At 41.6% G+C, this 72,089-nt stretch overlaps 2 protein-coding genes across 2 annotated transcripts; both read left to right on the top strand.

Moving 5' to 3' along the window:
• The first annotated feature begins 42,753 nt into the window (after positions 1-42,753).
• On the top strand, positions 42,754-45,592 carry LOC148011154 (uncharacterized). The gene is made up of 5 exons (XM_087670657.1): positions 42,754-43,216; positions 43,295-43,362; positions 43,446-43,940; positions 44,039-44,429; positions 44,514-45,592. The coding sequence occupies exons 1-5, from the start codon at positions 42,754-42,756 to the stop codon at positions 45,566-45,568; spliced, it is 2,472 nt and encodes an 823-aa protein (XP_087526783.1). The 3' UTR covers positions 45,569-45,592.
• Positions 45,593-49,237: 3,645 nt separating this feature from the next.
• LOC148011153 (uncharacterized) lies at positions 49,238-49,881 on the top strand. The gene is made up of 2 exons (XM_087669896.1): positions 49,238-49,659; positions 49,837-49,881. The coding sequence occupies exon 1, from the start codon at positions 49,238-49,240 to the stop codon at positions 49,625-49,627; it is 390 nt and encodes a 129-aa protein (XP_087526022.1). The 3' UTR covers positions 49,628-49,659; positions 49,837-49,881.
• The last annotated feature ends 22,208 nt before the right edge of the window (positions 49,882-72,089 follow it).

Genomic DNA, 72,089 nt, shown 5'->3' with positions numbered 1-72,089 from the left:
TAGCTACCCACTAGTTTGCGTACCTTCGAACCAACCTAAAGAGGATCAAGTGGTTGGAGGATCTGAAGATCGTGAAGTTGTTCATTTTTGTGGAAGCTCATGTAAACTCAACTTTACATATTCAAGGTTAGAGGGTTGAACTGGACTCATATGTATACGAGGAAGTGACCCGTGTAATCCCCGTTGACAAGATCAAGGTGTTGGGGCGCTATGAGAAGAATGGGTTCCAAAGGAAAGGATACCCTAATCTTCCAATGACTTATTGATTTCTGAAGATCCATGACCCGAAACCATACTATTATCCCGTTCCCGTAGATAAATGTAATACAACACTATTCTCCCCGAACTAAATGTAACAGGTGCTCTATCATCTCAGGAAATATTGTACTCCGAAAGGGCTATGCCCATATAAATGCAATAAGACTTCTTTTTATCAATGCCTGTCTTGTCCATGAGAATTGATAAAAAATTAAGTTGATAGGCTGAATTGGGTAGGAAATATAAATCATAACGATTAGCGAGTTATAACGTTAAAAATCCTTTATTCAAGCACAATCCCAGATAATACAGATCCCTAGTTCACCTCCTACATCAAGTACTGCCATGATCCAGGAGAAAAAGTTTCTTCTTAAGTAGATTAAGCCTCCAGAATTTGACGGGAAAGGTAGGACTGTCCAAGCGGATGCTGAGATTTGGATAGAGTCCATGGAGGATTACTTTGAAGCAGCCGGTACTGCACCCACCAACTAGGCTATGCTCGCCAAGATGAAGCTCACCGGTGAAGCTAGACTTTGGTGGAAGAAATTGTGCAGAGATCAAGGGATCGCAGAAGGATCTATTACCTGGTAAAAATTGAAGAAAGTTGTGCAAGGAAGATACTTACCACCTGTGTATCGCACGCAGAAAATGAATGAGTTCTACGAGCTAAAATAGTTGGGTCTCACTCTTGATGCACACTACTCAAAATTCATCTCACTTCTTAAGTATGTGCCACAGATGGACATGACACAGCAGGTGTCAAAATTTTATGTTGGTTTAAACCCACCAGTGAATACCCGTCTCGAATCTATGCACCCAACAGATCTACAAGATGCACTCATTTGAGCTGTGCCCATAATTCAGGAGGTGCAGGCTAGGCCAAGAAGTAACAAAACTTGGTCTTATAATGACCCGAACAGAGGAGGATATAGGCCTTAAATGAAGAGACTTCAAGGTCAAAATCGGGGACAAAGAAAGAAAGTAAGGACTAATAATGTCAACAACTTTGTCCCTACCCAAAGCAATGGTCGAAATCTCCATTGTTTCCATTGCCACGAGCCCGATCATTTCAAGAGGCAATGTCCCAAGCTTGGCGGAGGACATCTTCAAGCACCTTTCCAAGGAACTAGCCGTGGCTAGGGAGCTGCTACTCAAGGTAGAGGAAGAACCGTCTGCGTTGCCAACAGGAAAATGTGCAAAGAAGAAGATTCGACCATGGAAGTAGAGTTTGAAAGGGTGAAAGTCCATGCCGCTCTTCACAAGAAAGGGCCAAATCACCAGTTTTTGGTAATTCAAACACCATCAGACTATCAAGATAAAGGTTTCAAGACCTTGATTGATTGTGGTAGTACACATTCCTTTATCTCACTAGATTTGTAAGAAGATTAGGAATAGCCACAGTAGAAGCACCTACCTTGCTTGTGGAATTAGCAAATGGTCGTGAGATGACTTGTACCAGGCAAACTGCTAAGGTGGAATTCTTTCTGGGAGGAAAGATGACTTTGGTCAAATTCAAAGTCATGAACCTAGGTATCCATGAGTGTCTACTCGGAATGGATTGACTTAAACCTAATGACACCCACATTCATTGTGGAAAGGGTCAAGTTTCCTTTCGAAACTCTGAAGGGGAATTGGTCACAACTCAAGGTGAGGCTGGAAAGCCAAAATTTCAATCGGCCAAAGCATCTCGGATTATAAAGGGTGTTAGAAAGGGACTACCTGTCTACTTGATTAAGCTCAATAAGTTAGATCAGAAGTAGAAGTCTAGTGAAGAACCTTCATGGCTAAAGGTGTACGCGGATGTATTTCCTGAGGAGTTGACAGAACTCTGCCACAAAGAGAAGTGGATCATGAGATCAAGCTAGTGCGAGGAGCTGCGCAAATTGAAAAGAGACCTTATCGAATGTCCATCCTAGAAGCAATTGAGCTGAAGGAATAACTCAAGCAACTGCTAGATCAGGGCTACATCCGTCCTAGCAGTTCACCATGGAGAGATCCAGTACTGTTCCAAAAAAAGAAAGATGAAACGCTTCGACTGTGTATTGATTACAGAGGGTTGAATCAATCAACTGTCAAGAACAAGTACCCTATTCTTAGAATAGATGAGCTTCTTGATTGTCTTCAGGGTGCGAAGATCTTCTCCAAGATTGATCTCAGGTCTGGTTACTATCAGATAAGGATCAAGGAAGAAGATATCCAAAAGACGGCCTTCAACACAAGATATGGACACTTTGAGTTCCTAGTTATGTCATTCGGACTCACGAATGTGCCTACCACCTTCAACAGGTTAATGAAAGATATCTTTAGGCCATATCTTGATGACTTCATAGTCGTCTTCCTCGACGACACCTTAGTCTATCCCAAACAGGAAGAAGATCATGAACCCCAACTTCGGATTGTCCTTGAGACAATGAGGGCACATAAGCTCTATGCTAAGATAAAGAAGTGTGCATTCTTCAAGTGTCAGATTGAATATCTGGGATTCATCGTATCAGCGGAAGGAATCTCAGTGGATCCGCCGGCCAAAGTCAGAGATGTTCTAGAATGGCCAGTACCAACAACTATCAAAGAAATACGCAGTTTTCTTGGATTGACAGGATGGTATAGGGTCTTCATAAAAAACTATGCTTTGATAGCAGCACCTCTGACGGACTTACTGAAGAAGCAAACATCCATTGCATGGTCAGCTACCAAACAAACCATCTTTGATAGATTGAAGCAAAGTTTGGTATCAGCACCTATCCTAAAACTTCCAGACCTTAGTAAGGAGTTCGAGGTAGTAATTGATGCTAGCACGCTTGCCTTAGGATGTGTGCTCATGCAAGAAGGTCATCCTGTAGCATACTCTTCAAGGAAACTGAAGAGCCATGAGAAGAATTATGCTACCCATGATCTAGAACTATTAGTTGTCATCCATGCTCTAAAGCTTTGGAGATACTATCTGTTGGGTAATAAGTTTACTCTAGTGAGGGATCATAAAAGTCTCAAGTGGATCTTTACCCAGAACGAGCTCAACATGAGGCAATGTCGGTGGATTGAAGTGCTGGAGGAGTATGACTTTGAAATCAAATATCGACTTGGAAAGAAGAATGTAGTTGTCGATGCACTCAGTCGCGCAAGGCATTTCTTAATTCACTAATTTTGCAAAATCCATCAATAGCTAGATCTCTAGCCACAAAGGTGTCCATGCCAAACAACCCAATACTTGAGCTAGCTAGAGAGGAAGCATGCCACGATCTAGCCTATCAAAAGATGCTAAGGGAGATCCCTATCAAGGACCAGGACCAAAAGCTATAGGCTAAGTATCATGAATTCTCAATCAATAGTGGACTTGTTTACTATAGAATGAGATTATGTATACCGGCAAGCCATTCACTTAAGCAGAAGATACGGTAGGAAGTTCATGATTCCCCTTTCTCAGACATCCTGGCTATGCCAAGACTCTCAATGCAATTAGGAAGAGCTACTATTGGGAGAGGCTTAAAGGTGACGTTCTTAAATATGTCACTGAGTGTTTGTCTTGTCAATGTATAAAAGCCGAACATGTTAAAATGCCAGGAAAGTTGCAACCACTTGACATTTTCCAAATGAAATGGGAATTCATTAGTATGGACTTTGTTGTTGGCCTACCCCAAGTTCAGGGAGGATACAACTCGATCATGGTTGTGGTTGACATGCTTACTGAGGTTGCACACCTTATTCTAGTAAAGACAAACTATAAAGCCTCAGACATTGCAAGGTTGTTTATCAAGGAGATATTCAAGCTACATGGGTTACCCAGAAGAATCATTAGTGATCGTGATTCACTCTTCACATCACACTATTGGAGAGCTATCTTTGAAGCCATTGGGACTCAACTCTGTTTTAGTATAGCTTACCATCCCCAAACTGATGGCCAAACGGAGCAAGTCAATCAAGTCATTGAGGATATGCTAAGGCCACACTACTGCCATGAACCAAAAAGGTGGATTCAATACTTGCCCTTGGTTGAGTTTGCCTACAATGCTTCTTACCAACAAAGAATTCAGATGACCCCTTTTCAAGCATTGTATGGTCATGACTGTCGAAGTCCCCTAAACTTCAAAGATCCAACCTTGAGGGTTGAAGCTTCAAGGCAGATGCTGTTAGATATGATCAATGCCCCACCCTCATTAGGTGCTACCAATGATTCATGGTGCTCAAAGTTGTAAGGCCCCCATTATGAGGAGAAGCAAAATGTGAGTCCGGACATTGGTTGAGTCCTAACTTGTATATTAGATGAGGTCTATGTGACCGGATGGCAAAAAGGTGACCATTGTGGGTCTAATCTTTGGGTTAGACAGATTGGTTAAGCTGGTAGCAATTCGAGGCGCATTGCATCAAGTTGCGGTGTAAGGGAGTTAAAAGGGGCCCCTATTGTGGGGTCCGGGGGCCGCGGAAGTGGCCCCTGGCTGGGGGATCCCAGCCGACTAGTGGAGGCTCATATGGTAGGTCGACCTAATGACTCATATGGTAGGTCGACTAGTGGAGGCTCATATGGTAGGCCAACTAGTGGAGGCTCATTAGGTCAGCAGGCAGATCTAATGACCTTCGCGGGCTATAAAAGCTAAATGCCTTCGCAGCCGTCTCTCACTCATCTTTCATCCAGTCAGAGTTGTTGTTCCAGCTAGCCTTAAGCTCTTCACCTATCTTCTGTCTAGATCACCATCTAAGCTTCACACAGTGGAAGCGCACGGGTGGACAGAGCCATCTTTGTATTAGTTGTTTGGAGTGAAAGAATTTACTGATTCTCCTCTTTTCTGTTGTGTACTCTCTATCTCTTTTTCAGATTCTGTTCACTGGGCCATGTAATATTTTACATGGTATCAGAGCCCAGGGGGCTCTAGAGATCAAAGAGTGTGCAAGAGGCAAAGGCTTCAATAGCAAAGAGAAACTATGTCGACTTCCGAAAGCAGTGCAGGAGGTGGTGTTGCTGTACCCGCTATTCAAACACTGAGGATTCGTCCACTAACCTTCAGTGAAGGCAAGTTAGATGCTACAAACTACACCTTGTGGAAGTTGAAAACTACAACTATCCTTGATTCTTATGAGCTTCTGGAGACTGTGTTGGGGACTGACGCAGAACCGCAGCCTACCCCCGACCCATCAAATCCTAGTGTGATGATTCCACCGAATGCATATCTTCTACAAGCTTGGAAACAAAGGAATGCATATGCATTGTGTGCCTTAGTTACAAGCTGTTTTGACAGTGATTTGACTTTGATTCAACATACAACCAAAGCGCCAGAGGCTTGGAATGTACTAAGGAGTTAGTATGAAACACGAAACCAAACAAGGATTCAAAACTTGGAGAATCAACTAGCAGTGGAGAAGTTTGCTGAAGGAGAGATGGTTGAAGCATTCATCACTCGGATTAAGAATCTACGCAACCAGATGACTGGCGCTGGGATACAAAAGACTAGTGAAGAGCTAGCTCAGAGGTGTCTTCGGATTTGTCCACAAAAGTTTGATGGATTAGTAACTACCCTTGATACTTAGGTGAGACCTCAAGCTTTGACTTTTGAAGAGTTTTGTGCATTATTAATGGAGGAGGAGTTGAGGCTGAAAGCCCGAGAAGGAAGCAACAATGGAGATGCTGCATTCTCTGCCAATGCAAAAGGCAAAGGTGGTTCCTTCACCAAAAATGATGGTGACAAAAAGAAGAAGGGCGGAAAGAAGAAGTTTCAAGGAGAGTGCTTCTACTGCAAGAAGAAAGGACATGCAATTGCAGATTGTCGTGTCAAGAAGGCAGATGAAAAGAATGGTACTCTTAAAAGTAAAGGGAAAGAGACAGCCAATACTGCTGAAGCAGAGCTAGAATTATTCATGGCGACCATTGAGGAAGTGTGCTTCTCAGCGCAAGAAGAATCTACCACTCACTCATGGGTGTTGGATAGTGGGGCCTCCCGTCACATGACCAACAAGAAAGGTCTATACAGTTCTATGCAGCCTCTACAAGAATCCATCACTGTGATGGTTGGAAATGATACTAAATGCCTTGCTGCGGGCACATGTACTATTTCTTTTTTTTCTGCAAATGGTGAAGTCAAAAAGCTTTCAAATGTGTTGTATGTTCCCGAAATCATGAGAAATCTATTATCAGTTTTGCTGCCATAACTGATCTTGGTCATGAAGTGAGGTTCAAGAAGACAAGTGCAGAAATTATTGATAGTGCTGGCGCAATTGTTGGCAAAGGAGAAAGAAGGAACAACTTGTATGAGCTAAGTGCTCTTACAGCCACCACTGGAGTGGGCACAAGTAAGCTTTAGCATGAAAGGTTTGGACACATCGGATTTGCAGTATTGAAGGAGATGCAAAAAGCAAGGTATGGTTGCTCACCTGCCTACAATAACTGAATTGAAGGAACCATGTGAAGCTTGTATGATGGGCAAGCAACAGAGAAAGGCATTTTCACAAGAAAGCAAGAATAGAGCACAGGCTCCTCTAGAGTTGGTGCATGCTGACTTGTGTGGTAGGATGCCTACACAGGCCTTGGGGGGATCTTCTTATTTTATGTTGATTGTCGACGATTATAGTAGGAAGATGTGGGTGTACTTCCTTCGTGATAAGGCTCAAGCTTTCGGTAAGTTTAAAGAATGGCTAATACTTGTTGAGAATGAAACATGGAAAAGTGTGAAGAAATTTAGAACAGATGGTGGTGGTCAGTTCAACTCAAAGGAGTTTGAAGGCTTTTGCAAGAGCAAAGGGATCAAGTGTCAATTGACGACGCCTCACATACCTCAGCAGAACGGTGTTGTGGAACGCAGGAATTGCACCATTGTGGAGATGGCAAGATGCATGCTAAAGGGCAAGGGATTGCCTAACCATTTTTGGGCTAAAGCTGTTAATATTGCAGTCTACATTCTAAATCGGAGCTATAGAAAGGCTCTCAAGGGAAAAACACTTCATGAGGCTTACACTGGTAAGAAACCATTTGTCTCACATTTCAGAATTTTTGGATGTGAATGTTATGCACATGTTCCAGATGAGAAGAGAAACAAGTTACAACCAAAAAGCAGAAAATGTATCTTCTTGGGTTATAGTGATGAGCAGAAGGCTTACAAATTATATGACCAAGAGGCAAAGAAGATCATCGCGAGCCGTGATGTGGCATTCAAGGAGGAGCTGCATGTAGTGGAGGAGGAGAAGGCAAGTTCTTCCACTTTATCATCAAGCGAAGAAGTAGTCCACTATGAACCTGTCCTGAGAGCTATCCCTATCCTTAAGGAGGAGGAAGCATCATCTTCAGATGATGAGGAAAAATTTCACCAACCTAACATTACCCCACCGGAAAAGCCATTGCCACGCTAGGTGAAGCAGCTCTATGACCACAATAATCCTATTCGCGTATCTGTTGAGGAGAAGGCAGACGGACCAAGGAGGTATCAGAGAATAGAGGAGCAAAGGAGGGCTTCTGCTCACATAGTCAATATGGCCTTGATGGTTGAGATTATGAGAGAAGTAAAGGAACCAACTGACTTAGAAGAAGCACTTGCAGATCCATCATGGAAGGCTGCTATGCAAGTGGAGTATGACAACATAATGAAGAATGACACTTGGGAGCTAGTGGATCGACCAGCAAAGCGGAAGGTTATTGGCACCAAGTGGATCTGAAAGGTAAAGTACAAGGATGATGGTACCTTAGAAAAGTACAAAGCTAGACTGGTTGCCCAAGGATTTTCACAAGTTGAAGGGTTTGATTTTCAAGAGTCATTTGCCCCAACTCCCAGAATGACCACTATTTGCATGGTACTTGCAGTGGCTGCCCACAAGAAGTGGCCAGTGTACCAAATGGATGTTAAGTCAGCGTTCTTAAATGGTGACCTCAAGGAGCATGTGTACTTGGCTCAGCCACCAGGGTTTGAGGCCCCCCATTCTGAGAACAAAGTGTGTAAGTTGAAGAAGGCATTGTATGGGCTGAAACAAGCCCCCAGAGCATGGTACAAGTGGATAGATAAGTTCTTTTTAAACCTAAACTTCAAAAGATGTGCCTTAGATGCTAACTTGTATGTTTACAGGGATGGTACAAAGTCTGTAGTGATTATCCTATATGTGGACGACCTTCTTATTACAGGTGACTATGAAGATACGATCAACCAAACTCGAAAGGCTTTGAGTTCTAATTTTGAAATGACAGACTTAGGCTTGCTGCACTATTGTTTGGGGATTGAAGTCTGGGAAGAGCCAGGAAATATCTTCATCTCTCAGAAGAAGTATGCATGGGAGATCTTGCAGGCATTTGGCATGACCGAGTGCAAGGAGATAGCTACACCTATGGAGGTGAATGTAAAGTTATCCGTCGAGGATACATCAGCACTAGCAGACATTGGGAGGTATAGGAGGTTGGTCAGCAGTCTGATCTACTTGTGTAACACCAGACCAGATATCAATTTTGCTGTTGGTGTTTTGAGCAGGTTCTCAAACAAACCTCATGAGAGTCATTAGAATGCTGGGATGCGAGTGCTTAGATACTTGAAGGAAACTCTTGACTATGATATCACATATAGTTTCGAAACGTCTCTTGTGGGGAACTATGACTCAGATTGGGTAGGAGACATTGATTCCAGGAAGTCACTTTCTGGTTATTGTTTCTCTTTGGTTTCAGGAAATTTCTCTTGGATTAGTAAGAAGCAACCAACAGTGGCATTGTCTTCTACCAAAGCAGAGCACAAGGAAGCTTGTTTTGCTGCATGTGAAGCCATATGGTTGAGAAGGATTCTATGGCATATGGGAGTGTAAGATGAAGAACCAACTGTGCTAAGATTGTGACAATCAGAGTTGCATTGCCATTGTCAAAAATCCAGTGTTTCATGCACGCACCAAACATATAGAGATCCAGTATCACTATGTGCGTGATTTGATGGAGGATGGGATAGTAGAACTGGTCTACTATCCAACAAAGGAGAATGGAGCAGATATCTTCACCAAAGCACTTACAAAGGATCTGCTTCAAGTTAATCTTTAGAGGCTCGGCATTGGGTCGAGGAGATAGTTCACCTATGGGTGGACATTGAGGGGGGGTGTTAGATATGATCAATGCCCCACCCTCATTAGGTGCTAGCAATAATCCATGGTGCTCAAAGTTGTAAGGCCCCCATTATGGAGGAGAAGCCAAATGTGAGCCCGGATATTGGTTGAGTCCTAACTTGTATATCAAATGAGGTCTATGTGACCGGATGGCAAAAAGGCGACCATTGTGGGTCTAATCTTTGGGTTAGACAGAGTGGTTAAGCTGGTAGTAAAGGGAATATTCCATGGAATATTCCTTGGCCGACTAGTGGAGGCTCATATGGTAGGTCGGTCAGCAGGCTGATCTAATTACTTTCGCGGGCTATAAAAGTTAAACCCCTTCGCAACCATCTCTCACTCATCTTTTACCCAGTGAGAGTTGTTGTTCTAGCTAGCCTTAAGCTCTTCACCTATCTTCTGTCTAGATCGCCATCTAAGCTTCACACAGTGGAAGCGCACGGGTGGACAGAGCCATCTTTGTATCAGTTGTTTGGAGTTAAAGAATTTATTGATTCTCCTCTTTTCTGTTGTGTACTCTCTATCTCTTTCTCAGATTCTGTTCATTGCGCCGTGTAATATTTTACGAACGTTGGAAGAGATGGATGACCAAGTAAAGTGAATAAGATAGGACATCCAAGCCGCCAAGGATAGATAGAAGGCATACACAGATTTGAAGCATCAAGATAGAATCTTCGAGGAAGGAGACATGGTCTTCATTTGCGTATGCCCAAAGAATAGTTCGCTATCCTTAGGAGATTGCAAGAAGCTAAGTCCAAGGTATTGTGGACCATACAAGATCCTCAAGTGCCTAGGACATAATGCTTATAGACTACAACTCCCTAAGAGCCTAAAGGTTCATAATGGATTCCATATAATCCTATTGAAGAAGTATGTACCTAATCCTAGCCATGTACTTGATGACCAACAAGTTGTAATGCGTAGCCAAGGAGTCCTTGAGCTACGGCCTGATAGGATCTTAGATGTTAGGGAGAGACAAATGAGATCAAGAACCTTGGGAGAATGCCTCGTCTAGTGGAAAGATTATCTTGAGGAGGATGCCACTTGGATGGATGAAAGCACTCTCAACCATCAATATCCCCAGTTTATCTCGAGATGAGGACATCTCGATTCCTCCAAGGAGGAGAGAATGTAATATTTTTGTTGAAAAAAATTACGAGCCCACGTGAGTCTCATGCAAATGACAATTCCGGCATTGAAGTTACCGATGGTGCAATATTTAAACTATACACGATGTATCATGACTCTCCACTGGCCAAACGGGACCGAGGTTTAAAAACCCGCTTAACCGCAGGTGAACATCCACTTGGGAGGAGGTCAAGAGGATATTAATAGGTTTATTGCAAAAAAAATTTATTACCTTCCCCTAGCCGAAGTGTGGCTCAGGGAAGGGGATGGGCTAAAATGTGAACTTGAGAGGTGGAGGGAAGGATAGCATACAGGGGCCACGTGGGGGAGGGATCCCTGTCCCCCCTATCCTATAAAAAACACCCTTTGGGGGGGAGTAAAGGAGGTGGTGAGGAAGGACAACTACGACAGGCTGCCGTTATCGTGAGGGAGTAGAGGAAAGAGTAATTGAACGGCGTGTTGCTGCGCTATGAGGAGGAGAGGAAGCCGCCAATTGAGTTGAACACCGCCGCCCCAAGTTCATGTCTTAATGAGCTAAAGCGAGCTTCACTAAGAGATTTTGTGAAGATGTCTGCAACCATTTGATCACTGGGACAATGCTCCACCATAATGGAACCTTTCTTGACTTCATGTCAAACATAATGATAATGAATAGCAATATGCTTTGATTTACTATGTTGTATATATTCTTTGGTAAGACTAATAGCACTTTGGTTATCGCATCGAAGAGGTGTACTAGATGATGAAGGATGTCCCAAATCTGCAAGTAGTTGTCGAAGCCAAACTAGCTCGCGAGCTGCTAATGATGCAGCAACATATTCGGCTTCAGTTGTAGAAACCGCAACACATCGTTGTTTCTTGCTGGACCAAGAAACCAAACATCCATTTATAAAGAAACAATTCCCACTTGTAGATCGCATGGATAAGTGTGAACTTGCCGAATCAGCGTCTGTATATCCAATAAGGTCAAGAGAAGTAGAAGAAGATAAAGAAGAATCCTCTCGACGACGATAAATAAGACCAAATTCCTTAGTACCCTTGAGGTACTTAAGAATACGTTTTGTAGCACTCCAATGAATAGTGGAAGGGGAAGAAAGATACTGTCCCAAAAAGTTAGCTGCAAATAAAATATCTGGTCTTGTGTTTAAACCAATAAATTGAAGACAACCAACAAGATTAGCAAAAGGTTGATGAATGGTTGATTCTTCATTGCGTGTTGTAGATGTACCCTTGGTAGAGCTTGAAAGAATGGGAGTGTTATTCAACCCAAACTTCTTAACAATATCATTAATAAACTTTTTCTGGCGAAGAAGAAGAATGCCTTGTTGTCGGTGTCGTTGAACTTGAATACCCAAACAAGAATGTATCTTACCAAGATCCACCATTTCAAATGTAGTCGATAAAAGCTTCTTCATAGCATCCAAGAAAACAATATTATTTGATACAAGAATAGTATCATCAATATATAGAGCAATAATAATAAAATATTTGTCCTCCCTTTTGATGTAAAGATTTGGGTCAGCAAAACATGCAACAAAACCTTTAGATGTGAGGAACTGATCAATCTTAATATACCAAGCACGAGAGGCTTGCTTCAATCCATATAATGCACGATGAAGCTGACATACAAGATGCTCCTTTCCTGCAATCATAAAACCTTCAAGTTTCTCCATATAGATTTCTTCTTCAAGATCTCCATTGAGAAAAGCCGTTTTAACATCCATTTGGTGAATTTCTAGATCAAATAGTGTTGCAAAAGCCAAAATCATACAAACAGTTGTGGAGCGCACAACGGGAGAAAATGTTTCTTGATAATCTACTCCTGCAATCTGTGAGTAACCTTTTGCAACAAGTCGTGCTTTGAACTTATCAAACGAGCCATCAGCTTTGGTCTTGGTTTTATAAACCCATTTACATTTTATAAGAACACGATTTGGGGGGAGTTCAGTAAGAATCCATGTACCTTTGGAGATTAAAGAATCATACTTAGCTTGCATAGCTTCTTGCCATTGATCCCTTTGAGATGAATTGATAGCTTCCATATACGATATTGGATCCTCTTGGACAGACATAGCATCATCAAAGACATCATATTCAATAGAATAGAATCCATGCTCTATCTCAATAGGAAGATCAACATAGATCTCCAAATTTTCATCAATCTTCTTTGGAGGTGAAGGAGGTTTATGATCATCAGAATTAGTAGAATCACAAAGCAAGTAAGGAAATGCACTAAGCAAAGATTGTGTATCATCTGAAACATCTGACGACCATATCATCTCTCACTTGTGCAAAGAATTCAATCAAGTATAAACAATGAAACAACTTATCTTCCTTGTTGTTGCTACGCATCCATAGCTCTGATACCATGTTGAGAGAGAGAGAGAGTACGAGAGAGATACACAAGACATGCTCCCAAAGAATGATTCATATTGATGTAGAGTTAGTATATATAGGTGAGACCCAAGTCAAGTGAGAGATCATATATATAGTTGTAACACCAACATGATCTACTACCGCCATTCCGCCTCTTGCCCGCCATCAAGGTCTCCTAAATCCCCCTCGTCCACGAAGTCCCTATTTTCCTTCTCCTTCCATGTGGCCATCACACGTCCCAAATGTTACAACTATATATATCATCTCTCAATAGGAAGATCGACATAGATCTCCAAATTTTCATCAACCTTCTTTGGAGGTGAAGGAGGTTTCTGATCATCAGAATTAGTAGAATCACAAAGCAAGTAAGGAAATGCACTAATCAAAGACTGTGTATCATCTGAAACATCTAACGACCATGTGCCACCCATAGTCTTCTCATCAAATATAGCATCACGACTAATGATAAACTTTTGAGAAGAAGGATCATAAAATTTGTAACCTATGGAATGATATGAATAACCAAGAAAAATAACCTTCAAACCTGGAGGATCCAACTTATGTCGAGTGTCCTTGGGCACATGAATATAAGCAATGCAGCCAAATGTGTGAAAGTGAGAGACTGAAGGTGTCTTCCCTTGATCATTATAGAAGTCATCAAATATATTGGATACATATTCACACTGCGAAGCGTCTTTATAGAGAATCTAGTTTGAAGCTCCACACTTATCTTGTATTGTTTAAATATAGATAAAGCCTCAGACTTATGTCGAAGAAGATAGACATGTGAGTACCGTGAGAAATCATCAATGAAAGTTATAAAATATTGATATTGAGACTTTGAAGCAGGAAAAGGACCGCAAATATCAGTATGAACCAAATCCATCAGAGCACAGGAATGTGATGAAGTAGAAGTGTGGAAAGGCGAATGATGGTGTTTTCCAAGTGCACAGTACTCACATATTCCCATACCTGGATGAGATTTAAGATCCATACCTTGCACAAGATCATGACGATGAAGATCAAGAATTTTGGCAAAATCGGAGTGTGCAAATCGTTGATGCCATAATTTGCAATCTGCATCTCCAGGGGCAGTAACAACATTTGCAACTGTATCGTTCAATGATAGCTCAAATATATTACCATGTTGAGGAGCCACTGCTATAGTATGCCCATCTTTCTCTATAAGACATTGATTCTGATCAAAGCCAACAAACAAACCAAGATCAACTAGACGAGCAACAGAAAGAAGATTTCTTTGCAAATCTGGAACATGAAGAACTCCTCTTAATATTCTAGTGGATGAAATAGTCCCCAAATATAAATCACCCACTCCTTTGACTTGACAAGTCGTATCATCCGCAAGGTAAACAAACTTCTTGACAGGAAGAGAATGATAATTATGAAGCCACTGCGATTGGTATGTCATGTTTCTAGTGGCACCTGAATCAATGATGAATAGAGAACCATCATGAACATGAAGTACCTTTTCTGGAGAGATATCATGATGGACGAAATTGAGCTCCTGATGAGTATGATCATCATTAGTTGTAGTTTGTTGAACAATATAAGCTCGAGAACGTTCTTCATCATATCTGTGTTTATAAAAACGACTAGATGAATGATCTATATGTGCACAATAATCCCAAGGAGGAAAACTTTTGGACGAGCGAGGTTGCTTTGTAGTAACTCCATGCTCCTCATCATATTGACGTGCCTAGCAATCAGAAGCCACATGGCCTTTCTTATCATAATAAGAACAATGTTTGTTAGGATAAGCAAGACAAGAAGATTTACTACCTTGATTAGGGCGTCCACCCTACTGAAAATGTGAAGCGGGATGCTTGCGAGCAACAAAAGCAGCATCAAAATCCCTTTGTTCACGAGTGACCAAAACAACATTAGATTTTTCCAAATGATGCTCATGACGTTGAGAATATTCAATAAGAGATATACATGCTTTGTCAAAGTGGATATCATCCTTGTTAGACAAAATAGTGATGATATTGTCAGATAAAGGATCTTTGATGGTATGAAGAAGTTGAGTAACAATCTCATTTTTAGCAACAGGAGCACGGACAGCACCAAGCTGATTGATAATGTCTTTAAAAGCCTCAATATGAGAGTGCATAGAAGTACCAACCTTATATTGAAGATTCTTCAAACAAGTTTGGAGATATAAAATTTCGGTGACCGATTTCTTTTCAAACATTGAGATAGGATACTCCCAAACAGCATGAGAGGTTTCCAGATGAAAGACATCCAACATAAGTGAGTCAGGAAGTGCAGACAATATATAACGACGAGCCGCTTTGTCACGATGAATCCAATCAGTATGATCAATTTTCCATTGTTCAAATAATGGACCATCAATAATCACAGAATTGTTATTCATCACATCAATAGGTTGAACTGGGCAAGACAGGTCACCCAAAACAATATCAAATAATTCGTCACCTTCAAGAATTAGCATCTTCTTTGCTTTCCACCCAGGAAAGCCTTGTCCTTGGAAGAAGGGAACCGAACGTTGGCCATACGGATATCCGTTAACAATTATGCAATTGGCCATGCTTGTATGTCCAGAGAAAACAAATAAGATGAGATCGCACAATCTGCAAACCATGATCAAGATGAGCGTAGTTGAGACGCATGACAATCAAAATAGGGAGATGCACGTAAGAACGACGAAAAGTATTGAGTGACTAAAAAGAAATCCCGAAATAAAGAGGCGTAACGTGCAAGACGAGATAACGTATATAAGAAAAGTGCTATTTCGGTCGAGCAAAGAATGTGAACGATAATAAAACATCGCTAAAAATAGCAAGATGTTTGCTTGTCGTAATCAATATCATTAACGAAGACGAGCGATTAACAAACTGTAATTGGGGATTAACGAACTATAATTAGAATTACAGTTTTAAATAAAGAATCACAAATTCGAGCAGAATTGATGTCTTGAATCCTGAACTGTCATAAATTTTGATCCATAACTTCGATTCACAAGCGGTTTTGACAAGTTCTAATACTTCTAATTTGAACAAGTTCATGTATCAAATCATCACTTGTGCAAAGAATTCAATCAAGTATAAACAATGAAACAACTTATCTTCCTTGTTGTTGCTACACATCCATAGCTCTGATACCATGTTGAGAGAGAGAGAGAGTACGAGAGAGATACACAAGACATGCTCCCAAAGAATGATTCATATTGATGTAGAGTTAGTATATATAGGTGAGACCCAAGTCAAGTGAGAGATCATATATATAGTTGTAACATTGGTTTCTTGGTCGAGCAAGAAACAACGATGTGTTGCGGTTTCTACAACTGAGGCCGAATATGTTACTGCATCATTAGCAGCTCGCGAGCTAGTTTGGCTTCGACAACTACTTGCAGATTTGGGACATTCTTCATCATCTAGTACACCTCTTTGATGCGATAACCAAAGTGCTATTAGTCTTACCAAAGACTATATACAACATAGTAAATCAAAGCATATTGCTATTCATTATCATTATGTTCGACATGAAGTCAAGAAAGGTTCCATTATGGTGGAGCATTGTCCTAGTGATCAAATGGTTGCAGACATCTTCACAAAAGCTCTTAGTGAAGCTCGCTTTAGTTCATTAAGACATGCACTTGGTATTGTTCCAAGTTCTTATCTCACTGATTGAGGCATGTATCATTGTATTCAAGAAAACTTTATAGTAAATCATTTTTGTATCGTAGGTATGCGTAGGGGCTCGGTTTTTTCCCTTGTTCTCCCCCAGGGGTTTTTTCACTTGCAGCCACAGACCTTTGTTTGAGTGGGGATGTTACAACTATATATATCATCTCTCACTTGACTTGGGTCTCACCTCTATATACTAACTCTACATCAATATGAATCATTCTTTGGGAGCATGTCTTGTGTATCTCTCTCGTACTCTCTCTCTCTCTCTCAACACCAGAAACTTCTTGGAAGCTTCTAAGGGGGCTCTCTAAGCCCCCTTTTCCATTGCATTCCCACAAGCACATTTAACCCCCGGGTTTCTTTTAAACCCCCTTCCCATTGCAACTCCCATAAGTCCCTATTAACCTCTGTTTAAAAAACCCCCTTCCCTCGGATTCTCCACCCAAGTCCCTATAGAGCCCACCTTACCCCGGGTTTTTAAAGCCCCTTACTAGGGATTTCCATAAAGCCATATTAGGCTCGGGTTTTTAAGTCCCTTTCCTATTGGATCCACCCACAAGCCCATTTTTCTAGCCGATTTAAAGGTCCTTCCCTTTTGAACCCTCTGAAAGCCCAAATTTCTTCTTCCTCTTAAGCTTTGAAGTGGAAGCCTATAAGGCCTTCCCATTAGTTCCCTAAATACGTCTTTCCGGGGCTTTGAAGGAGAGGGAAGCTACAAAGCCTTTCCACTCCATTTTCCCCATAAGGCCATTGGAGAGGATCTCCTTAAACTCTCAGGATTTTTAAAGAAAGAAGGCCCAAGCTCCGAACCCTAAGGCCTTCCAAAGTCCAATTCTGCAAGATGGTGCTTCGGTCAAGGAAGCTGTACCACAAAGGGAATTTCGCGTACGAGGGAGACCGGCAAAGATCATAAGACTGCAGCCAAGGCAAGAAGGTTGAATTCACGATGGCCCCTAAAAATGGTGCGCAGATCGGAGGCAGATAGCTCATGTGGTGAATCCCGGAAGGTCCCCAAGAACAAAGTACTCTACTTTTTAGCACAAAAACCAATGTAAAAGCAAGCACGACATGAGACAAGAGACAAATTGGGTTCAATCTCCCCCATGCCTTGTGTGAGCGCTTCACAAAGCATGTATTTAATGTATATTTCCAATCTTTATGCTCAAAAATAGCCCAATTACAAAAATATGACAAGCTTTTAGCTTTTGAGTTTGCTTTCTACCAAAAATAGAAAAATAAAGCTAATGGACGGTGCCCATAGTGTCTGGCATGCCCATTCTCAATGTCCGAATAGAAATAACATATCCAGGCGCATAAGCGCATACAAAATAATAATAAATAATCGATGTCTCTATAGACATAACAAAATATAGGCATGGCGCCTATCAAAATATAGTCCAAAGGTCGAAAACCCGCTAGACTCCAATGCTTTCCTCTGCCACTGCTGCTATCTCTACACATCAACTGAAGCATTCACAATCGTTAGTAAAATAACACAATAAAACCGACAAAAGTGAATACCTAGCAGTCTTCAGCTACATAAATAAATCAACTGGTTAGAAATAAATCCTAACCTTAATTTATTACGAGTACGCACTCTAAACTCATAAACGTTTATTAATTTAATATGCATTTTGCGGAATCACCCGCTATGGAATCACCCATGTACACACTAAATTAATGAAACGCCCGAAAAGGACAGGTGTCCCCATCAACTTCTCGCACAAAGAATCCTCTTTGCGTATGAGCCCCGGTCATCTAAGTTTACGGAATCCACCGTAAAACTCACGGAATCCACCGTGGAATATGCCTCCTGGCATCATACCCCCGGGGTGGGATAGCAATTGACCTCAATTGCTATTAGCTCAATGTGGAGCTAACAGAGTGGGGAAAGCATTTAGGTCTCTAGCGTGCATCCATTGTGCTTCTTCTACAGGATGGTTCTTAAATTTTACTAGATATCTAGAATACCTTCGGCCAGTTCTAGTGGTCATGTAGTCAGTGTCTATAATGGCTTCTGGTTCAAGTATTTCAGTCTCTTCTTCTAGTAAAGGTGGATTTTCATAGACAGGGTGGATAGGTAATTGTCCTCTAAATGGTCTCAATAAACTAATATGAAATGTATTATGAATTTTCCAATGGGATGGCAGTTCTAACTTGAAAGCATTGTCATTAATCTTATGAATGATTCTAAATGGTCCGTAGAATCTAGGAGCTAATTTGACAACTGGATGTCTATCTACACTTTGCAGTCTACGCTTTTCTATTCTAAGCCAAACATAATCATCAACTTTGAAATTCATGGCTTGTCTTTTCTTGTTGGCTTGTTTGGTATATGATTGTTGGGCTTTAGCAATCATATCCTTGACCTCATAAAAAATAGTGTTATGCATAACAGCAATATCATCGGCACTTTGTATTCTATTAGACAAAGATGCAACAGATGTAGATAATCTATATTCATAAATAACTTCAAAAGGTGCTTTCTTTGTAGATGTGTGCGGTGTATTATTATAAGCAAACTGTAATAAATGTAAATGAGTATCCCATGTCTGAGGTTTAGAGATAGTGTATGCACGTAAAAGATCTAGAATAGTGCTATTTGTGGCTTCTGTTTGTCCATTTGTTTCTGGATGAAATGCAGATGAGAAATCAATCTTTGTGCCTAGATTTGCAAACAGTGTAATCCAAAAATTATTACAAAATCTAGAATCTCTATCTGAAATAACCACTTTCGGCAATCCATGGTTAGTAAAAACAGTTTTCAAAAATAACTGTGTTGCTTGTGATGCTGTTAAAGTTTTCTTACATGCAATGAAATATGCTTGCTTACTAAATCTATCTACAATTGTCCAAATCATGTCATGGTTAGATTTAGTATTTGGTAAGCCAGTAATGAAATCCATAGATATATGTTCCCAAGGTTTAGATGGAATAGATAAAGGCATTAATAACCCATACTGTTTACCATGATGTCTTTTTATTCTTTGACAAATCAGACATTCAGAAACAAAATTAGATACATCTGCATCCATATGCGGCCAATAAAAATCTTCAGTTAATATGCGTAATGTAGAAATGATACCTCTATGACCTTGATATGGGGGACAATGAATTTTATTCAAAACAAAAGATCGGAATGGAATAGTAACACACAGTCTCTTTTCAAAGAACATGAATCCATCATTATATGACAATGAATCAACAGGAATGAAATTATTTTGAACTAATTTTTGCCAATCAGAATGAAAAGTAATATCCTGGTGATATGTGTCTTTCATAGCAATCAAAGAATCAAAAGATATGATAGAAATGTTATGAAGTGCAGGTCTTCTACTCAATGTATCAGCAACTACATTTTCTTTTCCAGGTTGGTATTGAATGATAGGATGGAAACTTTGAATGAATGAAGCCCATTTGATATGGCGGTCAGAAATTTGGGATTGGCTAAGTAGATGTCTAATGCTTTGCTGATCGGTCTTTATCATGAATTCTGAAACCATTAAATAATGCTTCCATTGTTTTAATGCTTGTACAACTGCTAAGAGTTCCTTGTCATAAGTGGAATATTTAAGCTCAGAGGGTTTCAGCTTAGAACTAGAATATGCTATTGGATGGTTGTCTTGCATTAGCACGGCTCCTATTCCTGATCCACTAGCATCAGTCACAACTAGAAAGAATGGTCTGTTAAAGTCAGGCAATTGTAGAACAGGGGCATTGGTCAATGCACGTTTGAGTAAATCAAAGGATTTCTGATGGTTTTCAGTCCATTGATAAACAATGCCTTTCTTAAGAAGTTTGGTCAGTGGTAAAGCAAGTAATGAGAAATTACGTACAAACTTCCTATAGAAACTAGCAAGACCAAGGAATGAGCGTAATTCATGTACATTTTTAGGAACAGGCCAATGCAATATTGCATCAATTTTCTTAGGATCAACTTTTATTCCTTCTTTTGATACAATATGACCTAGATATTCTATTTCTGTCTTAAAGAATTCACTCTTGTCAGGATTTGCAAACAATTGATTTTCTTTCAGTAATTGAAAAACTAATGATAAATGCTCATAATGCTCTTTTTCACTTTGACTGAACACTAAAATATCATCAAAGAAAACAATCACACAATATTGATATTTTAGAAAAATATGGTTCATCATTCTACTGAAAGTAGCAGGTGCATTAGTTAATCCAAATGGAATAACTAAGAATTCGTAAAGGCCAAACTGTGTCCTGAATGCAGTCTTAAATATGTCGGATCTATCTAATCTCACCTGATGATATCCAGACTTAAGGTCAATTTTACTAAATATAGAAGATCCTTGCAGTTTGTCCATAAGGTCATCAACTCTAGGTATAGGATACCTATTCTTTACAGTAATCTTGTTTAATGCTCGGTAGTCAATACACATCTGATAAGTATTATTCTTTTTCTTGACTAAGAGCACAAGTGCACCGAATGGGGAACTGCTAGGTCGAATTAAGCCTCTATTTAGTAATTCTTCTACTTGACTCTGGATTTCTTTTTGCTCTATTTGATTGTGCCTATATGGGGCTTTGCAAGGTGGTTGTGTGCCAGGTATTAGGTCAATCTTATGGTCTTCTGGACGTGATGGAGGTAAACCTGGTGGTAGGTCTTCTGCAAAACGATCCTTAAAATATGCAAGAAATTCCTTATGCCTAGGGTGCATATGATTTTCCTTTGCATGCAATTCATTCACCCAAATGAGATATGATTTAGTATTCTTGCGTAGTGCACATTTTACTTGAGTATGCGAAAGCAGTGGAAACATATGAGATGCATGCATACCAAATAATGTAATAGATTTTCCTTGAAAATTTATATTCATTGTGTGTGTGGAATAATCTATATTGGGATTATGTTGGTGTCTCCATGGCATTCCTAGAATAATGTCGCTAGACTGTAATGGGACAACTAAGAAATTTCTTCTTTCAATATATGGACCAATTTGAATTTCTAAATCTTGAACTTCTTGTGTGCCGTTGTACCTAGTGCCTAAAAATGCAGCTTTTATGCGATAGTGCGTAGGTACTGTATGCAATTTCAGTTCCTTTACCAATTTTGCTGAAATAAAGTCATGGGTACTACCGTCATTATGTAATATAATTCTTTCTTTTCCATGCACCATACATTTCATAGTCAACAATGAATGTAAAGTAGACATACCTGGTAAAGTGTCGGAAGTAGTAGTAGGATCATCTTCTTCTTCAGTGAAATCCGGCATATCCTCATGCTCGTCTTCGTCCATAGCTCCAAGGTAGTTGATATGTGCTGATGGCTTCTTTGAATGACAATTTGCTGCGAGATGGCCTGGCTGGTGACACTTGTAGCATACGATGGGCTTGGCTTTGGTCACATTATTTGCAATGGCTGGGAGTCTGGGTATATTTGGATTTGCTTGTGGAATAGGTTTAGGATTTGGGTTGACAGTGGATGGTAATGCAGGTGGTTTAGGCCAATTCTTGCGGAAAGATGGTGATGAAAAATGACCTGGATTAAACCTTCTGAAATTTGAATTGAATTGTTTAGATCCATAATTACCGTTTGCTTGGAATGGCTGTGGTCGTCGATCTCTTCCACGTAACTTATCTTCAGTGTCGTGAGCTAAGGAGATGGCGTCTTCAAGGGTAGCAGGCTTGAACATATTCACCTCAGCGTAGTAATGTCCAAGAAGTCCAGACATGTACTTCCGCTTATGTGTCGTCTCTGGTACGTCTTCAAGCATGCGTAACTGTAGGAGTGCATTCCAAAAACGCTCTGTATACTGTGGAATAGGCTCACGATCGCGCTGTTGAAGTAAATCCCATTGCTTGATAGCCTTCTCATGAAATTGCGGTGGAAGGAAATTTTGCATGAACTTCTTCTTAAAATCTTCCCATGTAGCAGGACATTCTATACTCTTGCGGACGACAGTCCACCAAAGTGATGCTCTATCTATCAGATGATTAGTAACACACTTGATTTTATCTTTCTCAGGATAAGTTTCCTCATGGAAATAGTCATCAAACTGGCTAATGAATGATAAAACAGTCTTTCCTTCTCTTATGCCATTGAAAGTGCGAAACTTGAAACTTCGTTTACTTATCTTGGATTCCTTGCGAATGGTTTGTGCTTCAAGAGTGGCGTCGATGGTATGGCGAATCAGATCTTCAGCTTGAGGTTCTTCTTTATCAGTGGACGCTCCTTGTAGCTTTGTCAATTGCGCTTGCAAGGCTTGCCTAGCTCTTCGCTCTTCTTCCAATTGCAGCATGATAAGATCCAGCTTTTGTTCCATGGTAGGCTCGGGTAGGTCGTCTTCAGCCATAGGATCATCCATATGTGGGGTAGTCATCCTGTAAAACTCAACAAACCTTTCTCACTCAAAATCAGTTAGCGGGATGAGCGTAGCTCAAATTTGGGGTTACAAGGCTATGTATTTTTGGGTATTTTCTTCTTCAATTTTCAGAAATTCTGAAATATTTCTGTCTCCGTTTGCTAAAAGTACTTCAACGAACTTGTAGATAGGTAAAACAGCTTGCTGCGAACAACTTTCTAGTTCAGAGTTTTTGCAAACGAACAAGTCTTCTATGAGTTTTAAGCGTTAGTCAGTTCTGATTTAGTCTGACTAGCAGAGTTGCAGACTTAACAGACTTGCAGGGTTGTTGACTTGCTGAACTTAGCCGACTTGCAGAACTTGCAGGACTTGATTCCAAGTGACTTGCTGAACTTGACTTCTAGAGCGCGAGACCCGGAGTATTTTGACTTCTCTGTCCTGTAGAACTTGCAGAGTATAGTGTGTCTTAAGCTTAATTAGTTAAGCTTAAGCTTAATAAGCTTAAGTAAAGAAGAAACAGTCCGCCGTTTTTTTTCGTGAAGGGGGGGGGGCGTTTTTTTACTGATGCGTGATTTTCGGGACCCTCCTCTTGCCACGACTTGACGATTTGAAGCTTATAAGCTTCTTAAGCTTAAGACTAAGCTTTAAGGTATTAATAAGCTTGATTAGGAAAGATCTTATCTCTGTTTGCAACGACTTGATGAAGAGAATTGATGAGTGGTCCTCTGCCGACAGAGATTGGTCCTTCGCGATCTGAGAGTGGAAACAGGGGTTCTTGATCGCCAGAAGTCTGCCTGTATCGACGGTTCGCGACGAGATTGACTGTAGAGGCTGTTTGTTCCTGGAGCTCCGCCTTCGCCCAAGATTGGTAGCGACTGGAAGCCCTTGATCTCTGCTCCGCTCTGATACCACTAGTGTGCAGATCGGACGCAGATAGCTCAAGTGGTGAATCCCGGAAGGTCCCCAAGAACAAAGTACTCTACTTTTTAGCACAAAAACCAATGTAAAAGCAAGCACGACATGAGACAAGAGACAAATTGGGTTCAATCTCCCCCATGCCTTGTGTGAGCGCTTCACAAAGCATGTATTTAATGTATATTTCCAATCTTTATGCTCAAAAATAGCCCAATTACAAAAATATGACAAGCTTTTAGCTTTTGAGTTTGCTTTCTACCAAAAATAGGAAAATAAAGCTAATGGACGGTGCCCATAGTGTCTGGCATGCCCATTCTCAATGTCCGAATAGAAATAACATATCCAGGCGCATAAGCGCATACAAAATAATAATAAATAATCGATGTCTCTATAGACATAACAAAATATAGGCGTGGCGCCTATCAAAATATAGTCCAAAGGTCGAAAACCCGCTAGACTCCAATGCTTTCCTCCGCCACTGCTGCTATCTCTACACATCAACTAAAGCATTCACAATCGTTAGTAAAATAACACAATTAAACCGACAAAAGTGAATACCTAGCAGTCTTCAGCTACATAAATAAATCAACTGGTTAGAAATAAATCCTAACCTTAATTTATTACGAGTGCGCACTCTAAACTCATAAACGTTTATTAATTTAATATGCATTTTGCGGAATCACCCGCTATGGAATCACCCATGTACACACTAAATTAATGAAACGCCCGAAAAGGACAGGCGTCCCCATCAACTTCTCGCACAAAGAATCCTCTTTGCGTATGAGCCCCGGTCATCTAAGTTTACGGAATCCACCGTAAAACCTCACGGAATCCACCGTGGAATATGCCTCCTGGCATCAAAAAAGGCACAAGGCGCAACCTCAGGAGGATCATCTCCTAACATTCATGTGGACATCTAACCGAATCCATAAGTCCAGGTTTTCTTCTTTTTTTAATTTACATCGAAGTATTGCAATCATGCAGGATTAATTCATGGAATTAGGAAGCGCTTATGCTTGTCAAATCCACCTAGTTTGATGAGAATGAATTACATTGGCTATTTTTAAAAGAAATAACTCACGATTGAAGATTGGTCATTTGTATTTTTTCAATGGAATGAACAAAAGATGTCTATGCATTTTAAGCAAGTTGCTTATGTGCATTACAAAGTAACGAATCTAGAATAACTAATGACTATCATCACAAAGTCGAGATTATTGTTGTACACCTTTGATTGGGCATGGAAAGATTAAAATTGCATGTCGCATTATTAGACAAATCTTTCTTCGTAATGACTCATTATGAAAGTTGCTAATAATCGTAGGAAATTGCAAGACATGGAAATGATTCTAGGGCTGCATAAAGTAGGTTAACTCTAGTCAATTGGCATAAATCTCATTCAACTACGTAGTAGTTTAGGAAAGATTTTCGTAATGCTCAATCAGCATATGAATGTTTCATTCAGAAATGAAGTTAGGAAAAGGCTGCATGGTTTGGTTAACATAAAACCTTAAGTGCTTCGTAGCATGAGTCGTGAATGCATGTCCTAGTAGGATAAATGGAAGTCATGCGAATTTTAACAAGTGCATTGATCTTAACAAGAAAAGTTAGGGTTTGTAAATATAATAATACGTAGAGCAATGACTCGTGTGCTTACGAGAATTGTATCGTAATGCAACTAGTTTTCCCCTCTTTGATCGATACAATATACTCCAAGTGCTAGGTAGGGTTTAGCACGTTAAGGACTTGACCTAGTCGCACTTATTGACAATTTGAAACTCTCATACCCTAAAGTCCTACCCACATTCACGGAATGTAGAGACAATTGGACGGACTTGCAAGAGACGAATTAGAGTTTCTGCCCTAAAGATCACTCATTCAAAATATAAAACTTAGATTGAGTTGAAAGCCCTAGGACCGAATGATGTCGGCCTAGTGCAATTGGAAATGGATTGGATATAAAGACACCCTAAACCCTGTTTCCTATCTAATCATGATTCCGTGATTAGAAGATACCGTTCGATGGGTAAAATAGTCCCATGGATTAGATGCGACACTTGTGCAGCAAGTTACAAAGTCGCATGAACTTCTAGATTGATCACAAAAGAATGGCCAATTCCTTGGAATGAGATTGGAAAATTCTTGCACAAGTTTGTCTTGCAAGAGGATGAGTAGTTGTCCTGATATAGTACCCTTCTTGGGAAAAGTGACCAAGATAAGGGAATTAGATATTTACTTGGAAACAAAGGACCAATCAATAATTTAGAGCAACATATTTACTGTTAATAGAACTGAAGGTATTGGTTAAATTGGGTTAATAAGGTACCGCCCTAATCCAAGGACATAAAGGTTAACAAACAAACCTTTGGGGATCTTGCCAAGTCGCAATTGATCCCGGATCGAATGCTGGATGCATTCAAAGAGAAGGATTCACTCGTTAGCAATTGGCCAAATAAACGACAATTGGAAATGATTGTGTTTGTAACAGTTTAAATAGCAATGCTTGCTTTGTTTGCTCAATGAACTAAAGGATGAAAAGATATCTAATGCTTCAAGTTGAAGGCGTGAAGGGAGAGGCAGCCTCAGTTACCCCCGACTGTCTGCCTGACCCTAACCAAGGGGGTTGTTAGCCGCACCGGGAAGGTGGACCAAACTCGCCATGTGAGGTCTCTCTTTTGAGCACTACTTGGAGCAGGAGGACGCTTGGGTACGAGGGGGGCTCTGGCCATAAATCCCTCGCCTTCTGGGCCCTGCACAAGAGGCCAATGTGACTCTGGATTGGATCTCGAGGCCCGCATACTAGTCTACCGACGGAATCTTGGATTAGTAATCCCTCTGGATTGCTAGATAGCCTTCGGGCGGATTATGGATAAGCCTACGGGCTGGACTTTATAAATGTATTCCAAAGATAAATATGATAACCTGTTGAAAAGGAACTTGTTTGACACTTTTTTTCTATGTTAAGTGCTAAGATTATGTGAAGGAACTGGTGCCTAACGAGCTAATTAAGGAAGCTTCTTGATGCATGTCCAACTAAATGTGATAGGTAATTAGACAACTAAAACAATCTGAGGAAAGTGCGGTGGATGTGGCCATGGGTTTGTCCTACGGATGGGTGGTCTTGGTTGGCCATGAACTTTTTTCAATCATAATGGATAGCAAGGAGATCGTTTCAAAGGAAATGAATAGCAAGGGCACTGACCTACAGTCTAGGTGATAATAATCCTGGATTTATGCTATTTTAGGGGAACAGAATGGAACTATGCCTTATGGCAGAGAGGTCGAGGTCATGCCTTATGGGCAGAGAGGTCGAGCCTTGCATCCCTCTCGTTTTCCATTCTCCTTGAACCAAGTGCAGTGTGAATTTGCTTTGGCCTTGGCGTTTCTGCATAAAGTAGTTCACTTGGAGTTCGATGTCAGTTTCCATTCAGGAAATGACCATTAAGGAAAACCCTGATTCAGGTCAGTTCTAAGTGGGAACGGCCAGAATATTTCCGCTACGTGGCAGATGCGGAAAGGCCTAGATCGCAAACCCCATGACATTCCATGGGAGTGCCAGGTAGAGCTTTCCAAACTTCCTTTCCGATGGACTGCTAAGATGACGTGTCTTGAAGGGAACAGATGGATACGTTACATTATCCTAGTTGTTTCTTGATCTATAAGTAATTTACCTTAAAAAGAGGATATTGATGAAGCTATTAATATTTGCTCTCTCTCTCTCTCTCTAACTCTAACTCTAAAACTCTCTTTTTCTCTTCTCTCTCACTCTCTCTCTATCTCTATTGCTCTCTGCCCCTTTATCCCTCTCTATGGTCTCTCTTTCTCTTTTCTCCCTCTATACATAACTCTCTCCCTCTTTTCTCACACACACATACACACACTCTCTCTCCCCCTCACTTGCTCTCTCTCTAAATCCTTGTTTTTGTTAGCTATATATAGTCTATCTATATATAGTGTCGTCTATATATATATTAGCTATATATAGTTTGTCTATATATAGTGCCGTCTATATATAGTGCTCCAGGTCCCCTCTATATATTCCTATCATGTGTGCTCAGTTGACACACTTCTAGGGTTCCACTTCCGGTGTCTCATATCTCTCTTCACCTCTCTCTTCCTCCATTCCTCGTCTCCCTCGTGCACTGTTCAACATGGTATCAGAGCATACTGCCAACCCCTCAGTACACTCCCATGGCCGTTATTCGCCTTGCATTCTGTGCAGATTCCTTGGCCTTCTCCTCTTTTTCCTCCAGGTGGTTGTTTTCCTTCTCTTCTTTGACCCCCTGCTCTGCAGTCTGAGGTGCCAGTTTATCGCAGTCTGCATTCTCATGAGTAGGTCAGAGCTGTGCTTCTTTGCGAAGTGGTTGGCTGTAAATTCTTGGCGAGCTTTCTTGATGGCATGGCGCTCTGTAGGTGAGCCAACATCAGGATCAAATTCCCATGTCTGCCCTCCGACATCATCATTGAGAGTGTGAAGCCAAGGGCCAGAGCTATTGGCAATCTTCAAGCGCTACATCGAGAAGGCTGAATTAATGCCTGATTAGCTTGTAGCTTTGATTTTGGCTGACTGTGCTAGAGGGAGAGACAGATAGACCTGGCGATCAAAGGCTCATCGCCAGACCCATCGCCTCTGTTGCAGACAAGGGTTATGGAGGCGGTGGAGGAGGGGGTTGGTTTTGCCTACATGTACCAGGAGGATGAGGCGGTCTACCAGGACCGACATTTTGATACAGAGAAGAAGCCATTACTGTTCAATTTGATGCTTCAGAAGAAGCAAAATTTTGGTAAATCTCTTCGCATGCTTATGTAAGCTGCACCAACAATCCAAAAACTATGCGGAGTGCCAAAACACCATCATATACTTCCGTTCCATCTACGGTCATGAAAGCTGTCTGCTGAGAGAGGACCTGACTCTGCTCTGACAAAGATGAAACCACGGTCATGAAAGCTATCTGCTAAGAGAGGACATGACTCTGCTCTGACAAAGATGAAACCAGTGACGTGAGAGAGGCAAGCTGCTTTTCTTTCGAGCCCACCTGGGGTCTGAGTAGTAGTTAAAGGAGAGGCAGGAACTCACGAGCGGTGTTGCTTGGGACTCCTCCCCCTCGGTCTTCATGGCCTCCAACCCCTTTGTCACTAAGTCCCTCCCTTAGGTACATGAAGTGGCAGAGAAGGCATAGGCTCTGTAGCCTCCCGAAGGCACAGGCTCCGCAGCCTCCCCATCCCAGGGTCTATCAAGCCTCCCAGGGGCAAAGGGAGAAATCTTCTCTCGGAATCCAACTGGAGCAACCTTCGGAATCTCCGTGTAGCTCCACCGGAAGGCAAAGGGCAATTCTGAGTGATCTCGGACCTTGGCTGTGAGGTGTTCAAACTGCATGGGACCAATAAATTCCTCGTTGCTGAGATTGTGCCCAAGCGCAAGGCCTTCGCTGAGCCTGTTGCTGCGTAGTTCTCCTATTATTGAGAGGTAGGGTAGACAGTTGTTTATGGGAGGGTTTGTTGTTGTGGCATATTTTCAGATATCTTCCTTCGCGGTAGACCATCACAATATAGGCTATGGTTGCTGCGCCATGCCTTGCCTTTGATGTGGGACAAGCACATAGCTGGGGAAAGGATATCTTCTTGTTTGTTATGGCAAGATCAAATATGCAATGCAGCGAATCAGATTGTGACTTGTGGAGATAATACCATCTCTGTCTCCCAGTGAAACTAAGAAGATTGTTAATGATGTTGAACGTGAGGTCCTTGATAATTATGAGGCTTCTTAGTTAATGATGTTGAATATGGGGTCCTTGATAATTCTGAGGCAGCCTCAGGAGGTCCTTGATAATTCTGAGGCAGCCTCAGGTCAAAGCTCTTCTCAAACTGTCAAACATCAAGTCGAAAACAACAATAGGGGTGTTACAGCCTCAACAGCATCTGCTGTTTCAAGATACTCAAAATCATCATCACACACCACACTCCATTTCAAACTTGGAGAACTTGTTTTTTGCATCAATTGAAGAACTTCTTCGAGTTGGTGTCCAAACCCGCATGGCTGGGGAAACAAGCTTGCAAATGAGTTGGTTACCTCTGAAGAAAAGGAAAGGTGGACCATTGGGGCTCAAGAATCTTGGAAACACTTGCTTCCTCAATAGTGTCCTGCAATGCCTTGTTGATATTTCGATGCTTTGTGATGATCATCCTCACTCGTTATTCCATTGATGAGCGTCTATATTCTAGCTGATGATACATTGTACATTGTTTCGTTTATATTCTTTCCAGCTGATGAGCGTCTATATTCCAGCTGTGATGATACATTGTTTCGTTTATATTCTTTCCAACTGATGAGCGTCTATATTCCAGCTGATGACAAATTGTTTTATTTATATTCTGTTCATGGGGCCCCTCATGTGTTATGTTGTCTATAGAGCGGCGTCGCGAACCGTCTCTATAGATCTTGTGTTGTTCTAATGTCACTATAACGTTTTTCTTTAAGTTTTGATGTGACAGATATACTGCTCACATCCCAAGTTCAGTTGAAGGAATTTCTTGGAGATTTTATCATTTGCAATGATGTTGTTTATCCTTATTTTACATGTTGTATATTTAGGAGTGATAAAGCTCTTTTGACGCCTCTAAATAGGCTATTGTAATTCAGGAGTGATGTAGCTCCTTCTCCATTGATGTTGTAATTCGCGAGTGATGTAGCTCCTTTGATGCCTATGAATAGGCTCTTGTAAGTTCAACTTTGTAATTTTATATTTTGAATATTAATATAACGATAGGTCTATATAGAGCTGTGGGTTTTTCCCTTGACCCCCCAAGGGTTTTTTCATCCATAGTAAGGGACCTTTATTTGAGCGGGGGTGTTAGCTATATATAGTCTATCTATATATAGTGCCGTCTATATATATGTTAGCTATATATAGTCTGTCTATATATAGTGCCGTCTATATATAGCGCCCCAGGTCCCCTCTATATATTCCTATCATGTGTGCTCAGTTGACACACTTCTGGGGTTCCACTTCCGGTGTCTCACCTCTCTCTTCCTCCGTTCCTCGTCTCCCTCGCACACTGTTCAACAGTTTTTTCCCCTTTGTTACTCTCTCTCTCTCTCCATCTCCTTATATTTGTCCCTTTGTGTATTTTATTTCTTTCCCACTCTCTCTTTCCACCTATAGACAATCATTTTCCTTCATGAACCACAACATTCTCTTTCCTCTCTATTTGCCAAATACTCCATGTTTCCAACCTTTCTAATAAACTTCTTATATTATTACATCTTTTATTCACCATATCTTGAGAACCTTCTTTACTATAATTAGTGCATCCCTTCTTATCTACAGCCTCTTTATCCCCATCTTGTGCACAGTCAATAAGGCTCTTTCCACCATAGTTTATCTGATTCATTGTTACTATGCACATCCACCTTGAACCTTTGCTTCTTCATTAGTATCCTTTATGTATCATACAATTCGAAACCTCCTCAAGCTTTATCTACATTTTTCCAAACGGTACTAAATCCCACTAAAGGGCTCACACTACAAGGAAACTAGGCCATAGCGACATCGACTAGCGAGCAAATGCGACGCAAATAGCGACGTCCCACAGAGAAAAAAAAGCAGGCAGAAACCCAAGTGTGTTTCATTTTACGCATTTGTGAAAGTTTTCGAGAGGGAGAGCGAGAGAGAGAGCGACCGTTTTGCATAGAGGGTGAAAGAGGGAGAGGAAGAAGGCTTCTCACCGCCGTCGTCGCCGCTGCTGCTGTCATTCGCGAAGAAGAGGAGGATCCACTGTGGCGAAGAGGAGATGCCAAACCCTCCTTCGAATCTTTACAGTGAGTCCATTCTCTCTCTTTTACTTGTTTAGGGTTTAATTTTTGTTTGACAGAGGGAGAGAAAATGAGAGAGAAAGAGAGGAAGAGGGAGAGGGAGGGGGAGGAAATGAGAGAGAGAGGGAGAAGGAGAGGGAGGAAATAGGAGAGGGTGGGGGAGGAAATGAGAGAGGAAGAGGGAGGGAGAGTGCATTCTCTCTCTCTTTTACTTTTTTTAATATAATTTGTGTATATTGAGAGAGGGAGAGGAATTGAGAGAGAAAGAGAGGGAGAGAGAGAGGGAGGAAATGGGAGGGGGAGGGGGAGGGAGGGAGAGAGAGAAAGAGAGGGAGAGGGAGAAATGAGAGAGGGAGAGGGAGGGAGAGAGAGAGAAAGAGAGGGAGAGGAAGAGGGAGGAAATGGAAGAGGGAGGGGGATGAAATGAGAGAACGAGAGGGAGTGAGAGTGCATTCTCTCTCTCTTTTACTTTTTTTTGTATAATTTGTGTATATTGAGAGAGGGAGAGGAAATGAGAAAGAAAGAGAGTGAGAGGGCGAGGGAGAGGAAAAGGGAGAGGGAGAGGGAGACAGAGGGAGAGGGAGGGAGAGAGAGAGGAAGAGAGGGAGAGGGAGAGGGAGACAGAGAAAGAGAGGGAGAGGGAGAGACAGAGGAAATGAAAAAGGAAGAGGGAGGGAGAGGGAGAGGGAGGGAGAGAGAAAGAGAGGGGGAGGGAGAGGGAGGGAGAGAAAATGAGAGAGGGAGAGGGAGACATTAAACATAATAGGGAAATGAGAGAGGGAGAGGGAGAGGGAGAGAGAGAGGGAGGGAGACATTAAACATAATAGGAAAATGAGAGAGAGAGAGAGAGGAAGAGGGAGAGGGAGAGGGAGAGGGAGAGGGAGGAAGAAGAAATGAGAGAAGGAGAGGAAGAGAGCAAAAGGAAATGAGAGAGGGAGAGGAATTGAGAGAGAAAGAGAGGGAGAGAGAGAGGGAGGAAATGGGAGGGGGAGGGGGAGGGAGGGAGAGAGAGAAAGAGAGGGAGAGGGAGAAATGAGAGAGGGAGAGGGAGGGAGAGAGAGAGAAAGAGAGGGAGAGGAAGAGGGAGGAAATGGAAGAGGGAGGGGGATGAAATGAGAGAACGAGAGGGAGTGAGAGTGCATTCTCTCTCTCTTTTACTTTTTTTTGTATAATTTGTGTATATTGAGAGAGGGAGAGGAAATGAGAAAGAAAGAGAGTGAGAGGGCGAGGGAGAGGGAAAGGGAGAGGGAGAGGGAGACAGAGGGAGAGGGAAGGAGAGAGAGAGGAAGAGAGGGAGAGGGAGACAGAGAAAGAGAGGGAGAGGGAGAGACAGAGGAAATGAAAAAGGAAGAGGGAGGGAGAGGGAGAGGGAGGGAGAGAGAAAGAGAGGGGGAGGGAGAGGGAGGGAGAGAAAATGAGAGAGGGAGAGGGAGACATTAAACATAATAGGGAAATGAGAGAGGGAGAGGGAGAGGGAGAGAGAGAGGGAGGGAGACATTAAACATAATAGGAAAATGAGAGAGAGAGAGAGAGGAAGAGGGAGAGGGAGAGGGAGAGGGAGAGGGAGAGGGAGGAAGAAGAAATGAGAGAAGGAGAGGAAGAGAGCAAAAGGAAATGAGAGAGGGAGAGGAGAGAGAAAAAAATGAGAGAATTAGAGGAGAGAGAAAAGATGTTAAACATAATAGGGAAAGAGAGAAAGAGAGGGTGAGGGTGAGGGTGAGGGAGGGAGAGGAAATGAGAGAGGGAGAGGAAGAGAGAAAAGGAAATGAGAGAGGGAGAGGAGAGAGAAAAAGAGAGAAAAATCATTAAACCGAATAGGGAAAGAGAGAAAGAGAGGGTGAGGGTGAGGGAGGGAGAGGAAATGAGAGAGGGAGAGGAGAGAGGAAAAAATGAGAGAGAGAGAGGAGATATACAATGAAGAAAATCAACCTATCAGTATGAAAAACATTCATTTTTCATAACGTAAATCCAAAAATAACTTTGGATATTCTATAGAAATCAATCTCTTCTTAAAAATACAATTACAAAAAACTAAAACATCATCATTCATATGCTTCGCAAAACTAAAACAGTATCACCACAAGATCTCTTAGGAAACTCATCTTCAACTATCAATTTTAATTAATAAATATAATATAAAATCACTTGCAAGGAAGGACACTATTTTATCATTAATCCTCTTTCTTCCTTAGAATAGTCTTAGGAACAAATTTTTGCTCTAACAAGCATATATTTGAGCATAATAACTATTTTAAGGTTTATTCCACGAGTAGTAGTATATATGCAACCATCAATCTAGAGATCATGCTTTGGTATCTGTGGAGATCCCAATCTCATGCCCTCATAGAGATTGTAGTGTGCAATAGTGTGGAGAGAAGGTGGGTGAGTTGTAAATGGTAAAGGAGAATTCTTTTGATGATGGAGAGAAGATGAGGTGAATCGCCAATCTTATTCTTAGTGAGTACAACCTACCCATAGTATGGCATCCATGATCGACTGAAATCAATAAGACTTTGAAATCCTACCTCGAGTATTATAACTATTGTTTTGTGGTGGATTTTCTTGCCATAATTCAATGTCAATTTGTGCTTGTGTTTTCCATGGTGTGTTGACTATGGGTGTCAAATGCTCTAGTTGGATCTCTCTCTCTTTCTCCTCTCTCTTCTCTCAACTCTTGTCTCTCTCTTCATCTCTATATAAGTAGTCGTAGTCGTAGTCGTAGTCGTAGTCGTGGTCGTGGTCGTGGTCATAGTTGTAGTCGTAGTCGTGGTCATAGTCATCGTAGTCGTGGTCGTGGCCGTAGTCGTGGTCGTGGTCGTGGTCGTAGTTGTGATCGTGGTCATGGTCGTGGTCATAGTCATCATAGTCATAGTCGTAGTCGTGGTCGTGGTTGTGGTCGTAGTCGTCATCGTGGAAAATGATGAAGGTCCTGTTGTTCAAGATCGCGAGGCACATCTTAATCAGCGTATCCCATATCCTTCCTCTCAATGCAAGCTGGCAATTAGACGAAAACGTCGATTGTCTATAGAACACGTACGACAATTTGGCGAGTTTCAATCTGAGATCATTGATCAGGCGATTATGGACTTTTAGCAAACAGTAAGAAAAGTTAATATCAATCTTGCATTGTACTTGCAAGCTAATTGAATACCATATACAATAAGATTGGGTCTGGCTGGCACATTCTCTATCCAGGGAGGTGACGTCTCATCCCAAGGAGTAGTGCACCTTTTGCGGCGAATTAGAAGAGTTTGTGGGCGTGCAATGGATGGAGTGCATGAGCCAATTCACCACTTGCAAGGCCAATCTATACTGTCAATGCCAGAGGAGACAAGCAATGAGCCTGAGATGGAGGCAATGATTGATGCATTGATTCCCATGGATGTCAAGACTTCTAATCCGCTTAGAGAGGAAGCATCCATACCATTATATGATGGGTGTCAAGTATCTCGCCTAAAGACACTGCTTGCACTCTTAAGTGTACAAGCAAAATACGGGTGGAGAGATGCGAGTGTGACCGAGTTATTTAGGTACCTTGTTCATACACCTCGTTGAAATTTTTTCGCACTATTATTAAAAAAAATTATGCTTTTTCAAGGTGTTTTATGATTTTTTTCAAGTTATTGAAATATTATATATTACCATCTACAAATACAATGTCTGAGTCTCGTGATGATACATGACATGTTTTACAAAAGCTTGGCATGGACTACAACAACATCCATGCATGTATCAAGGATTGCATACTGTTTCGAGGAGAATACGAGACTATGGAGACATGTCCAAAGTGTGGTGCTCACAAGTATCAACAGGACTTGCAAGGACAAACCATCCCTCAAAAAGTTCTCAGACACTTTCCACTTATCCCCTGCATAAACCACATGTTTCGTACATTCGGCATGGCGAGCTTGACAACGTGGCATGCACAGAATAGGTCCACGGATGGAGTTCAACGAATATCAGTAGATTCACGCGCATGGAGCCACATTGACTCTACCTTCCTAGGCTTTGCCCGAGAGCCAATGAATATTTGGCTTGGTCTTGCAATGGATGGCATGAATCCATTCGGTCTACGCTCAATTTCTTACAGTGTGTGGCATATAGTCCTTGTCAACTACAATATCCCTCCATGGCTTTCTACGAAGAAAGGACATCTCATCCTTAGCTTACTTGTCCCTGACTGCTACAAAGTCAAAAATATGGACGTATATCTTCGTCCATTAGTCGATGAGCTTAAGATTTTGTGGGAGGCGGGGGTCATCATGCAAGATATGAGCAAGCACCATGGTCGACGGTTTGCCAATATTCGAGCCATTCTCATGTGGATGATGCATGACTTTCTGGGATTCAGAGAGTGCTCAGGTGAATAGGCCTTTGTTCTCATTGGTAATATCTATATTTTATCTCATTCAAGCTTGTATTTACTGAATTGTGATGTTGGAACAGATCTGGTTACCTCAAGTTATCATGCATGTCCATTGTGCGGGCCACAGTTAGACTCCTGAAGGTCACGAACCAGGAAGAAGATGGTATATCAAGGACATGCCACTTTCTTGCTGGGGGATCATGAACTCAAGGAAGGTTTTCTTGGACGACCTCTAACACGTATGAACACTGCAAGCTGGTACAAGTTGAAAATGGTCCATGGGAGTCACATCGAAACGAAATGCGATGGTTCTCAGTTTTCTACGAGTTGCCATATTGGACCCACTTACATGTCAACCACTTGTTAGATCCCATGCATATTTTCAAGAATGTGAGCAGCTTGCTATGGGACCACATCACAGAAAAGAGAGACACTATAGGGGCATGAATGGATTTGAAGGAGGTAGGTAAGATGGAGGCGCTTTGGCTACAGTCGAGTGCTGATGGTCGCGTGCAGCTACCTCATGCTCCTTGGGTTTTTTCCACTAAAGAACAGCGCATTATGAAGCAAGTAGTCAAGTCTATCCGCACTCCGACGGGTATGATGCGTTCTCTCAGGTTTGCATTTTCTAAAGACGACCAATTATCAGGGCTAAAATCCCATGATTGGCATAAGATATGTCAGGTTTGTACTACGAATGGATTGTAATTGGTGTGCGCATTTTGCTATTTGTAGTGTAGCCATTATTCATAGTGCTTTCTCATTTGTGGTAGTTTGTACTACCGATCGCGATCACAGGATGTCTTACTCCAGAAATAAACGGGGTCATTTATAAGTTGTTGACTTTGGTGCAATGGACCTCACAGAAGGAGATTAAGACATCCTCTATTGAATCTGCGAGACGGGGAGTAGTGGAGACGGTTTGTGTCTTTGAGAAATACTTGCCCACCAGCATGCTCATGATACAAATCCACCTTTTTGTGCATCTTGTAGATGAAGTGGAGATTGCTAGATCTGTCCATACGCAATGGATATTTTTCTTGAAGTGCTTCATGAAAACCCTGAAAGGCTTTGTGCGACAACAAGCTCGGCTAGAAGGTAGCATAGCTAAAGGTTGGTTGGTGTCTGAGACGCTAGTGCATATTTCACAATGGCTACCAACGGTGGATTTAGACAACAAAATTCTATGGTCACTGAAGGACGATGATAGACTGACTGGAGATGTGGTGGTTGAAAATGGGGTAGAAAAAAGAATGGATGCTACAATGGAGGAGAAGGTGAATCGCTTTTGTATGGTGCACCATGCCTCTATGGAGACGTGGCTCGCCAAGCACCAGATCACTATTCAAGATGGAGAGGAAGCGCGATCGGAATTCCGATGTAGTACGCATCATCGATCGATTCAATATCTCGAGGGCATGAAGGAGATGCCGCGGTTCATGTCAACGCGATGGTTGTATGGAGCTTTGATTGCAGCGTCTTGCAAAGGGGCAAAGGTCTCAATGGAGGAGTGGAAATTATCGAGGGGATGTCGTCCAAAGTGATGAGGTATTTAGGATTTTTCGTATCTATATTTTATATGCGACATCTAATTTGAGTATTTCAATGTATAGTACAAAATATATAGTGCAGCCTGGTCGCGCGGACGGCATTTTCGCATGGAGCGTATTGACAAAATGCGCTCCACAATGGATTGTGGTATCATGGCAAGGTTTAAGCAAGAGATCCGGCGACGAGAAACGGATCCAAATATAGTTATAGATGAGATGGAGTATTTTGGGAACTTGCAAAGAATTGTTACGGTGGATTACCATAGCTTCTCCATGATACTATTTGATGTGTAGTGGTTAAAGTGGTACTTGAAGGAGTTAGAGCAACAGTTCGATGAGGTCCATCTAGATTTCTCGAAATAGATTCCGAAAAAAAATAGACGGATTTGCGTGACATCTTTGTGTTGCCGGTCCATTGTGAACAGGTGCATGGACTCATTTATTTGTTAATTGTATTACGACATGGTACATGTCACAATAGTTTAAACTCTCTTATACGTATTTGTGAACAGGTAATCTTCTATCCAAACCCCCAATAGCCTTGATGGTGGTATATTATACATTCAACTCCTCAAAGTGCGAGAGTATATGATCAAAGCGATGTTTTGAGCATAGATGAAGACAATATACAAATAGAGGAATCGATATTGCAAGGGGTGGAGGCCACCGAAAGCTTGGAGCCAGCATTAGCTAACAATGACGGAAATATAGGAGTCCAAGAATTCTTTGAGAACGAGGTGGAGTCATCCTTTTGTGGTGACATGTCTATCGACCTTCCAGTGTATGCGGAGTTGTGTCAAGAGATTGACATGGGACCATAGGATACTTCATACTTGGAGCATCCACTTACTCAATTCGTTGACCAATCTCTTATAAGGGTACATAAGATATGCATTTTAAGTGAGATATTTTTTAAAGGATTTATATTATTGTGCTTTGTATGATTTAAATCATGTCTCCAGACCAGATCCCGAGATTCAGAGACATGGCCAGCCAAAAGCTATCTCGGACATCGTCACGTCGCTCTGTTAGATCTACTTTAGTGCGATCGGATACTTCAGCTTTGAGCAGACGAGGTCGACGCTCCAGACTTAGCCTAGAGGGAGGGAGTACTTCAGGATCAGGGGAATGCTGCACAGATACAGAGGCAGTGAGCCCGCGGCTGGCACGAGATACAGGTGCGACTCCTCGCTCTCGTTCCGGTTCCAGAGAGCGTGGCTCAGGCTCAAGTGAATGCTATGGAGGCACGGACGGGTGTCTCCGTCTCGTCATTCAACTGGAGTTGTGTCACCTCCAGGATTTGTCACACCTATGGGGACGTCTACTTCAGTTACTCAGTCGTCTGCAGGTGGCTATGGGTGCCACTCCGACAGATATTACTCCGATCGGTATACTGGATGCATAGGGGTCTCCTGGATATGACCAGGAGTGTGGATGCAAATGGGAGAGGATGCATATCTAGTCGATGATAGGTCAGGAGCCATCATCATGAATTATAAGGGGAGGAGAGTGATGGCTCGCATGAGAGAGTTGTGCCAACAAGTTTTTCGGCACAACATATTAGATCATTGGAAGAACATACTGGAGGGGAGCAAGGACTACATAATAGCAACCTTGCATGAGGAGTTTCCGATTCGAGCCTCAATAGATAGATTTTCTACGGGCGGGATGATGGATTGCATGCGTGCATATATGTCACACTGACGATCGGATGCATGCAAGGCACTCAAGAGTGGGGCTGCAAAGCTCGAGGGTTTAGATGCAGGCGACTGGTGTCGACTGAGGGAGGAGGCTACATATTCTCCTAGACATTAGATTCAACAGCGCGAGGTAGCAAGGGCACAAATCGAGGCCGGAGTGGTCCGTCATCTTGGGAGTGGTGGCCACAGGACATATTTGGAGGACTTTGTAAGTTTTTCTTTTGTTTTGCTTGTTTATTTTTTTGCAATATCCTTTGTACTGACAATCATGTTTCTAATAGTTAGTATTTTGTTTTCTTTGCAGCACTCCATTACAAATCGCGATCCGACCGGCCTTGAGACTCGATATGCAGAGAGGCACGATCTCACTGCATTGATCGATCGATTGTATAGACATGGCGGCCCTGTAAGTCACTCATCTTTCTTGTCCATAGTTACCATATTTAATTAGAATGCATTATTGTATAGTGGACTGATGTGTTGTTGTTTCTTTTTTTGCAGAGTCCGTTCAATGCTCCTTTGCGGCGGGACAAGCTTTCGGATGGCGAGGATATGTAGCTCGCCCTTGGATCCCTGGAGCTCACACCCCTATCTTTTTTGGTCGCCTGATCTGTGTAGATATTTTCTATGTATTAGTGATATCTTGTCATGATTGTACCAATCGCTTTCATTATGTGATCATGTATTTATTTCATATGTATCAGTGTTATGATTTCAGTATACTTTGTTTTTGTTTGCATGAGCATTGTACACAGTGCAGAAACTATTTTGTATGGCCCAAATAAAGAACATATTGCTACATATGGCAGGCCACAAAATGTTTTTTTCCCCTGTTACTATCGCTATTAGTATCGCAAATTTACTGCTCGCGTCGTTATTGGCGTCTTATTATCGTCGCAGACCGTCGGTATTAGCATCGGTACCAGCTTCGCAAATGCAACGCTGATACCGACACTGATATCGACTATTCTAGGGCGTCGTCAATAACGACGCTTTTTTCGATGACGGGAAATTTTTTTGGTTATTTACATTTTTGTCGCTTTTAACGTCGGTATAAGGCCTATATCTTGTAGTGTCACCTAGAATTCTTTTCCACATCAAGTGCATGCAAACTTTCTAGTTTTCTTATATCTTCCTTTAACTTTTAGAATAACTTCTCACACTTCTTAATACACAAGAAGGGGATTGGCCTCATAGCTTGTTGAAGAGGAAATAATAGTTTTGGCACTAAATGTTTAAAGTTGATTAGATATTATACCTTTTAGATAAAAGTCATAAACTTTTTTAAATGTTTGAAAGAGAAAAGTAGCATCAAAGATTTTATGCTGTCAAGTTCAGCTTCAATCTCATTTTTGGATACCATGTATCAAATCCTTGCTCTCACTTATACTTTATACTTCTTAGGACTAATGTAAATTCCTAAACTATCTACCTTACTAAAAGCCATATCAAGCTTCTCATAGTGATCATAACACACTATACATAGAAGATTATTCAGAAATATCCTTATCAAATTTTCCAAATAGGGAGCCAATGCTACATTTCTTTTCTTCCAAAATGAGGTTTCCCCATTAGATATACCAAAAATCAACACCATGTAAAAAAATCATCACCCTAGCCTAATGAAGGTTTTATTTTTCGGATCCTCTAAAGCAATGGACAATTAGAAATACCATGAGGACTCATCACATAGACTATACTTTAAAAGCTTTCTACTTTGTCCAAGATTTGGTTAGTCAAATGCAAGGAACAATGATCCTATGTGTAGTAGAATTTACGGGTTTAAAATTGACACACATTCTCTATTCTCCCATCCGCTTAGCTAAGATAACAATACGGCTCCCCTAGTCTAAGCATTCCATAGAGTGTACAATCCCACCTTAACCAATGCATCTATTGTTTCTTGCTCATGCAATAAATTCCTTAAACTCTAATATAATATTTTACCTCCCTCAATTCCAAACACAATTTCTCATCCCTATATGTTGTAATGTCTTTCTATGAAGTGATGAATAGGCTTGTGTAGTTGCATGGCATGTTGCATGAAGTGATGAATGCAACTTAACTATGGCATAGGCCTATGATAAACATTGCTTGCAAGTGTGCTTGTGCACTTGTCACATTTCTATTGGAATGTCTTGCGCCCACTTCAATACAAGTACTGACAAGTCACGTGATTTTTAAGAACGAGTGCCAGCGCCAGAGCCTCGCGTTGCCTCAGCACTATCTCCCACGGGGTCTTTATGACCTCGGGGAGTTGGGATCAACGGCTCCTCTTCACCCCGAAAAAAGGCTCGCATCAGAGCCGCTACTTTATGCAGAAGTAAACCCATCCAGATTAACAAAACCCAACCCGCAAATAGAAACCCAACCAGCCGAAAACTTGGATCTGACGGAGCAACGGCGTCTCGAAATTCGGGGATGTTCGCAACCACATGCAAAAGTAAACCCATCCAGGACTATAAATGCACCGCCAGTCGTTAAAATTGATGGCATGGGCTGGCAGTAAGAGATAGTAGATTCAGCGGGGCCCACTATCTCTGATACGTATTTTTGAATCGTGGACTACTAGTAAACCCAGCCATTAAAGTAAACCCAGCCATTAAAGTAAACTGTGTTGACCGGGTACCGAAAGCCGAAAAGCTCTCGGTATTACCCACAGGAAAATCCTGCACGCAGGGCGCATTCGTGTGCTGTTGTGAACCGAGGTTGGATGCCCATATTCCAAGCGCATACAAGCTCACGCGATCATTGGAACAAAGGTTTGAGGTTCATATTACGATTTCTTGGTCATGACTTCCACTACAAGGTGCATATCTCTCTCTCTTTCTTCCTCTCATATTTGCATTGGATGCATTGTGGCATTGGAATGATGTTTTGGTGATATATACGTATGTAGTCAACACGCATGGATTATGGAAAGCGACATTGAGATCGATGATCTCGACACGGATGAAGAGACATTAGATGGATCATCAAGCAACGAGGTTGAGATGCTTGATTTCTTAAGTGGAGACAATGATTCGGCACCACAAGAAATCACTAACAATGCACCAAGCCCAACTACCTATACCTCATCGAAGTACTTCTCTTTTAATAGAGAGACTTACAGCTTGATGGTCAGTGATTTGAGCGGGCAGAAGGCCATCACATTGGAGGTGCTCAAGCAACTCCACAGGAGGGAGTTGCTCGACTTGAAGAAGTGGAGAAGAATCAGAGAAGGTCTTTGCATTGGTAGAAATGGCGATGGATACATTACATTGGCCTTGAAATCGGAGCCATCATTGCGCATTGCATGTATAGAGGAGTGGGAGAGCATATTCCTTGAAAATCACATAAACAAGGTTACAGGTGCTCACGAGGGTATCAATGTCACAATTGATTCCATCAAATCCACGTGGTGTACTGACTTGAGAAGGCATGGCATTCCTCTTGCGTATGTGAGAGATCTCATTAGTGGGTGTACTTGCAAGGTGTTCACAAGGCCCCATGGTTATAAAGGCCCATTGTTCGTTCATGGGAAGGTTCAAGAAAGAAGAGCACCCATCTTGGAGTTTACTGTAGATAGATCTCTTGTTGAGCGGAGGCTTCAAGAAATCATGCTTGAACACAGTGTTAGGTTGGGCAAGGTTCGCTCAACCAAAAAGCATGGTTTAGGGAAGACAATAGTGGAATATGCATGTCATCGCAGTGGTAGAGCAACTCGAAAGGGATCCCAAATCCGCAGGTTGCGAACGTCGAAGAAATGTGGTTGCCCTTTCAAGGTGCAAATAGAGTACAAAGACGATCTCTATGATGTCACTATACGAGTCCATGGACCACACGAGGGTCATGTACCTGGATCTCGTGCTGACTTGTATCACTTGCCGGTGCATCCAACTGTGATTGATTGTTGCAAGGATGACCTGTTTGACGTTGGGACATGCCGGCACGTTGCGAAGATGAGCCTTAGCAAGGAGCGGTTTCATTTGAAAAATGCCTCTCCATTGGATCGTGTCATTTACAGGTTCTTCATGATACCAAGGGAGGTACAGACACTATCATATCAAATTCGAACTGAAGGTATGCTACCTTCTAAGCCTTTGTCTATGGTTCTAGGTTGCTTTGAGCGTCAATGTTCTATGTGTCATCCTGTTGCAGGCAAACTTTCGAAGGATGATTGGATGGCAATGTATTTGGAGGCTCTCCGTCTACGAGATCAAAACAAGGTATTTGACATATTCTCATAAACGTTTATAAGCTGTGAAAATTAGTATATCTATTTGATACTATCATCTACATGGTCTTTTAGGTACTCTATTGCCAACCATACAATCCTCATGCCATAGAGGACAAGGACAAACCATTCGTACTGATAGTCCAGGACGAATGGATGTTGCAAATGAGTAAGAGGTTCTCAAATAACAATGCTTGGGCAATCGACAGCACATTCAAGACCAATGTGTTTGGTCTTCCGCTTTATGCGGCGGTTTTACCAAACCAACATGGGGTGGGTATCCCTATTTGGTTTATGCTATGCACTAGCGACAATGGGTCAAACCAAGAGATTATGGCTTTGCAAATCACCATGAGACTAGTCCTCTCTAGGATGGGAGATATTCGCCCTGCTGCCCTGGTGATTGATAAGTCCCAGCCAGAGCTGGAGGCGCTCTCGAAGGTTGTTCTGGAAGACCCTCATTGTTGGACCACTGACTACCTTGGTGGCAACAAGCGTCAACGAGCATGCCATATTATTCTATGCTGGTTCCACACAAAGAAAGCATGGGTTGAAAATCTCTTGCCACAGGTACACCTTTTCAATACCATTTTACTTTTAAGCATTGCCTTTTTGTGAGTTCCATGAGCTTGACAGTGAGTACTTTACATGTTCTTGCGTGAACCAAGGTCCCTACAGATGAGCGCGATCATGTGTATGCCTCTTTGTCCAATCTTATGCATTGCCCTACAGAGTCGCAGTTTGATGATATGTTTGAGCAATTGCTTCATCGTTATTCCGCTCATCCGAATGTGGTCCGATACGTTACCAATGGATGGTGTGGGAAAGATTGTATTTGGCGTGCAAGATGGCCCAAGTTTGGTCGCATGTTTCCACATGGCAATGTCGACACAACAAACCTCATCGAGAGACTTTGGCAATATATCAAGTACACTCTACTTGATGCTAGGATCAACAGGTCCATTTTGGATCTGCTGCACGCCCTTGTTGGTGACTCATCGTCGGGTTCTAGAATGGGTGGATCGGCTTTGGAGTTTTTCAAGCAAAAGCAAGAGATAGGTAATGTGGTCAATTTCCTTTCTATTTGCACTTTTGACCTTTCCTTAAAACGCATTGTTGTCTTATACATGTTTTTTATGCCAGCTGATTCTGAGCGCTTCAAAGTCTATGGGTCAAGCAAGAGTCATACGGCTAGATTGGCAGCAGGGGAGAAGATTCTTCAGCGGTATGAGCAAGATCCATCCTCTCTTCAAGTCATTAACGAGGGGACCATGTTGTTTAAAATAGCAAGCACCATCCAACATGCAAAATGGTATCATGTAAGTGTACAATCAAACTACTGTGATTGCCCTGATTGGTCGACTGACTGTAAACATCTTCATGGTTTGAGGCTCATCTTGAAGAGCTATTTTCCTCACCTTCATGAGGTTCTCCCCATCATCGATAGTGCACATGTCTTTGATGACATAAAGGAAAGACCAGGTGGCGATAAAATCACAGGATTGGAGGGATCATCTTCCGATGGTGGCGTGCAGAAAGGGGAACTCGTGTCCTCCATCGCAGACTTTAGAGACCTCCTTCAAAGGATCGAGGATGGGATTCCATCCTACACAGCGGCACAGATGGATGCTTGTATGCGCCAACTGGAAAGTGCTAAAGAGTCTCTTGTTCACATGTTCACACCACAGGAGATTGACATGCCTAAAAAGGGTGGGATCTATCAGATCCAGGAAAATGTGACACAGACGCGCCTAGGTCATGGCAAGGATCATCGTCATCGTCCAAATGAGAGGGGGGAGTCCTCATCACAACCCAAGCGTCCATCTATTACAGGCGTGTTAAGGCGCAAGCATCAACGAGGGAGGGGTCGTGTAAGGTTTAGCCCAAAACCATGGATATATTGTCCTCATTGCTGCACCAAAACATTTTTGGTGGACCCTCTCGCAGTGTATTCATGCAATACTTGCCATGCACTACTCCCTCTATCCCTGCGGTATGCTCCTCATCCAGCGGATTCTATCTTGATCGGCAAGGCGGTGCGATTGTATGGTGAGTCTTACATTGGCACTTGTCGTATTTTGTATTGCACCTACAACAGTGAGAATGAGGAGCGTCAGTTTTCTCTCTCGTTCCCTGATGGGTCCACGATCACAGAAGTCTTGGCATCTAGGTTCAAAATGTTTGTACTGTACACATGATTCTCCATCTAATGGATAACGTTCTCCTGGATTTTATCTTGCTCTATTTGCTGGAATTAGCTAGTTTTTATGGTGGTGTTTTGGATTTTATGGTAGTGTCGTATTGGATAATTATATGATTTTACTAATTAGAAATTAGTGTGTATATTTGGCAACACATCCAACAGGTTATTTCTTATCACTACATGTTCATGTAATCCAGATGTGACATGCTCTCATATTTAAAGAGTTGCGCAAATATTGATAGCTTAAGTTAGTAATGATGGGTGCATTGTTGGGAAGCATAGTTGACACATGTGATAAAGCAAGTTGAACCACACATCCCATGGAATAATGTAACCGCAATACTATGGTGCAATGAAATCATGAGATTAGTAGCATTAAATCGTGAGATTAGTAACATTGAATCATTGGTGACTACACAACCAAATAAGCAAATGTTTATGAGTTCAATTCATGATACTATGGTCAATTTGAGAGAGAGAGAGAGAGAGATAAGATCAATTAATGATTTCTAAACAAAGAATCCTATGGAATAATGTAATGAAGTGCTATGGTGCAATGAAATCGTTAGATTGGTAACATTAGATCGTGAGATTAGTAACATTGAATCGTGAGATTAGTAACATTGAGATAAGATCAATTAATGATTTCTATTAGATAATCCATGTAACAAAACAACAAAAAGTGAGAAGTTGATAACCATTGGATGATCCATAAAAAAATATAGAATATGCTCGATGAAAAAATATAGAAGTTGATAACCTACTAAACTTTTGTGGACATGCTTGATGAAAGACCAAATATAGAATATGTCATGATTTATGACCAATGGTGGATGCCACATCCAATCTAACGATTAGATGTGTTCAATTTAGTAACAATAAAAAAGCTCTATTCAAAAAATTGGTAGAGTATCAACAATTCTTCACCAAGCTATCACGTCACTACAACACTTCCAAGTACTAGTGCCTTGCCTTATTATTCCTAGTGCAAATATATATTTTGACATTGTAACATGGTTATTGGGCTTCTTATAGGATTCCAATCAATAATTTTTGCGAAGGATTGAGACTCAACACATTCATACCATTCCCAATACTCGCCAAATTTGACCTATATAGAGTGCTTTGCAAATGTATAATTGCCAAATTTGACCATTTAGTAGATTTTGGGGCATGGAAAAAGCTAAAAGTGATGATCGGTGGGCTTGCAACTACATCAAGGATAGTCTCATTAATGTAGCTGGAACCAAGATTGAGGTTCTACAACCACATGTAATTGGCAAGGGTATTATCTCTTGCCCAAACTTTAGAGAAGTAGAGCTAATTTATTGTGGTGTACCAATAGCTACTTAAATCTAAGACCATTAATTTTCTTAGAAAAATAAAAAGGAAAGCAGTGCTTGAATAATTAAATTATGAAAACATGTAGTTGTGACCTCTTCAAAGCTTGAGCCCAAAACCACTTTCACAATTTGCACATGCATCATAGTTTATCTTAGAAACTTGAATTTGATTTAGCTTTCCTTTTTGGTTATCTTAAATTCTTAGTGCAACCCATTCTCCACAAAGTGGCATGGTTCAAAAGAGGTTGAATGCTAAGTGATGATTGTAAGCTTAGTGACATAAATAGAGTTGTAACTCCCTTTGTTATTCTCACATTCATTTATTGGGTTCATATTTATGTTAGCCACAGTAAACATTATATATCAATCGAATATACAAGCTTAAAGGAAATGCATGCATGATTATCACACTTAGGCGCGGACACGTATCAGACACAGCACATATGGTTATTGCAAAATGATTGCGACAGAGCACATATGGTTATTGCAAAATGATTGCGACATTAGCAACCTAGATAATAATCAACAAACTCTTCCAACAGGAGTTATGCATCCAAAGAGCATTATTTAGAGATTGTTGTGAAATATTACAAAAGGATTGAGCCTGAGACGGGAGATAGTGCCTCCCACACACGCGTCACGCTGATGAAGACGATTGGGCCGTGGGAGATGTTGCAACCTCTTGAGTCACGGTCACACTGCAGCCTCCTGAGTCAGGGTCTCACCGACTGTGGGAGGAATGAAGGCGGAGGTGCATACAAGACGGAGGCGCATACAAGACGGTGGATAAAGACCAGCACGCATCCGAATGGGCATGGGATGCGCACTCTGGGAGACACAATCGTGGACTTGGGAGTTGCTGACGTGGATGAAGACCAGCTCGCGTCCGAATGGGTCCGTGGGTGGGTCTCGAAACACCCGAACCAACCGCCGAGTTGGTATGAAGCCACCGAGCTGGGAGGCAACCAGCCGCAGAGAGCCGAGGGATGAAGTCGTCGGCTGGGAGCTCACGAGGCCATTCGTGTGCTGATGGATGTGCGCAGGGTGGCGGGAGCTCGCTGGGCGGGAGCCGCAGGGTGCTGGGAGCTTGCTGGGCGGGAGGGATGAACCCGGTGGTGGTTGAGCCGCAGGGTGGTGGGAGCTCGCTGGGCGGGAGCTCGCTGGGCGAGGGCCGCAGGGTGCTGGGAGTGAACCGCAGGGCGGGAGGCAGAGCCGCAGGGAGCCGCAGGGCGGGAGGGAGAGCCGCAAGGAGCCGCAGGGTACGAGAGAGAGGGAGAGCCGCAGGGTACGAGATAACCGCAGGGCGGGAGGGAGAGCCGCAGGGAGCCGCAGGGCACGAGAGAGAGAGAGCCGCAGGGAGCCGCAGGGTATGAGCCGCAGGGATGAGCCGCAGGGTGGGATAACCGCAGGGCGGGAGTTGATCTGGCACTTCGCATGTTCCCAGGAGTTGATAACACCCTGATCAACGGCGGCGGCACATTCTGCGGGGCCCTCCAATAATGAGGAGTTAAGGCGCTCCAGTTCGCATGCCGGACACGTAGGAGACTGCCAATCAACGGCGCACTTTTCTGGGGAGGTCTGGTTTATGATCTCGGGCGGGACGACCAATTGAGGATGGGTTTAATCCTCGTGGGATCAACGATGGCGCATGGTCGTGAGGAGGGGGATCAACGTGAGCCGTTGATCCCAACTCCCCGAGGTCATTATGACCCCGTGGGAGTTAGTGTTGAGGCTCGCGTTGGTCTTATCAGTTACGTAATACGGACGAGAGACGTTCCGAAGTGAAAGGGTACTCATGAGGTGCCTAGAAAATATCCTCATATCCAATTAGGGACGAGACCTTTACCAATTAGGAACGAGACCTTTTTCACGTCGTGGCTTCGAAGTTCGAAGACGAAATTGACTGTTTCCACACCCGGCTAGCTTTTTCACGTCGTCGCTTCGGAGATGACATGTCTTTCTCACCCCAGGAAAGCTGCTGTTGTCCAAACAAACATCGGAACATAAACAAGCACAATTGGCGAAGTCTCGACGATGCGCTAGAGTTGAAGATGCAGCCACAACGTTGAATTTGCAGCGATGGCGTTGAATCTGGTGGGTCGATGCCGGTCGTCGATGGTAAACTTTGCTGAGCCAAGCGTCTTCAGGAAGGGCGGTCAGGGTACCTAGCGAATCTGCGTACAACACGGCTCAAATTCATATAAAGCGGCCAGGAAAGAGCTAATACGTCCAACCAACCACGGCCTAGAACACCGAATCGTATATCACTATAACATTCAGCCCTAATTGTCAGCTGCAGTCCCCTCATCTTACAATCGAACATGGCGAATTACTATATGCAGCCGCTCGTCCGCATAAACGGTATCAATCATGCTGTTCGTCCTAGCGCCGTACTGTCCCTGCTGCTGCTATGCATAGCACTACTGGTCGTGACGACGTTGTCGCCGGCGGCCGAAGCGGCGAAGATCGAGATTTTCAACCCAGCGAGCTGCGATGGAGCTCCGACCAACACCTTCGTAGACGGCAACACGTGCCAGAAGTTCAACGACCAGGGTGCGTTTCGCATCTCTGACGTTAGCGCTGGCACCCGCGTGTCCGTCCACAACCAGCAGAACTGCGAGGGCTCCAGCAGCGCCGTTGCACAGATCTACGGGCCAGGCTGTGTGGTGCAGGGTGCAACCAAGCTGCGTGCCGTCTGGATTCAGGGCTGAAGAGTCAAAACTCATACGTAAACCTTCCTAGGGTACGTTCGTAATGTAATGTATTGTAATTAAGCTTTCGATAGTCGTGACACTGCATGCTAGTACAGCACGCGGGCGTGCGCCTAGCTAAGCAATAAATTAGTAGAGCTACCTTGATGAGTTGTCTGATTAATTGTGACATCTCTCTCACATGCTATGATCCTTTGCTTTGTTTGCAGAATTTGATGATCAGCGTATCGTTTCGATTAGGCACAGCTTCACCCTCTCTTTGTTCTGTTTGCCTCTCTCTCTGTGCTATTACGTGAACACTCGTCAATAAATAGCACGATTTATGCCGCTCTCTCTGTGCTGTAATTCGCTTATGCCATGCTATGTGAATAAAATCAATAAATAACCCGGTTCATGGAGAACTGATCTCGTCCACGTACTCATTTGGATCATCAAGAATAAACACAAGAGAGATGCTTGCAATCTACGTTTCTTACACAGAATCGGGTCATTCTATGTATTTATATGATGCTTCTGTTATAACTATTTTTGTTAGACCCCATTACAGTTTTGGAATCACGGAGGTTTTTTGGCGTTGAATGTGAATATCCAAACTGACACCAATTGAATGCACAGGAATGGGTGTTCTTGGTTTCCTTGCAAACTCCCTCTTCAGTCTTGGGCACTAACACTAGTTTGATTGGCCTTTAAAGCAAAAAAAAAAAACAAATGCAAAATGTTTTATGAAAATATGAATGCAAAGAAGAAAAAGCAAAAAGTTGTAGAAAATCATGAATGCAAAAAGAGAAAGTTTGATTGGCATTTGTTTAAAAGAACGAACCAAAAAAAGTTGTGTTATATTATTGAAGTAGTATTTACATGAACAGGGAGGGAAGTACTCCCCAAGCTTAGAAGCCGACTATTGTGATTGACTAGTAATGGCTTCAAGGTTAGCAAGCTAAGTTGCTATTTGTCAATTGGTGGTGTGGTTTGGAGATTAGGAGTGAAGCAAGCACTGTTCTAACCTTAATCTCCTTCTAGTACTAGATTTCATGTTATTGACTCTTGGATAGAAATGCTTTCTCTGGTGAAGTGCTTTAGGAGATTGCTTCTTACACATCCGTATTTCTCATCAAAGGACTTGCATAACCAATTCATATCTCAATCCTCACGTTGAACTAGTTTTATCATTTTCAAAGTTGACTAAATTCTTGCGTTGCTACACAAGCCAAAGGAATTAATATAAATGAATGTCCAAGTTTGAGATGGGATTTGATTAGCTCCTCCAATGAGAAGTTCCTTCCAAGTAAAGAGTTGGGGGTGAAGGAAAAATGTGAAGTGATAGCTTCTATATCAAAGGGAAAGTTATAAAGATATGAGAAATAATTTCAGGTAGAGACTTACATCTATGACAAAGTCCCCTTTCGTTCCCTATTTGAGTTGCTTTATCATTAGTCCATAACACTACAATATACGAGCCATATACTGATGTTTAAAGTGATGGAATTATTAATTTAAAAAATTATCCCTAGTCATCGCTAAAACTATTGGTATATATATCTCTACAAAATTGTCGCAATATACGTAGCATTTTGTGATGCAAATAGCAATGCTTATTGCAATGCACGTAGGTTTATTTGCAATACTATAATAGTGACACATGTACATTTATTTGCAATGCTAATAATGATGGTTACAGGGGGAAAATTTTTGTTAGTAAGAAAATCTTCCAATCACATATATTGAAAAAAGTTCCATAAATCATTTATAGATTGAGCATACAACTGTTGTCGAAACACATGCATCGTGAGATGGAATAATAAAAATATTATTTGATTTTATTTCCAAATAAGTATAGCATTGATAAATGATATCTTATAAAACTACATGGACTAATAGGGAGTAAAATCCAAAAATAGAAAGATGTATCAATAAATATCACAAAATGTGAGTCCATACAAGATTTACAAATACATTGAAGGAAGGCAATATAGAAAGAGCCTATATGGACTATAGGGCCAAAAAAGTAAGGGATGTATACTCCACGAATCCAAGCGAGTGCTATAAGTCCTCCATGTCGTCTAAGAGCTCATCTCGATGCAATGGAGCGTCAAATGGACTCTACAATATAAAACAACTGAAGATTAATCTATATAACATAATGCACCATAAGAAAAGTAGACACTAAAAACCAAAAAAAATTCATAACTTACCAAAATGGCATGCATATACAATCTATTGATAAGAGAAGAGCGACCTTGCTTCTTTGCATATACAGAGTCTCCAACTCTATGGGATTGTGATTTGTGATAAAGTATTGCAAGGAAAACAAACTAGCATTGTAAGAAATAAGAATATTAGTACAAGTACTACATCTAATAAGTAAGTGAATATAACAAAAAAAAAACTTACGAAATTCTTCAAATAAGTTCTATGTCCAACGCCAAGATGATGCATGACCCCTGCATATAGCTGTATCCTCACTGCCTCACACTGTGACCACCATCGTCTTGGAGAATCTGCAAACTCCTCCCTGAGTCTCCACCAATCCTCTGCATCCAACCACTTAAGCTTTGGAGAGTCACTCTTGACTGCTATGCATGCATCTGATTGTCTATGAGACATATGTATGCATACAGTCCATCATCCATCCAATGGGGAATCGATCAACTGTTGTAGGTACCGAGAACTCCTCATGCAAGGATACAATCACATACTCCTTGGTTTCCTCCAGTATGCTTTTCTAGTGGTCTAGAATATTGTGCCTAAATATGTATTGGCACAACTTTCTCATATGTGCCATCAACCCTCTTACCTCAATATTCATGATTGCGGTATCGATTTTCGAGACCCTGATGGGGTGGTTGTAAGATGTTTCCTCTTCCATCTTCGATGATACTCTTGGGCATAACCAAGAGATCCATGTACATCTATGGCATACTTATAGGTGTGGTATCTCTCGGAGTAGCACCCATAAGGGTGCCACCTATGGATAATTGAGTGAAACTTGGAGTTAGAAAGTAGAGGAACCTATAGGTGTAGCAAATCTTGGAGGTGATAAGTGTCCACTTGATCAACGGGATGGAGACATTGTATCGGTGTCTCCACAACATCCACCTGATCTACCCTCCCTACTAGAACCGATGTAGGAGCCATTCTCTCCCTTTGTTTTTCCCTCTTTCTTTGTTTCTGTTCTACTATTTTTTATTTTCATTTTCCTATTTTTTATTTTTTAAAACAACTTTTTTTCTCTCTCCATCTATTTCTCTGTTTCTCTCTCCCTCTATTTTTGTTTCTACACTTTATTTTTCTCTCTCCCTTGTTATTTTTTTCTCTCTCTATTTTCTTCTCTCCCTCGTCTCCCTCCCTTCGCATCTTTATTTCTCTCCCCTCTCTCTTTGTTTCTCTCTCCCCCCTCTCTCTCCCTTCGCATCTTTATTTCTCCCTCCTCTCTCTTTGTTTCTCTTCCCTTTGTCTCTATTGTTCTCTTTCTCTCCCTCTTTTTATGTCTCTCTTCTCCCCTCTGTCCTCGCATCTTTATTTCTCTCTCCCTCTCCCTCTCTCTTTGTTTCTCTCCCCACTCCCTCTCTATTTTTTATTTTTATTTATTTTCCTTTGTTACTTTTCCTCCATCCCTTTACTTCTTTATTTTTCTCTCCCCTCTATACTTCTATTTCTTTCTCCCATCTCTTTTTTTCTATTTATGTCTCTCTATTCCTCCATCTCTCTATTTTTCTTTATTCCCCTCTCTCTGTACCTCTTTGTTTCTCTATCTCTCTCCTTATTTTTCCCTTCCTCTCTCCCTCCCCTCTCTCTATTTTTCTCTTCCCTCTCCCTATATTTTTATCCCTCTTTCTCCCCCTATTTTATTTTTTCTCTTCCCTTTTTATTTTTATTTCTCTCTCCCTCCTCTCCTTCTTTCTATTTCTTTCTCTCCCTCCCTCAATGCCTCTATTTTTATCTCTTCCCCCTCTCTCTACCTTGTTGTTTCTCTATCTCCATCCCTTTCTCTTGGCTTCTCTTTCCTTCTTTCATTCTCTCTCTCTTCTCCTCTCTTTCATTGTTTCTCTCTCCTTGTCCTTGTTTCTCTCCCTCTCCCTCCTCTCTCTCTATGTCTCTATCTAACTTTTTCCCTCCCTCTATTTGTCTCTTTCTCTCCCTTCATCTTCTTATGTAACCCTCCTTGCCTCTTCTCTCTTCATTTCTCTCTCACTCCCTCCCTTTATCTCACCCCCTCTCTCTTTCTTGTCCTCTCTCTTAGTTTTTCTCTCTGTCTCTCTATCTCTCTCTTTGTCTCTCTCACTCCCTTTATCTCCTTATTTCTCTCTCCCTCTCTCTCCTCTCTTCATTTCTCTCTAACTCCCTTTCTTTATCTCACCCGCTTTTCTCTCTATTTGCTTCTCTCTCCCTCTCCCCCTTTTTCTCTCTCCCTCTCTCCCTCCCTCTCTATTTTTTTCTCTCTCCCTCCCCTTTCTTTACCCCTCTCTCTATGTTTCTCTCTCCCCTCTATTTCCCTCTTTATTTCTCTCCCTTTTTCTTTCATCCTATGTCTCCCTTCTTTTGTCTATCTGTAATATACCCAACACTACAAATCATGCATGAACCCCCTTTTTAAGGAGTGGGGATAATAATATAGCATTTTGATAAATTACTAGGATAATGGAAAAAAAATTTCCTTACCCCCTCCCCAGTCGACTGTCATGCTGGAGGGGGAGGGGAATAGAAAGCATGAAAAAGCTCCTCAATGGAGCTCGCTAGCTACTAATCGCCATGGCGCAGCCACATAGGGGAGGAAGGATTCCCTCCCTTCCCCTATTTAAACCCTAGGGGCTGCTGCCGCCTAGCAAAGGACAAGGAGGGAGGGCCGCCACGACACGGTTCTGAGGCTATGAGTGAGGGAGAGAAGGCTTTGAGGGAGAGAGAAGCCAAGGAGGACTGCGCCTGTGCCGCTTGAGGGAGAGGGGAGGACTGCCATGGTGCTGCTGAAGGAGGAGATGCCATCACAATCCGTTGCCCTCTGTAGTCGCAAACAGCGCCCCAGCCGTCAAAACGCCGCTAATCAGCGTTGGTTTTCTTTCCCCCCCTGCCACGTGGTTCTAAAGCCCCCTTTCCCCCCCCCCAAAAGAACTCAGACCTTAAAGGTCTTATTAGCCTCCCCCCGGTGTCTTAAAACCTTCCAAGCCCCCCTTCCTGTGCCTCTTGAAACCCCCCCATGTCTTAAAATTCCCTTAAGCCCCCTTCCTTTGGGCTTTGGAATCACCTCCCTCCCCCCGGTGTTTAAATCCTCCTAAAACCTCTTTCCTATAACCTTTTGGACTACCCCTTTTTCTTCCTCCCCCTGAAAACTTCCCTTTAGGCCTCTATAAGTTTTTTTCCCCCCCAAATTCTCCTTGGAGGGGCCTTTAAGAAGTCTTAGGCCCTTTTCGCTCCAAAAGTTTTTCCCTCAAAGGCCCTTATTTTTTCCTCCCGTATCTCAAATCCCCCCCTAAGGGCCCCCTTAGCCCTTTTCTTTCCCCATGCTAAATACCCCTTGGAGCTTTGTTTTTTTCCCCTACTCGTAAAAGAAAAAGAGAGTGTTGAGGTTCTTTTGACACCTCCCTTTCCCACTCAAAAGCCCTCGTAAGGGATTCCACACCTTTTTATTCCCCGTTTGTGCGAGTCTTTACAAGGCCATTAAGCCCTTCCCATGGATTCAATGGGTCTTATCCACAAAAGATTTTGAAACACCCCTTTTTTCGAAATCCCTACTTCAAGGAGGGAGCCTTCTAAAACTACTTTCGATGGATGGTGTAAGTTATTGCAAAAGGGAGCCATGGTGGGATTTCAAAAAGGAATTGTAAAGCTGCTTACATGACCGAAAGACTACAATTGCGATGCCTCCTAAGAAAGTCCAAGGCACAGCCGTGGGAGCGTCATCTCCTGGCATCCATGTGGACATCTCACCCCAAGCCCAGGTTTTCCTTCCTAATTTTTATTTGGTATTGTTGTAATTCAATCATGCAAGGTTAGTTGTTGGAAATAGGATATATTTTTATCCTAAATGCTCACGATGGAGGAACTTAGTCATTAATACTTTCAATGAAACATGCAAAATAAAGGAAGCATAAATGCATTTCTAGCAAATAGCTTTATGCATTGAAATGAATTAAAAATTAGATTAATGTCCATTAAAATAGTATACTTCGTTTAAGCCTAGATGTATAAACTGCATATCGCACTATTAACCTATATCCTCTTCACAATGAATCATCATGGAAAGTGCAAAGCATGAAATGATTCTTACGATGCATAACTCTAGGAAATTATTGTTTGTCAACTGCATAAATTATCAAGTAAAAGGTTGCTTGTTTAGCATAAATTTTGTTCGCAAAGTATAGGAAGATTAGTTGGAATTAACCTAACCTATGCCTGACCTCAAATCGATAAGTTAGGGTTAAAAAAATCAATTTACGCATAAACAATGAGTCATGTGGAAATGATCACGTAATTATCTTCTAGAGTTAAACAGATTGGCATAAACCTAAAACACCTTAACCACAGAGTACTCGTTTAGAATGAGTTAAATTCCAAGAAATTCACTAGAAAATTAATACGTGACCTAATCATACGTATTGCTAAAAAGTGAAACTCTTATACCTTAAATACTTGCCCACATTCATTGAATGTAAGGACAGTGAAATGTAATTGGAAAGTGAACTAGGATTGTCCCTAAGAATCTTACGAGATGGAACTTGGAACTCTAGGACTGACGATGTCAGCCTAATGTAATCAGGAACAAATTGTTTGTGACTCCATTCAATGAGTAGAATAAGTCTCATAGTTCGATGCGACACTTGCGCAGCAAGTGTGGAGTCATATGATCTTGTGATTGGATCACAAGGGAATGGAAAAATTCTTACAACAAGGTTGGCAGGTCCTTACGCAAGTTATCTTGCAAGAGGATGAATAATCATCCTAATTTAGTATCTTTCTTGAGTAAAGAAGATTGATTGGAAACTAAAGACCAGCCTATAAACTGAAATAACCTAGGAACTTAAGGTTTGACCAAGTCGGGATAATAGGGTATGCAGTTACCCAGGATATAGGGGATCTTGCCAAGTTACAAGGCATCCCGAATCGAGTGCTGGACGCATTCGAAAGGAAGGATTCATCCCTTAGCAGTTTGCCAACAAAAACGATCAATGGAAATGTTTGTGCTTGCTACATATTCTAGAGCACTATTTGGCTTTGTTTGATCAATGAATTAAAAGATAAATGGATATCTATACTTCAAGTTGAAGGCCTGAAGGGAGAGGCAGCTTCAGTAACCCCCGATTGCCTGCCTGACCCTAACCAAGGGGGTTGTTAACCACGCTGGGCAAGTGGACCAAGCCCGCCACGAGAGGTCTCTCCGTTGAGTGCTACTTGGAGTAGGAGGACACTTGGGTGCCACGAGGGGCTCTGGCCGTAAATCCCTCGCCTTCCGGGCCCTGCACAAGAGGCTAACGTGACTCGAGATTGGATCTCAAGGCCCATATACTAGTCTACGGGCGGAAACTTGGATCGGTAATCCTTGTGGATTGCTGGATAGCCTTCAGATAGATTGTGGATAAGCCTACGGGCTGGACTCTTTGTATTTCAAAGATAAATATGATAACCTGTTAATAAGGAACTTGTTTGATATTGTTTTTCTATGTCAAGTGATAAGATTATGTGAAAGAACCAGTGCCTAATGGGTTAATTAAAGAAGTTGATTGTTACATGTCCAACTAATGTGTTAGGTAATAAAATAACTAAAACAACTCGAGGAAAGTGCGGTGGATGTGGCCATAGGTCCGGTCCTACGGATGGGTGGTCCCGGTTGGCCGGGAACTTTTCTCGAATCACGATGGACAACCAAAGAACACGAACAACAAATGTGTTGACCTAGAGTTATGACTGATTCCAATTTACGTTGCTTTAAGGGAACGGAATGGGACTATGCCTTATGGCAGAGAGGTTGAGCCTTGCATCCCTCTCGTTTCCCATTCTCCTTGAACCAAGTGGAGCGTGAATCCGCTTCGGACCTGGAGTTTCTGCATAAAGTAGGTTACTTGGGTCCAATGCTAGTTGCCGTTAGGAAATGACCAATAACGAAAACCCTAATTCAGGTCGATCCTAAGTGGGAACGGCCAGAATACTTCCGTTACATGGCAGATGTAGAAAGTCCTAGATCGCAAACCCCGTAACATTCCATGGGAGTGCTGGAGGGATTGCTAAGACGTGTCTTGAAGATACAAGTGGACACGTTACACTATCTTTCTATCTCTCCCCCTCTCTTTCAATGCATCTCTTCACAAATAAGAAGTTAAAGAGAAGAGAAGAAAATACACAAACAAAGAGAGGAGAAATAATGTACCTATCTCAACGGCTCAAAGAAGAAACCCTTTTTTCCTTCACACTTCTTTCTTGTTCTCTTGTGAATGATGGTGGTGGTAGCAGTGGTGGTAGTCAATCTTTGTCTCTATCTCTGTCTCTGTCTTTCTCTCTCTCTCTCTCTCTCACACACATATTTATTTTATTGCCCTAAAAATGGCATGCTTGAGTCTCCAACACTATTTTTTTTCCAGAACACATTCACTATTTATTTCACTATTTACATTACTAAATGCATCACAAATAGCATTGCAATTTGTGTTGCTAGTGGCATCATAGTTTGCGATGCAAATAGTGATGCTTTTTGTGTTGCAAATAGCGGCAGTGCCAATGTTCATCAAAAACCACCATCGATATGTCTATGTTCCCAATAAGCATCCTGCAAGTATAATTCAGTAATCCGTGCTTTCAGTTCATGAACAATAACACGTACAAAATACTCGCTTCATGCAGATTAAGCCACCCCAAATAATTCCATCTTCTGAGTATAGGTATATATACATATGCATATACATTCCTGCCATTGAATAACTTTACCTCACACTCAACTACTTGCAAAGCATTTATCACAACATTTTTTGTTTGAGCTGAAGCTTGCATCATCTGTTGTTGTTGTTGCACCTGCAAAAGCATATTCATATTTTGCACCAACTGTTGCAAAACATCACTGGAGAATGTATTCGAAGGTTCTCCCATGTTGTCTTTCCTTCTTTTGATGACCTTTCACGTGGGGTTTACCAATGTCGGAGGGGTTTTTGTTGAAAGGTCGAATCCACCGGGGATCAGAAGTAAAAGGAAGTAGAGATAGGAGATGGAAGAGAAGATAGAGAATACCTAAGTGATAAAAACTACAAAGACAAATCACAATGAATTGAATCAATATGTATTGAAAGAACCTGGAATCTTTGCACTACTCAGAAGCAATCTCCAGGCATTAGATCTCCTAGAGCTTCTTCGTAGAAGAAAATAAGCATAAAAATTGAAGCTCCTTCTCTGTTGCTCGGAACCCAAATCTGATGGCTTCATTGACTGCGAAAGGGGGGTAGAACTTTAGGGCACCTGATCACGAATCTCCCAAATCACTCCTTCTTCTTCTTTCAATTTAATCTACAGTTTTTAGCTTGTTTACAACGATCGTGATGCACACAATTTCGTCAATCTGTCCCTCTTATGAAAATCCCCTAATTGGCTGAAAAAGCAACTAGCTTTTTGCATGTCATCCAAATCTAGAAGCTTTTTTCTAAAATTTTCAGATTTTTACAATAAATAATATAAAAAATAGGTTAAAATGATAAAAAAATCTAGTATTTTTGGATAATCCATGCAACTCATACTAATACTAATGGCTCAGATTACATCAACTCTCTAGATCAATAAAGAAGTTGGATGATGATGCATTCCATACTTTTTCACACTGTGTCCTTATAACATCACGATACCATGTGGAGCGTATTGACAAAATGCACTCCACAATAGACTATGGTATCATGGCAAGATTCGAATAAGAGAATCGATGACAAACAACGAATCCAAACACGGTTATAGATGAGATGGAGTATTTTGGGAACTTGCAAAGTATTATTACAGTGGATTACTGTAGCTTCTCCATGATACTATTTGATATGCAGTGGTTCAAAGTGGTGCTTGAAGGAGCCGGAGCGACAATTCGACAAGATCCATCTAGATTTCTCAAAATAGATTCCAAAAAAAAAAGAACGGATTTGCGCGATACCTTTGTGTTGCCAGCCCATTGTGAACAAGTGCATGAACTCATTTGTTTTTTAATTGTATTACAACATGGTACATGTCACAATAGTTAAATATCTCTTGTACATGATTGTGAAAAGGTAATCTTCTATCCAAACCCGACAACCTCAATGGTGGTATGTTATACCTTCAGCTCCCCGAAGTGTGAGAGTATATGATCAAAGCGATGTTCTGAGCATATGTGAGGACAATATGCAAATAGAGGGGTCGATATTGCAAGGGGTGGAGGCCACCCAAAGCTTGGAGCATGTAGAGGAGCTAGCATCGGGTAACAATGATGGAAATACATGAGTCCAAGAATTCTTTGGGAACGAGGTGGAATCATCCTTTTGTGGTGACATGTCTATCGACCTTCTAGTGTATGCCGAGTTGTGTCAGGAGATTGACATGGGACCATAGGATACTTCATACTTGGAGCATCCACCTACTCAATTCGTTGACGAATTGCTTGTAACTGTACATAAGATATGCATTTTAAGTAAGATCATTTTTTTAAGATTTATATTACCGTGCTTTGTATGATTTAAATTGATTATGCTAACATCATTTTTTGTCTGTGCAGGTGACCTTTGTGGATACTTAGATCATCAGGATGAGTCGAGGGATGAGCGATGAGAAGCTGCATGAGATCTTTACGTGCATGTCTCCAAATCAGATGGCAAGATTTAGAGGCATGGCGGACCAAGAGCTGTCTCTTGAACACTATCAGGCTACTCTATTAGATCTACTTCGACGCAATCTAATGCTTCAGTTTTGAGCAGACGAGGTCGATGCTCCAGACTTGGGCCAGATGGAGGGAGTGGTTCAAGGGGATGCTGCAGAGATCTGGATACAGTGAGTCCGCGATTGGCTTGGGATACTGGTGTTACTACTCGCTCTCGTGGCCGTTCTAGAGAGCGTGGCTTAGGTGTTTGCTGTGGAGTCACGGACGTGGTATCTTCACCTTGTCATTTTGTTGGAATTGTGTCCCTTTGGGATTTTTCATACTTGTGGGGACGTCTACTCCACTCACTCTGGCTTTTGCTCAACCGTCCGCAGGTGCTACTCCCATAGATACTACCCTGATCAGTATACTAGAGGTATAGGGGTCTCCTCGATATACCCAGGATTATAGTCGCAAGTGAGAGAAGACCTATCTTAGGCATATCCCAGAGGGGTATGCCTACCTTTTAGATGATAGGTCAGGAGCCATCATCATGAATGATGAGGAGAGGAGGGTGATGGCCACACGAGAGAGTTGTGCCAACAAGTTTTTCGGCACAACTTGGATCACTAGAAGAACATACCAGAGGGGAGCAAGGACTACATAGTAGCATCCTTGCATGAGGAGTTTCCAGTACCAGCTACAACAGATAGATTTTCTACGGGTTGGATGATGGAGTGCATCCATGCATATATGTCACACAGATGATCGAACACATGCAAGTCACTTAAGAGTGGGGATGCAAAGCCCGAGTGGCTAGACGTGGACGACTAGCGCTGACTTAAGGAGGAGGCTACAGATTCTCCAAGACATTGGAGATAGCTATGTGAGGCGGCAAGGGCAGGACTAGAGGCCGGAGTGGTCCATCATCTTGGGAGTGGTTTGGCCACAAGACATGTCTGGAGGATTTTGTAAGTTTTTCTTTTGTTTTGCTTGCTTATTTTTTTGCAATATCCTTTGTAGTGACAATTGTATTTCTAACAGTTGTATTTTGTTTTCTTTGCAGCACTCCATTACAAATCGCGATTCGATTGGCCTTGAGACTCGATATGCAGAGAGGCACGATCTCACTACATTGATCGACTGATTGTATAAACACGGTGGCCTTGTAAGTCACTCGTCTTTCTTGTTCGTAGTTACCATGTTTAATTAGAATGCATTATTGTATGGTGGATTGATGTGTAGTTTTTTCTTTTTTTGCAGAGTCTGTTTGATGCTCCTTTGCGGGGCGGGACTAGGTTTTGGATGGCGATGATCTATAGCTCGCCCTTGGATCCCTCGAGGTCACACACCCGCTACAACAGAAACGAGGCATAGACGTGCAAAGTTGGGCGCATCTATCATTGCGCCTATATGTGCGTGTAAAAGAGCATGTAAATAGATGCGAATTTTGCGTCTATATATCCATGTAAATAGACACTGTCATCGCGTTAAGAGTTGAAGGTCTACCACCGGGGCTTTTAGTGCAGAAGAAGAGTTTAGGATTCAAGATTTAGAAAGGAAAAATGGATTGGGTTTTAATAAGATTTAGGGTTTAGAAATAATTTAGGTACGGAAGAGGAATTCAAGCCTTCTCACTTTGAACATAGCATGCATGAACAGAAGGAATAAGGCTAACTTGATTACATCAAATGCTTCAGGATACATACATCATTTCATAAAGGATATTTTCAGATTTCCAATTCATTTTTGAATGTCAAATGCAAGCTCTAATGGCATTTATTTCATGTACAAAGATGGATTTTAATCCTTTAGGTCAAGTATATTGTTGATAGAATCAAATGCATCCAAGATTTGAGCCAAAGATACATGAAATGAATGGGAAATGAATAATTTTAGCTTCAACCCTATTTTAAAACGGAAAATTCTAGCCCATAATCAAGTTCAAAATGAGTGAATAAATTCAAGAAGAAGCACTTTTGATCATCTATGAACAATGTCCTGAAGAAAAGAGGTCATTTTCCTTCATTACAACCATAAAAAAACCCATGTTTGCTCATAAAAATAGATCAAAATAGTGGGTTGCCCTATTTATGACTGGTTATTTCAGCCCATAACAGTCCATAAGTCTTCAATATCCTCACCCTTTGCTTGCCCCAAAGCCACTCAAGTACTTGGGTACAAGTCGGGCTTCATTGGACCAAGAATAAGGTAATCAAAATGAGAGAAGTCGTGCATAAGAGCAGGCTGAATACTCTTCTCTCAGATTTTCCCTCTTTTATAGACAGTTTCAGCATGCATTTTCGTCAGACCAAAGAGGTAGAGAAGTGGAGCTCTCACCATGTTTACATCTTCAGTAGTTGGGCCTGTTCATCTTCAGTTTGCATGCTCCATTTCATGCATCTCAGCTCCAGCTTTCTTCCAGTTTCTCTCAGATAGTGCAGCCCGCATTTTGTGCCGAAAAATGCAGGCTGCTCTCTGCTCAATCCCTGGTCACTTTTTGACCACCCTAGGTCACTTGCTGGTTACCTAAGTCAAATACTTCTGGTCCCATGTGAACCTAGTGGACTTTTGACAATTTTTGGCAACATTTTTGGGTTCTGACCATATTTTTGTACCTGAACTAATGTGATTTATCCAGTAGACTATCAATTACTTCTAGATGTCCAAGTTATAAGTTCCCATAGACTTATTTTTCATAAATGTACATGGTATAACTGCAAATTATATGCTAAATTTAAAAGAGCTTGTATAACTAAGGTGTTTTTTGTCTAACAATGCCTGAATTTTGTATGCAAATATCTCATATAACTTCCAGTGAAACTCTTCTTGTGTTCATAAGAATCCCATGATTTATATCATAAACAGTAAACTCTTTGACAACGCGAATATAGACGCGTCTTCAAACGCATAATTATTTAACCACCTGAAATTGAACTTAATATAATTATTTTTGCATTGCTCTCTAATGAATGGTAGTTCCTCTAGTTGACAAGCTTGATATAAGTAATTAGCGGCAAGCAACAGAAACCTTATCATACAATTAGTAGCAAGCATTGCATGTATCTCGTAATTTCTCTACTTGAAGATGATAAAAAATACTTTCTTTTTATTATGGAAAATTCAATTTAGCTTTAAACTTGATCCATCTCGTCTTCAATGAGATCAGCCCTTGCTAAACTATCTACTTCTAGGTCTATGTTACCAAGAGGTAACGAAACAAATAATTCTATCCCACTATCAGATGTGTTGCTATATTTCTCAATAACTTCATCAATATCATCCACAATCACATTATTGTCCTCTTCTACATTTCCTTGAACATCCTCGCGAGGTTCATCTTGTACTATATCACGCATATAATCCATTATGGTATCATCGTGTACATCATCATTAATTGTTGGATTGTCATATGCTATCTCTATGTGGGTAATATTACCATATATTGGTTTTGAACGATTAGATACAAGGATGATATACCACCATTGGTTATTATTTACCATTGGATGATACACAACCTGTATTTGAAAAACAAAATCAAGAAACTTAAATACTTATTATATTGTGTATATGTATCATATATATACATATAAAAAAATTAGCTTTTGCATATATACATGCTCGCATTGTTGAGGTAGTACTAATGTGTCATTCTTGTTTTGGTGAAATCTTGTAGAGTCAATGATTACAAAACCACTTGGATGACATCTGATTGTGCAATGCTCACCATTTGTTACCACTTCTTTAAACCACTTCACATCTAGTACATATATAAAGAATCGTCTGAAGTCAAGCTTCAGAATATCTTGGATCAAGCCACAATAACCTTCCATGGTACCATTGGCATCCTCGAAGTGAGCAAGGACACTACAATCTTGGGTATTTCTCTTTTCATCTATACGTTGTCGAAGGGTTTTGAAAGCAAAGTCGCGACCACCGAGGACTTTGAATAATTTCAGGATAGAAGGTCAATAGTGGTAGCCTTCACAAAGAATCATATTTATATTTCAACAACTCTTCAGACAAATCCACTGCCTTTAAGAATTCTTTGAACAGTTTTGAACCCTATAGAAAATCTTCCTTGTGACAGAGAGAACACTAGTGCTATATGAAATACACTCTTACAAGCAAAAAGGTGAAGATTTACGCAGGTCATAATTTATGAGTATCAAGCTGAACTCTTCTGCTCTTAATATGATTTAAATAAGAATTTCAAGTGGAAGAATTGAGCATAACTTCCATTGTAAACTGTTGACATAAATCTCTTGTTCAGTCCACAGACTCCAGGTCCAGAATGTTGTCCCTATTTCCCTTTTATGTATAGTTGTAGGGTGACAAATCTCTGCTGCAGACATTCACCTCAGAAACGGAGGACTTTCAGATCAATAAAGATCTAGTCTTTATAAATTTTCTCAAGAACAGCATCAGGAACAGCATCACTTCATGGAATTCAAAGCTCATCTGAACTTTATTTTGCCTTTAAAATGGAACAGCTTCTCGGTAAAAAAAACCTGTTGATCAAATGTATAGTATACGCAGAACTCCCCTCCATAGTATTGTCACGGGCAGCATCAAAATCACACTGAAGGAGATGAGGCCAACAAAGATCATAGCTCCTGTTATTGCCACTATAATTGATTGTTTCAATAGATCCCATCAATATTCCACAGTGCACCGGATTGCCCTGCAGATGTACAAAAACTCTGAATTCAGTTTTGTCAATAGTGATCCTCATACGAAGGGCGTCCACCTCGCCTTTCATAAGGCCTAGATCAGTCTCTGTAATTGACTTCATATCGAATAGGCCCACCACCACTACCATATCGACTAGCACCACGCCGTCCACTACCATAGCTATCATAACGATTTAGATTTGTGAGGGCTCCACATGATCCACGTCCTCCTCCCTGCGATCAGCTTCTTATTTGGCTTCCTTTATACTCATCACCCCTGTGTAGCCTTTGTCGAGCTTCGCTAGCAGCCTCCTTCCTCTACGCATGTTTTATTCGACGGCCGCCTTCTCTAGTCTGGTGAATGCATGACAGTTCGTTGAATTGGGAAATCTTGCGACAGGAAACTTCACAGGAGTGCCACAAAGAAGAATTTTTATGCACCATCACGAGATCAGTATTTCCAGATCTGATTTGATCCTGCGCGGAATGTTAGCGATGGATTTTCATGTGTTCCCAATCGACAGCTCTTCCTCAGCTGTATTACCCTGTCCTACTTCAATAAGTCAAGCAGAATCTTCTGTTTCCGATTGCATGCCAATGTCATCACTATACTTTGCTCTCCACTGTCAGTGGTCTTCATATGGCCTAATAAGATCCCTTCCACGTTCATTTTAACACTCTCTGCCTTACTGATTGTGCGATTGCAATCATTGCTAATATTTATCTTAGAGCTCTGAAGGTTTTCGCCACCTAAAAGCCATTATCTCCCTTTCTCCCTGTTTTCTTTTTCCATTCCTCCCTTCGTTTTCCTGCTCCTCCTGTGTTCCTCCTTCTTTGCCACCTTTTCCCTTCCAAAAAAAAAACTCATTCTTTCAAAAATAGTCTTCCTTTTTGTTTCTCACGCCCCCTTTGTCCTCTTCCCCAGCCGGACAACTCTATTTTTACTGCATGGTGGCCAAATTTTCTTCATGTCATCCCAGTTGGTAACAATACCATACTCAATGGGATACTTTAAAGTCAATATTCCTTGTTTAGATTGAGCTTCATCACTAACATAAGCATCCCATACCAACCATAACACCAGTGTGCCATGGTCGGCCTACAATACTTGGAAATATAGCTTGAGGAGCATCATCTACTTTATTGGCTTTGCATAGTCTAAGAGTAACTATACCCTCAGTGAGACTATCTAGAAGCATTTCTACTTACTACATTCTGTTATTCATTTCTAATGCATCATCAAATCTTTGTGCCTTAATGAGAAAGTCTATAACACGATTGTACGTGAAGCTAGCAGGCTCACAACCTAGATCACTCATGCGATCAAATAGTTGCAAAGCCTCCTGAATGTGTTCTTGTTGGGTATATCCTCCAATCAAAGAGCTCCATGTCACAACATCTCAATTGGATAGTGTATCAAAATAACATGCGCATCTGGTAGATTTCTATACTTGGCATACATGCCAACTAGAGCATTATTGATAAGTTCCTCTTGCTCCAAATCCTCTTCCACGCAGAACAAAAGTATAAACACAACAACTAGATATGTACAAAGTATCAAATCCCACACACACATTTTTTGGGTGGATTTCACACCTCGAATGCGCAGTAATACGACATCCACCCCCTCTAATCCTGCGCATCCTCCGGATGAGCCAACTACCCATGATCGTTATCATCAAGATCCACAAACAGATCAATCTCTTCATTGTGCATTTCTGGTATATCAACAAGATTATCTGTCATATCATGTGTCTCTTCCATTGGAGTTTCTTCTCATTGCTCTTCTCTTGCAAATTCTTCCAATGCATAATCTTCATCATCTCTTTTCTTGAAAATCTTGATTCTTTTTCCTACAATAGGCACTCTAAGCACTGTCCCATCCAATTCTGTCAGCTCATATGTTGCATTATCAAAGACATGTCTGACAATGTACGGCCCAAACCATCTTTTCACCATCTTCCGAAGTGCAGTATGCTGATTTTCAAGGCTACTATCAAAGACTAATACCCAATCTCCCTCTTCTATTGCTCTAGGCCACAAGCGATGCCTGCTGTCAAACCTGTCCTTATTTCTTAGTCTAGCAACCTTCAACCTGTCAATAGCTAGCTGAATATCCTCTAGTCTTCTCTCCAACTGCCGAATCCGAAGAGCTAAGAGCTCTTCTCTCGTCAAATCCTCCTGCCAAGGTAAAACTGACCAAGTCAAAGCACAAGTCTTAGTTGGCATTATCAGTTTCTGTCCATACATCAAATCTGCAAGCATATATCCTATGGTAACACCGTGAGTCGTACCATCAGCCCATAAAGCAAATGGTAGAAGTCTTGGCCATTCTCCAATCTGTCCTCTGCATGCTTTAGCTAATGCTTTCACTATCGGCGGATGCCCTCTTTCACTCTTTCCACTTCCCTCTGGATTGTATGCTGTGGTTAGAGCCAACTTGATTCCTAGTTGAGAGAAAAACTCCCTAGCTTCATCTGGATCTAATTCACTACGATCCGCAGTGATCTTACCCACACAGCCATACCTGCAGAAAATTTCTTCCAATAAGAACTTACACACTGCACTAGTGGTCTTCATTCTCAAAGATCTGCCCTCAACATGATTGGTAAGATCCTCTCTAGCCAAAAAAATATATCTCATCTGCCATAGACCCATAGGCATAGTAACCAAGTCAACTACCCACTTATAATGAATGCATAGCGGATAGGTCGGATGAAGCTCATCTCGATGACGCACTACCGAATACACTTGGCAATCTCTAGAAGTCTCTACAAAGTGAGAAACATCTCTATACATGCCTTTCCACCAATAATTCTCCTTGATTTTCTCATAAGTAGCCCACGCTCCTCTATGGCCAGCCCAAGGACTCTCATGAAACTCCCTCATCACCTGTAACTATATCTCTCTATCGCAAACAACCCGCAAAGGTAATCTGCCTCTTTTCTTCGGATTCTTTCAAAGAAATCGGTCCTTGAGAAAATAACCATAGGATTTCCTTCTGATCTTCTTGAACTCTTCATCTTTCCATTCATCTCTTTTGCTTAGTGTACTAAGGTACTTGCCAATCTGCAACCAATCTCCAACATAGAGTTCTTCTATGAAAGCCACAATATCATAGACATGACAAACATGATCAACCATAGCGGCTGAAATTTCTGCATCATCCTCTTCTGCAAGTAGTATTTCCTCATCATCATATTTGGATCTAGATAACATATCTGCCACTAGATTATCCTTCCCTGCTATGTGTTTAAATTCCGGATTTAATGACTTGATGTATGCAATCCATCTCAACATAGCTATATCCGGAGTAGAGCAACTCGTAATCATACCAATCAATGGCAAGCGATCTATCTCTACCACAACTGAAGCTCCAATAAAGTACTCCTTGTCACATTTGAGAGCCGTAACAATCCCCAGTAACTCCCTCTTGATTTGCGGATATCTCCTCTGTCTCTCATTTAGGACTTTTTCCCCAAACCGAATAGCATACTTGTTTCCATCTGCATCATCTTGACCCACAGCCCAACCTATGCCAATTGGACTAGTGTCAACTGTCAATACAATAGGCCTTCCGCAATTATAATCCGCTTTCCTAAGAGTAGGAGAAATCTGCAATAACTTCTTCAATTTTCGCATGGCTCTAGTGTGGCTCTCATCCCAATAGAATTTCTTCCCCTTTCGAAGCAGCTGATATAAACAATCTGCTGTGTGCAAAATGAGGTATCCAAATCATATAAAACACACATGCTCCAATGAATCTCCGTACCTCTGAAGTGGTAGAATAATACTCCGTAATCTTGCCTATAGCATCCACCTTATCAGGTGATGGTTTCCTGCCATAATATCCACACATATTTCCAACAATGACAACCTCATTCACTCCAAAAACAGATTTTTGCCCTGATAGTGTCAAGTTTACTTCTTCTAACCTGGCCAAAATCTTCTCACAAGCTGAAATATGATCAGCCACAAAGTATCTGTATCCTTGCTCATTTAGACTCTCATTCTTCTCTTCTTCTGCACACCCCTTAATGGGCACATCATCCAAGAAAGGCATAGTAAGCTGAGGTATATAATCACGAAGAACCTTATGCATGGCATTCATCATATGTGCAACAGAATTAGTGGCACCTTGAGGCAAGGTACACATCCTGACAAGCCCAATAGGAGTTCTCATGGTGGTTATGTCCCTGCTTTCCAAAGCCAGCTGAAACTGATCATATCCTGAATACAAATCACCTAAAGAATAGATGGCACGTCCAGTAAATGCTTTTGCAAACTCATCCACAACTGGACCTATACCAACATTCCTGATAGTAACTCTGTTTACTGGCTGCATGTCCTATATAAATCGGAGAGTACCATTCTTCTTTGGAACCGTAAACTACTTGTTTGAGTATGGTGCAGATGAAGGCTCAAGAATTCCCATCCTGATTTTCTCATTCAACAAATCAATCAACTTTGGCAGGTGTGCCTTAGGCACTGGAATAGGTCAAAGGTTCCATGGAATATAAGGAATAGTAAAAATCACCATAGGAGCAACAATATTTGGATTCACACATCCAATCTCATGAGGGAAAAAAGCAAATTCCCTTCCATGTCGCTCAAGCATCTCCTAAAAGCATTGCTTCTCTGTGGGTAGCAAGAAATCACCATTTCCAATTTTCAATTCAGTAAGAGTCTCTGCTGAAAATTTATGACCTATATGCTCCGGATTCCTCAAAATTGGTTGTTTGGCAGCCCTCTCTATTTGCTGATCACTGTCAGGTGAAAGCGGTACAGCTACCGGCTTCACCTTCTTATCCACAGTCTTGTATTTCGTGTCAACCCTGGCTTCATTATGCTCTTCTGCATTACTCAAATCTTGCTGTAAATCAGCAATTCTGCATGGTTGAATATCCTCAGCCCTCTACTCTATGGACTGCATAGGAACAACCCTAAACTCTGGATGCTGAAATATTTCAGCAGTAAACTCTGTTGGCTGAAAGTTTTCAGCCCTCTGCATCTCTGTAAGCTGATCATAATCAGCCGAAAACTCTGTTTATTGAATTTCTTCAGCACTCAACACTTTTTGCTAAGCCACCTCAGCCTCTGACTCTATCTGTGACACAAAATCTGCAATTTCATGAAATATATCCAGGGATTGCACTAATACATTACTGTGACAACTTTGCATATAAGTTTTCAGCATATTTTCCATTTCTATCATCGTATCTGCACGAATCATATTGTCATACATCCCATCTATATGCTCATCATCCTCTAAAATTCCTACATTTTTCAAAATTTTCTCCTTCCTGCATATGTACTGCCTGGCAGCTCTAGGCAACTTAGAAGTCTTCTGATAGCTCATCGAATTGTTTGCTGAAATCCCAACAAAACTGGAGGAGAAAACACAGCTGCCAAGAGGCAAGAACTCCAATCTCCTCTGCTCTGTACCACCGTCGTCTCGCGAAACGGCGGTACCTAATGAAAACCCGAATCCCTCACAGTGGGCAAAGGTGCATCTCTAAGAGTATCCCTGTTTCTAACATGGTTCACACACACAGTCATAAACTAAACTGCTCTCATACCATTTTTACTGTGAATTCGTGCATAAGCAGATCCATCATCCATTACCTTTGTTTCCATACACATCTCTGTGATGAATGGCTGTCCAAGAATTATGGGATAAGAGCATGAATCCTGCACAAAGAAATGGAAATCCTCCTCTACATCTCCAATAGAAACCGTGACACTAGGACAGGCAGCATACAAATCACCTGTAGTGTTGTTGGCGACGCTCATATGCCACCCATGCTCTACATCCATAGGCCATCTGTTACTCTCATAAACTCCACGATCTATGAGATTAATCTCTGAACCATGATCCACCAAAGCAACATAAGGCACCTGTTTCTCTCCAATTTTTACCATCGTCTCTGTAGTTGCCCTAGCCCAATGACTCCGCGAAAAGTGACTACGCGGTATCAAGAAAGGCTCATCAGTTTCAGCATAATGCATAGGCAACCCTCTTCTCTATCTGTGGAAAAACAGAAGCATTCTCAACCATAACCTCATCCTCATCCTCTTCCAACTCCCCAATCAAAACTCCCTGTGTATCAGTAGTAGGCAATGCATGTCTTTTCCTCTTCAGGACCTCTTGAAACTGATCTTGAAACTCTCTTTTCGAGATGCCCAAAACCTCAGAAATAGTGAAAGTCACCTCACTGCCAAGTATCTTGTCATTAAAGATTTTCTTCATGTCCGTAGATGTCTCAATATCGGACATCAATCTAAACCCTGGCTGCTTTCTCTCTCTAGGCTCTTGCCTCTTTTCTCTCTTTTGAGCATCTTCCATCTATCGTTCTGGCCCTGGTCTCAAAGACGGTCCTGCAGTAGGTGGAGTAACAAACTCACCCCCTCTAGTCTTTTTAGCTGCACTTGGATTTTCTTCATCCCTCTTACGCTTCTCCTCAACAAGTAGATTTTCTCCCTGAGACTTAGCCAAGTAGGCATAAATAGAGTACCTGTCAACAGGCGAATCCCAACCTGTCTCAGATCTGATGCTAGAGCCTGCACTAGTCAAAACAGTTTGCTGAATTTTTCCCTTGTTTGCTGTCTCCATAGCATAAGTCCATAGTGCTGACTGATTCTCTGATCCTTTCTCAATCTGGACTCCATATGCAGAAGCATCTCCTCTAGCTGTCACATAAGAAGTACACGCAGCCATGTCATCCACTAACTTCTTCATTCTGCCTTTCCCAAAGTTGGTAACAAGCGGAGCTCCTGTTTTAGTCAACCAAATCTTGCCATCTTGTCCCCAATATACCAAATTATTTCTCCTTGCATCCTGAAAAGATTCACAATCCCTGCAATGCTGATGGTCCATACTGTCACACCAAATACATCTCCGATCTCTCCTAGGTGCAGTAGGAGCACTAGAAGAAATAGTAGGCGCAGTCGAAGCAAACTACTCTTTCAATTTTCCCACCAACTCCGCTTTAACTGACTCCAATGT

Source organism: Lygodium microphyllum, chromosome 28 (assembly GCF_053477565.2).
Source record: "Lygodium microphyllum isolate KBCC chromosome 28, Lygodium_microphyllum_v1.1.10, whole genome shotgun sequence".
Taxonomy (NCBI): Eukaryota; Viridiplantae; Streptophyta; class Polypodiopsida; order Schizaeales; family Lygodiaceae; genus Lygodium; species Lygodium microphyllum.
Note: the sequence above shows the minus strand (reverse complement) of the source record. Positions and strands in the feature narration are given on the sequence as shown.

What these genes read in the sequence shown, in the direction of transcription:
- LOC148011154 (XM_087670657.1), top strand. Translation starts at nt 42,754, where the DNA reads ATGCTTGAACACAGTGTTAGGTTGGGCAAGGTTCGCTCAACCAAAAAG. An exon ending in ATATCAAATTCGAACTGAAG is followed by an intron (nt 43,217 to 43,294) that starts GTATGCTACCTT and finishes ATCCTGTTGCAG; the next exon opens with GCAAACTTTCGAAGGATGAT. An exon ending in GTCTACGAGATCAAAACAAG is followed by an intron (nt 43,363 to 43,445) that starts GTATTTGACATA and finishes ATGGTCTTTTAG; the next exon opens with GTACTCTATTGCCAACCATA.
- LOC148011153 (XM_087669896.1), top strand. Translation starts at nt 49,238, where the DNA reads ATGGCGAATTACTATATGCAGCCGCTCGTCCGCATAAACGGTATCAAT.